We start from the raw sequence: 56,791 nt of genomic DNA, 5'->3' as shown, positions 1-56,791 counted from the left end.
AACGGACTCCAAGAAGGGCCCTCCATACACAAATGAACAAACACAAAGGAAGGTAGTCTCCTCCGTGACCAGCTTGATTTCGATGGAGCGAAAACAAATTGGCTGCAGAGGAGACGGGTAATTTTGCCATGCAAATGAGGTGAGTGTCATCCCCCTGGTAATAGGTACAAACCATGTACAAACCCAGTTGAAAAAATGTTGCTACTTACATCATTGCCATGCCACTCGTTATGACACGGACATCGGTCGTCCGATGGTAACTTCGAATTGAAACAAATTGCCATCATGGCTGTGCAAGTAAAGCGGACCAATGGGGTTTATTTACAAAGAAAGGGTATTTCAGACGCAGAAATATCGGATCTGTGGGTTCCATGGACCTTTTACTCCGTTTTTCGGCATAGCACCAAGAAAATTCACGCGTGGCTCCGGAAGAACGGGCTCCTGGCGGACAACATGACCTATCCACACTCTCTTGCTGACGAAGTCATTTCTGACATGCGTCTTAACAGGCGCAAAAGAGATCCGGACATCCAAAATTGGCGGTGTCAAACAAATAGGGGCCATGAATGTTCCATAAGAAAGTATAGTTTCTTTCAATCGGGCCATTTTGGGTTTCAAGACCACCTGCAGTTTACGCTCAACTTTATACATAAGCAATCACTCTTACAATCTGCAATTGAGTCGGGAATTAGCTACCACAGCACCGCAGTCCAGTGGGCCCTCCATCATCGAGAAATATTTGAGAATTGGGTGTGGCAGGAGATTCTTGGAAAGGGAGACAAGCCGCCAATGATGTTTCAAAGAGATATTGAAATAGATGAATCTTTGTTCGGCAGGAAGACGTAAAGGAAAACGGGCCGGGATGAAGGTAATTTTAGACATTCTATATATATATTTATGTAGGCCTATATATTGCAATACTTGTCTTTTACGCTCACTCTTCAGTTTCAGCTACATGGTTAAAGCAATGTGTGATTTTTGTGAACAATAGATTTCTATTTTATTTAAATATAGCTCTCACTGATCATATAATTTTGAGCCAAAAAAATGGGCAAAATGAAGAAATAGTTGGTGTTTCATTGCAGTGCCTACAATGCGTGTATTAGCTGTCCGATCATATTTCATGCATTATTGCACCGAGCATCACGCAGCTGGGACGTATATTATAAAACGCAAGACCAATAACTATATGTAGGCAATTTATACGTGGTGATACAATGATACAGTTACGCATGAGGTGAGATTCAAAAGATGCATTAGCAAGCACTACTTCATCGGGGAACTGTGAATAAAAGTTGAGGTCTCCGGATTTAATATAAAAACTGAAGTGTTACTTTTATTAAAACACTTTGGTCCGTATGCACAAAAATGTTAGACCGGGTCTAAAGTTAGACCTGGTCTAAGTGGAATTTTGTCCAAGGAGAAAGGACATTTTCCTGTACATTTGCTTAAAGGGGCATTTCGTGATCCACAGCCTCATCCCCCACTTTTCTCAAAAAAAGTTGAGATTTTTATATCACTGGAAACCTCTGGCTACATAATGTTTATGTACAAAATATTTCTTGCAGATTAATTCGTTTTGCAAAGATATCGTGAAATTTGAATTTCGTTCTGGTGCACCAGAACGAAATTACAACGCATCGTCTATGGAGCAGTGTAATACACATAATCATGCATAGCTCGCAAACGCAAAATCGGAATCAACTGAAATTTTGGGAATAGGCTTTTTTCGTGGATATGTACTGATAAATGTCATAAAAAGAGGATGCTAGGATCACGAAACACTCCTTTAAGTTATTTTGTATCATTTTTGAACTTTGAATTTAAATCTTTAGAATTTGCTAGCTACTCTAGGAAGGAAATAAGAGTAAAGGGCCATTCCTGATGGAACTAAATTCCACTTAGACCAGATCTAACTTTAGACCCGGTCTAACTCTTTTGTGCATACGGACCTTAAGGTTAACTCTTTCACGTGACCGGTATTTTAGTCAGCACTCAGCTATTTTTCAATTATTGAAAAATAGAAATGTGACAATTTCAAAGGTAAATAATAAATTACTAATTGTGAATATTGTTTTTGTCTGATATGTAGGTTTGGGTGTTTGGAATGGTAGAGAGGCAGACAAATAGAAACATTATGTACCCAGTAGAGAAACGGGACAAAGAAACGCTCATACCCATCATACAGCGGCATGTAAAGCCGGGGTCACGTATATTCTCCGATGGATGGAAGGCTTACAACACCCTAAATGATTTGGGTTATAGTCATTTTAACGTTCTACACAAGTACAGATTCAAGCAGACATATCGGTAAGTCGATGTATAAAACATTGCCCAACAGAGGGTCAAATTACATTAAGGTTACAGTTGTTCAATGCTACATTAAATTACTCTTGCTTTCTTGCCCAGCGGTGCCCTTTTAAGCTCTATTGACCTTTTCCCCTCTATCCCACAATGCACTATTCCAGAGGGTATGACGTAGTTCACCAACCTCATAGATAGTGTGCATCCGATGGCCTTGGCCAGACCTTTGCAATTATTTTGTCTTAAGGGGGTACTACACCCCTGTGGTAAATTTATGACTATTTTTGTATTTTTCTCAAAAAATAATAACACACTGGTAACAAAAGTTATGTATATTATTGGGGCAAAGAATCCAATTACTACATTGAAATTTCAGTGACTCAAGACAAGCGGTTCAGTATATATGATAGGAAACGAGGTACATCCTAGCGGTACCTTATTTCTTATCATAAATAACGAACCGCTTGTCTTTGGTCACTGAAATTCCAGTATAGTTATTGGATTCCTTGCCCCTATAATATACATAACTTTTGTTACAGTGTGTTATTAGTTTTCGAGAAAAATGCAAAAATAGACACAAATTTATCGAGGGGTGTAGTACCCCCTTAATATGAGCATACTAATTCCATATATGCGGATAATCGTAAAGGCCATCGATGTTACTAATGCAATTTATGAATACACGAGTGATAGTTACAGAGCGATGCAGAACATCTGTGTAAGAGATTTATTTTCATCTCCGAAAAAAAGTGAAACGGACGCCGGCAAAATATCACTGCGTGTCCCGTCATTAGTTTTTCACCATTAGGTCTATAAAATGTATACAAAGTTAAATTTCAATAACAGGAAACTTTTTTGGCGACGACACCATGTCCATAAGGCATAGAAATGTTGTTTTTGCCCCGAAAGGTATTAGTGAAACGTGCGCCATTATCATGATTATAGGGGATTCCTTTTTGTGATGATGAAGGCACCAGCCGAAATGTCCGTATTACAGAATGTAATGAACAGTAACTCTGTACTCCCCCGGGGAGATGATGTATTTTGCGACACTCATACCCCCTGGAATAGTGCATGATGGGAAAGAGGGAAAAAGGTCTATTAGTAAAGAACTTAACCGTGGGATACCGGCCCTGATATTTGTGTTCATACTGAACAAATGCTCTGTCACCCGCATTTGATCTGTCAGCGAAAGACCCATTTTAATTTCAACAGCAACTTTCATTAATAACTGATTTTGTAGTGACTTAACTTTTTTTTTAAAAAGGTCATTTACAATAGTACTTTTAAAACTATTTACAACTAGAAATTCAATGTGCGACTATTTTGGCTCTCGCCGATACACTCCCATTTAAAAAAAAGTTGTATTTTGTATCAAACAACGTGATCCCATTATCTGTCGTATTGTGCTCTCACCGAATGACCCTTACTGTAAATATGTGAGCTCTTAATATGCACCTACATCCGTTTGATATTCAAGTATTTACTGAATATGTTCGATTCTGTAGGAACACGATTACAGGGGAAGAAATTGAAGTGCATACGAATCGAATGGAGGGCAGCTGGGCCTATGCCAAACGGCATTTCGTCAAAATCGCGGGTACAAGCCTCAACAACTTCGAGGGACACCTGTGTGAGGTCATTTGGCGAGCACACAATCGTGGAAATGTAATTGAACATTTCTTCAACCAAATGAAGGACGTATACACTTTAGATGGGCAAGTTTGAACTGTGTATGAAACACCACCCCTGTGACTGTTAAACTAAGCACCGGAGGACTGAAACGCGATCGCGGTATTTGCGCTCGTAATTGTGGGTTTTTTTCGTGGAATTGCGTTTAAAAAAATATATATTTGTGAAGTTATAGACCCCAAATTACTTGTTATTCAAGGTTAGAACTTGAGACCAGAGACAAAATGCAATTAAAAACAATCCAAATTGTGAGGTTTTTCTTCAAAGCTGGATAAAAGTGTACATTATAATTAATGTTGCTTCAATTGAACAGCCCGAGACATATTGAATTAACATGCATCCGTAGCTGTTCAATAAAAGCAAAAGTAATTAAAATGTACAACTTTATCCGGCTTTGAAAAAAACAATTTAGTAGCAGTTTTTCTCTGGCTCCAACCTTCCATAGCAAGAAGTTTGTGGTCTATAAGTTGAAAAAATTAACACATTTTAGTGACAAAAGCAGACACTTGAAGGACTCGTAAATATTAACAATATTGAAAATAAAATCACGGCGCATAACATATTTTATACGAGAATAGTTTTCTATGTACTCAGTGCAGTGAAATGCCTCAGAAGTTGAAAAAATTAACACATTTTAGTGACAAAAGCAGACACTTGTAGGACTCGTAAATATTAACAATATTGAAAATAAAATCACGGCGCATCAAATATTTTATACGAGAATAGTTTTCTATGTACTCAGTGCGGTGAAATGCCTCAGACTTTGACCTATTAATTTCCTTTGTTTTGCAGCCCACCACGTTTGGCGTTTCAGAGACCCATTTTTGGACACCGGTTAGATCTCCTGAAGGGTGAGTCACACCTGCAGGTGACTATAATCCCTGCAGGGAACATGTGTGAGGGTGACGATGATATTACCGGGGAACAGCTCAGACAAATGGGTGAGGAGATTCTTGACCTGGACGCCACCGGCTATAGAGTTTCTCCGGAATTGCCTGAAGACTCTCCATATGTTCCTACGCCACTGCCATCAGATGTTGAATGTGCCTTCAATTCAGAGAGCACTGAAGACGAGGATCAAAATGATAGCGATGATGATGAAGAGGAAAGCGAAGAAAGTGAAGTTGAAGAGAGTGGAAAGGTGGCAAGTCGTCCACAAACGTCAACACCCAGCACTGCCTCATCATGGCAAAGCATCAAGTCGCTCGGTGAATTGATTAGAGGCGTTGAGGGAATTACAACCAGCACCAGTGATGACGACAATGTCATAGATTTGACGAAGACCAGTTCAATCGATCAGAAGAAGACGGTGAAAACAAAGGTCACTAAACGGAGAATAGTAATCCACTCTCCCGTCGTGACGCGTTCCCGTGGCCGGGACCGTGGATCCGTTGCGCGCGGTGGCCGCCCTCGCATGCCAAGGAAAATGCTAAAATGCCATCAATTATACTCACTTTGTGTTGTAGCAAGGATCAAGGATGTGAAGGAGGTATTATAATCACTTAGTGTTGTAGCAAGGATCAAGGATGTGAAGGAGGTATTATAATCACTAGTGTTTAGCAAGTAGCAATGATGTGAAGGCATTATTATAATCACTTAGTATTGTAGCAGGGATCAAGGATGCGAAGGAGGTATTATAATCCCTTAGTGTAGTAGCTGAGGATCAAGGAAGTGAAGGAGGAATTATAATCACTTAGTACTGCAGTAAGGATCAAGGATGTGAAGGAGGTATTATAACCACTTAGTGTTGCACCAAGGATCAAGGATGTGAAGGATGTATTATCACTTAGTGCTGCAGCAACGATCAATGATGTGAAGGAGGTATTATAATCACTTGGTGTTGTAGCAAGGATCAAGGATGTGAAGGAGGTATTATAATCACTTAGTGTTGCACCAAGGATCAAGGATAGGATGTGAAGGATGTATTATCACTTAGTGCTGCAGCAACGATCAAGGATGTGAAGGAGGTATTATAATCACTTGGTGTTGTAACAAGGATCAAGGATGTGAAGGAGGTATTATAATCACTTACTGTTGCACCAAGTATCAAGGATGTGAAGGATGTATTATCACTTAGTGCTGCAGCAACGATCAAGGATGTGAAGGAGGTATTATAATCACTTGGTGTTGTAGCAAGGATCAAGGATGTGAAGGAGGTATTATAATCACTAGTATTGTGGCCAGGACCAACGATGTGAAGGAGGTATTATAATCACTTATTGACAAGAGGACAACTGACTCGGAAACGTCCACAGTAACATTTTATTGGACTACTAGAAGTACTAATTTAGATAGAATTTTTGTATTTAATTCCTTCAATAATGGTCGCTGTTTACTTTTTTTTTATTGCAATGGTTAAATACTCCTATTCTACAATGCAAGACAAAATAGGTTGGAATGAAAAATAGAATGTGCACCTTGTAATGACCATATTTTCGTTATTTCTAGAGTGATGAAATGGCACTTTCTTGAGTGTCAAGTCTAAACATTACCCTCACCCCAATACCTCCCCTGCCCCACCAATCAATGTTGGGTACTACTGAGCGCACATGAACAAAATGTCAGGATTCAACATTGATCGGGGGGAACGGGGGCTTATTTGCAATACCGTACTAATTTCATTCCAACCCTTTTGTCCAGGGTTGTCTCTAAGGCTACCCGAAATTACATAATGACACATGTTTTATAGCTATAGTTTTTTTATTCTTTGTCCGATTTACATGAAAATTTACATCAAAATAAAAAATTAATTGTCTTTTCCTCAATGACAAAACCAAAATTGTTTTAGTGTCACTAGTGTAAGGGAGCGGTCAATTTATGTACATGCAGCCTTTAATTTGAAGTTCATGCAATTCAACTAAAGTAGCTCATATAACGTCATATATTGCATTATAAGTGTTGTACGTCCAAGAAATGTTCATTTTACCCTTTACATGTAAATGAAATATCATAAATGTAACTCATGAAAGTATAATCTTAGAAACAGAACATGAAAAACTGAAATAAATGTTTTTTGAAGTTAAAAAATATACAAAATACATAGAAAATCATTATTTCGTCTTCAGTAGATAGTTAACATGTGTAGTATATTTTACAGGTTTTATAGCTATATTGTTCTTATTGTAAGTCTGTAGAAAGGAAAATTAAAATTAAATGTTCAGTACAAAAACGAAGCATTTAATTTAATTTTTATTCATAGGCAAAAGCAAATTAAAACAAAAGAAATTTTAAAAAACGCCGGGAATTGAACCCAAGCCCTTCCGTTAACTGCCAGTCGCCTTATCCACTGAGCTATTGAGGCGTTGTAAGTCTACGTGCACTTTTGTACTGGAGATTCTTTATAAATGAATAAAAAGTGTTTTAAACTAATCCACTTGTTTTATGCAACAATAATTGGCTTATTGAATAGAGAACCACGGTATTCAGACCTTTTCTTCACAAATTAGATTCAAAAACTTGAAATAAAAAAAAAAATGCACGGTATGCAAGCCTGTAAACAGTATAGGGACATAGTATTAAAATCTTTATTGTGTCTGCATACCGTAAAACTCATACATTGATATGGTCTAAATTATCGCAAACAAATCGAGTAACATTAAATAGCTCCATTGGTAGAGCGCGTACCAGTTAAACGAGCAGAGCAAGCCTGTAAACAGTATAGGGACATAGTATTAAAATCTTTATTGTGTCTGCATACCGTAAAACTCATACATTGATATGGTCTAAATTATCGCAAACAAATCGAGTAACATTAAATAGCTCCATTGGTAGAGCGCGTACCAGTTAAACGAGCAGATTTGACAGCGCGGGTTCGAATCCTGCATGGTCGCTTTTTATTTTGATCCCGATATTTTATTTTTCCTTAGTATTTATTTATACAGAATAGATTTCAGATTTTTGTTGATCTAAATAATGTTTCACAAGTTTGTAGACTTATTTTTTTGGCATTTAAAGTGATCAATTGTGTTTCTAAACAGAGCCAAAAATAGAATATAAGGAATTTTAGTGACCAGTCCCTAAATATGAAGGATTGGCTATTGTTACTTTTTGTGGTAAAGGATAATGATAAGAGCTGCTTAGCCTCCAAATTGCAGGTCCATATCTTATTTACTTTTCATTTTATGGCCAAAAACCAAAATTAGATGATTTTTTTCAACTTTTCAAATACAATGCAAGACAAAATAGGTTGGAATGAAAAATAGAATGTGCACCTTGTAATGACCATATTTTCGTTATTTCTAGAGTGATGAAATGGCACTTTCTTGAGTGTCAAGTCTAAACATTACCCTCACCCCAATACCTCCCCTGCCCCACCAATCAATGTTGGGTACTACTGAGCGCACATGAACAAAATGTCAGGATTCAACATTGATCGGGGGGAACGGGGGCTTATTTGCAATACCGTACTAATTTCATTCCAACCCTTTTGTCCAGGGTTGTCTCTAAGGCTACCTGAAATTACATAATGACACATGTTTTATAGCTATAGTTTTTTTATTCTTTGTCCGATTTACATGAAAATTTACATCAAAATAAAAAAATTAATTGTCTTTTCCGCAATGACAAAACCAAAATTGTTTTAGTGTCACTAGTGTAAGGGAGCGGTCAATTTATGTACATGCAGCCTTTAATTTGAAGTTCATGCAATTCAACTAAAGTAGCTCATATAACGTCATATATTGCATTATAAGTGTTGTACGTCCAAGAAATGTTCATTTTACCCTTTACATGTAAATGAAATATCATAAATGTAACTCATGAAAGTATAATCTTAGAAACAGAACATGAAAAACTGAAATAAATGTTTTTTGAAGTTAAAAAATATACAAAATACATAGAAAATCATTATTTCGTCTTCAGTAGATAGTTAACATGTGTAGTATATTTTACAGGTTTTATAGCTATATTGTTCTTATTGTAAGTCTGTAGAAAGGAAAATTAAAATTAAATGTTCAGTACAAAAACGAAGCATTTAATTTAATTTTTATTCATAGGCAAAAGCAAATTAAAACAAAAGAAATTTTAAAAAACGCCGGGAATTGAACCCAAGCCCTTCCGTTAACTGCCAGTCGCCTTATCCACTGAGCTATTGAGGCGTTGTAAGTCTACGTGCACTTTTGTACTGGAGATTCTTTATAAATGAATAAAAAGTGTTTTAAACTAATCCACTTGTTTTATGCAACAATAATTGGCTTATTGAATAGAGAACCACGGTATTCAGACCTTTTCTTCACAAATTAGATTCAAAAACTTGACATAAATAGAAAAATGCACGGTATGCAAGCCTGTAAACAGTATAGGGACATAGTATTAAAATCTTTATTGTGTCTGCATACCGTAAAACTCATACATTGATATGGTCTAAATTATCGCAAACAAATCGAGTAACATTAAATAGCTCCATTGGTAGAGCGCGTACCAGTGAGCAGAGCCCTGTAAACAGTATAGGGACATAGTATTAAAATCTTTATTGTGTCTGCATACCGTAAAACTCATACATTGATATGGTCTAAATTATCGCAAACAAATCGAGTAACATTAAATAGCTCCATTGGTAGAGCGCGTACCAGTTAAACGAGCAGATTTGACAGCGCGGGTTCGAATCCTGCATGGTCGCTTTTTTATTTTGATCCCGATATTTTATTTTTCCTTAGTATTTATTTATACAGAATAGATTTCAGATTTTTGTTGATCTAAATAATGTTTCACAAGTTTGTAGACTTATTTTTTTGGCATTTAAAGTGATCAATTGTGTTTCTAAACAGAGCCAAAAATAGAATATAAGGAATTTTAGTGACCAGTCCCTAAATATGAAGGATTGGCTATTGTTACTTTTTGTGGTAAAGGATAATGATAAGAGCTGCTTAGCCTCCAAATTGCAGGTCCATATCTTATTTACTTTTCATTTTATGGCCAAAAAACCAAAATTAGATGATTTTTTTTCAACTTTTCAAATACAATGCAAGACAAAATAGGTTGGAATGAAAAATAGAATGTGCACCTTGTAATGACCATATTTTCGTTATTTCTAGAGTGATGAAATGGCACTTTCTTGAGTGTCAAGTCTAAACATTACCCTCACCCCAATACCTCCCCTGCCCCACCAATCAATGTTGGGTACTACTGAGCGCACATGAACAAAATGTCAGGATTCAACATTGATCGGGGGGAACGGGGGCTTATTTGCAATACCGTACTAATTTCATTCCAACCCTTTTGTCCAGGGTTGTAGATACACCATCTATTTACAGTCCGGACCAATTATTATGCTTTTCTAAATAATACACTCTAAAAACTGTTTTTAGCAATGTTACACTTTCTTGCTTTGTAAACATGAGTAGAAGCTAAAAATATCGTGTCAAACTTTTAAAACATATTTTTCAATGTGGCTAAACATTATTCATCAATACTCGTGTGTTTACAACGTCGCGTCGTAGCAAGAATGTGTTTAAAATAGTTGTCAATTTCTGAATACGGGTTTTGCCTTTTACTTTGGCAATTGTGATGTGATCAAGCAAAATCAATCGGAAGTAGGTATATTGATTTTGAGATATAGCCAAAAAAAGAAAGAACTTCCCATTGTTTCGTATTGTTTTGGAAACTCCGTATCTGCTCATATCTTTTGAACTGGTGGTTTTCTGCCAAATGTAGCTTTGCTAATGCTGTTTACAATCCTATCAGAAACTAAAAATTGAATATGTCCGACTTCAGACTGATTTTGCTTATCACACCACAATTGCCAAGTTAGGCCTTTTAAAGTTTTCAGTCATACTAATTGAATCTGTTGTGTAATTTTTTAACTACCCCACAGCTAACTAATCAAATGAAAGTATTTGCCGCCCATCTACGACATCGCGACAATCAACTATTTATAAGTACACATAATTTATTTATCTATTTATGTAAGTCTATTAATTCTTATAGAATCTAGAATTTGCAACATATCAATCTATTTAATGTAAGAATCAGCTTAAGGATGGTGACCGCCAAACAAAACAATCCAAGTCCTATAATCCGAGACCGAATCAAACAGACTATCTACAGGAGGGTGAAAGTGCATAGGAACAATGCCGGGAACTACGTCACGCTATTGTTCGACTAAGGCTACATTATTTTTAACGCATGCGTGTTCGTCAATACAGCTTTAGTCTCCTCCACCTTCGCAACACGGTACGTGAAGTGACTGGAATCACACTGACGGCGGAGGAGAATACTAGCTAGCTGGTCAGACAATTTAATTCTATCAAGCATATAATACCTGAACAATCACCGTCATTTGATCGATTTACTACAGAATATATTGTATACACAAAATATAATTTTAAAATTGTAAACCTGTTAACTTATATATTTGTGTACTAAAGTATAAGGACACGTGAATAAAATCATGTAGAAGACAAAATGGCCGCTAATCCGCCTATTGTCTAGACCTAGGCTACATCTTCCGGTTTGGTTATGTAACCTAGGATGCTTATCCCTTCGTATCGATCCCTGCTATCTATTCAATCTAGGTAGAACCCGGTAAATTCAAAAGGTCTTTACCTACTTCGTGCAGCGCCATCCTATTGTGTCCACCATATCTCGAAACGGTAAACATTAGCCTTAGCCTTTTCGAGATATGGCGGACACAATATGATGGCGCTGCACAAAGTGGGTAAAGGCAGGGATAAAGGCTTTTGAATTTGCCGGGTTTAACCCAGATTGAATACTGCCCTTCTATTGTGTGCGCCATAGCTTAGTACAGTAGAAGTATGATATGTGCATTTTACAGTCTCTGAATCCGGGTGTAATATATTAATGAACAATTGATAGATTTTCTGCAAGTTCCTACATATTATTACCAAGGTCATACTCAAACATACTTGGTTTCAAATGAACCATTCTCTGTTTCTTAAAAAGACGGATAACAGACGTTATTACCAAACACAACAGCATAAGGGTAACCAAGGCAACAAATACGATAAACCAGCCGATGGGGGCGTCCTTGTCATCACGAACCACCAGCCATTGATTTATGGCTAGAGGCTTCGTGTCGTCATTGGTCATCAAAACTGGAACAAAAACAATAAAAAAACTTAAAACCAAAATTCTGTTTTCTTACACGATTGTAATGTACTTTAGTGAACTAACATACCCAAGAACATACCCTCCAAAAATGAAGACTTTAAGTGCTGCAGTTTTGTAAAAATGCGAGATTTTGAATAAACCGTCTGAACAAGACGGTTTATTATTACGATGTTCGTAACACAATACATGGCATGCGGTCATACACACATCAAAGGATCGTACTGTATCACGACCGACGGAGTAACACCTATTGCGTCGATTGGAGTCATCGGCGCTGGTAGTAAACATCAATTTTCTTTGCTTTACCGCAGTTGCTCGGCTCGAAATTAAAAGGGGACATATCTGACAGTTAAAGCTAACATTTTATGGGAGAGAAATACTCATCTATTTTTTATGGAAATGTTGCAATATGGCTTTAACTTAGCGAACAGGAGTTTTGTTACTTTATGATTACTATATGAAATAATACTTCAAAACTAATATTTTAACACAAAACAATTTAGTTCAGATGCATAAGGCCAAAATATTCAAGAAATGTGTCGTCTAGTATCATGTATGCAATTGATGACGTTGGGAATTTTGATTATCACTTCTACTATCTACCATTCTTCTAATTCTCTACTCCATCTCATCCTCCTCCAGCCGTGACATTTGTACATTCCTGCTCCTCCCCACTCATCTTCCTTCAAGATCGATAGATAGAATTTCCATTTTTTTCCTTCGCCCGTTTAATACCCGGGGTTTAATATCAGCCTTGGCCTATTCCTCCTTCCTTTTCCTTTTTCTTATCTCAATGCTTCCTCTATTCCGTCACTATTTTTCTGTACCTTCTCGTACACCTGTCTCTGTCTCTCTTACTCTAGTTTTAAACCCTTTTAAAAACTACCTTTTTGCCGTCTCCTCTTCCTCCTTTTCCTCATTATAATGATAACTTAAATTATTACGGAGTATTTGAAAAAATTACCAGTTGAATTCTGCCGTTGATACTGAACATTCACATAGGGAACCCGAATGGAACAGTCGATCCCTGCAAATCCACCTCGACAGAAGCACTGAGGATCAAATGTCCGCCCATAATGGTCACTAGAGGCGCACACGCCACCTTCTGGGTCGCACTCTGGTTGACATGCCGCGTATTCTTTAGATGTAGAATTCAGAATGAAAAAATGATAAAAGTTTCCCCAAAACTGAAAACATTTATCACTATAAATAAGACCTTGTCACTGCATAATACCATCTTAATTAAATCCGGACTCTCAAAGCTTGTGAATAATTGAAAACCTAATGCGGAATGTGTTTTTTTTAAATATTATTTTCATAAAAGTTCATGAATATTTTGTAAACAGTTTTGTGATTATATGAAGAGCAAATCTTACCGTCACTTCTTTTACGTCTTCCGGAATCTGTGAGAAAAATCCGAAAAACGCACCACATTAAAAAAATAAAATAATTTCTGTAATTGATGGAAATATTATTTTCCTGATTAGCGATTATTTATATTGAACTTGAGACAATTTTAGCCCAAAATGAAGATGAATGTTGCTATGTAAATGACTAGTGCGAGCGGAGCGCGCAAATGATGCAATTTTACCATATTTTGGTCCAAAACATTGTGTTTTCGGACTAATAAGGAATATGTACAGGGCAATTTTCAACATAATCAATAGATAGCTACTTTATTCCCCGTTACAATGACACCATATTTGAAACAATTACCCTTTTCACGGCTGAGTGCACGTCTTGTGAATGCAGTAGAGCCTCAAACAGAATGTTTATAACCCCCAAACGAGTAATGTGTTCACTTCTGAATTTATAGGTACATTATTTGTTTCAGCAAGATCGTAGTGTAATGTCAAAATCGATCGTTGCCAGGTCAACTGGTTCACGCTGTGTTCAGAACCACGATTAAAATGATCACAACACACAGTCAATGGGGCTACTACTATCTGTTCCAAGAGCAAAAGCTAACACCTGTTACAATATATTCAATGGTCTAGTGAAATAAATGAGGTGTCGCAAGAGTTGGAATAGATCATAGGTGTTCAAACCAAGCGTGAACAGTCTTCAAAGCACCAAACTGCAAAAAATCAAGCAGCTCACCTACCAAAAACGCAAAAACATTGGTATTTGAAAGGAAGGAAAATGTTATTATACCTTTCAGAATAATATTGAATACGAGGACTATTAAGGCGTGGGGTATGAACGTTTGGACAATATTTATTGTGGGGCATTAGAGCACATCAGACATCGAATTGCATTCTGAATACGAAGAATGTCTTTCTGATATCAAATAATTTTGATTTTTGAAATTCGCAATGTAATACACATTTTATGGCAAATGATTAAAATTGATATTTTTGATATTTAACAGTACTCGAAGTGAAGTAAACTTTATAAATCTGTTGATTTATACTTAAAGTGTATATAGGTGGAATAAAAAGCCGACGATCAATTGAAAAATTAGGTCTTTTGGGGGAAAAAATCCATATCTTCAATATGAAAGGTCAAAATTTTCAATTGATCATCGACTTTTCCTCCCAGCTACATACACTTTTAAGAATATGTCATTAGATTTATAAAATTTACTTCGAGGACTGTCATATATCAAAACTGTGAAAAATATCAAATTTTAATAATTTGTCATAAAATTTATATTATATCGTGAATTTCAAAAAATGAAAATTATGCAATTCGATATGTCTGATGTGCTCTCATGCCCCACAAAAAATACTGTCGAAACGCTCAAAACGCTCATTCCAGATCCCTTAAGCATAAACTAATTCGGTGGCGTAATCTTACGGTTCAGCCGGATCTGTAAAGCGTTATAGTAAATATAGAGGCCTTGCATGTGACGTATCATCTCGTAAATATGGCGGACTACTCAAATGCATTCAACAAAAGCATGATTGCAATCTACCGTGACAGTTCGTCTCACACACATAACCCTGCACTACGATCAAATAGGTTGATAACAACATTTGATTGAATGGGCTGCACTCCGCCATAACTACGGTGAAGGACACCGGTTCAAATCCTTTGTTTGGAGCGAATCGATAAAATGATGCAGGGCCTCTATTAATTAATATAAAAACGATAAAGGCATACATACCCGATCGACAAACGTATTGAATAGGCGTGGGCGGAGTGCTGAAAAAACATATTGTTGACATAGGACAAGGGTTGCTGGTACACGCGGTTTCATTACCGACTGAAATCAACGATAAAAAAAAGGAATTTTTTGTTATTTGTGTACACGGCATCAAGTTTATTTGTCATCTAATAATAAACATTGGGCATTTCAGCCCTTTATTTCTGCATATCAATGTTTATAGTTTCTGTTTCTGGCCAAGCTTATTGACTGAATTCTTCTGTTGGGCAATAAGGTGGTCAGGCCAACATCTTCCAGTATAGTATCAGCAAGAAAGTAACATCTGGCAGTAAAAGCTGCTGGCAAGTGATCGCCTAGATAGTGATTAACCTGAGCCGAGTATAGGGATATGCGCATGAAGAGTATTCCATATGCTTGCTGACGAGGTTTCATCTCAGTATAATAACCGGAAGTTCATAGGATCTAACAGATCTTCAGAGCCTGTGATATGAGAAGCCTCAGTGAGCTCTGACTAATGGCCAATAAACAACATTACCAGTAGTAGTTAATATCACCAAACCTTATTAAATCTTCATCTTTAACATCAATGTACCAAGCTATGTGTTTCAGCTGCGGATATTGCTGTGATTTCCTGTGATTTTCATTAGCTCAATAGTGGTAGCAGAATTCAACAGTCTGGGTGATGATTGCATGGAGTTCAGTCAACCGCAGCACCACCAAAACACAGCATAGGCTAGCATCCTCAACTGCTAAAAGCACGTTATCATCAGATCAATAAGGTGAGACCATTCCAATTGTGTTTCCTGACCCTACTAAGATGTTACGATCCTTTGTCATCGGAAGCTTAAGCTTAAGCTTAATTATACTGCTTACAGTATCCACCAACCACCAGACCTTTCAGGATGGCACACTTGACTTGTGTGGTGATGCCGGTCTTTATATGGGATCATGCACAAGCCACCAACAGATGCTGCAAGTCCACGGCAGTCAAAACTTATGTGTTCCTTCTCTGAATGTAGACTTTGTTGTACAACTGTATACTACCAGTATTCTACCTCCCATACCTACTGGATGTACTCATAAGGTTACTCGGTACCCCCAGGGTTGCTACTACGGTCATCCAATTTTGTATGGCCCTAACACCTGTAGTACATATCATGGTTATCGTATAACTCTTTCCAATGATGTGGATACCAATCCGGGTCCGGTACTTAACCCATGTGCATGTTGTAATCGTCCAGTTGCTAAAAACCACCGACGCGTTACCTGCCAGGTTTGTCAAAAAGCTTGCCATGCAATTACATGTGGTAGACTTTCTACTGCCGAGTACCACCTAATCAGCAGTCAAACCAGCAAAGCATGGATTTGTCCCCGTTGTCTGATGAATGAGTTACCTGGAGATGTGATCCCTACTCTCTTTGATAACACAAATTTTCCCAACATCCCCGAAAACCATGGTACTGTCATTGCCGACCTCAAGCAATTTAAAGGTCTGAAATTCCTTCACCTTAATGCTCAGTCAGCATATGCTAAAATGGACGAAATAAGACTCTGTGTTCTTGAAAGTGATCCTGACATACTGGGTATTACGGAAACATGGTATGACGACAGTGTTGATAACTCTGAAATTAACATACATGATTACAACATTTTCAGATGCGACCGTTGTGATGGACACGGTGGGGTGATTCTCTATGTCCACAGCAGAGTGGAAGCCAACCAGCTGATAATTCTGCAACCAGACAACAGCAAGGTTGAAACCCTGTGGCTGAAAATTTCTATCCCTAAAACACGTCCAATACTGGCAGGTATTGTATATGCCCCTGACGTTTGTAACCAGTTTTTCGAAAACCTGGAGTATGTGATGGATGAAGTGAATGCTATTAGTACCTCATCTCGTACACCTGGAGAGATCATATGTTTTGGTGACTTTAATTGTGATGGGTTAAAACCCAAAGACTGGGAATATAAAAAACTTTCTAACATCATGAATACTTACCAACTCAGTCAAATAATTACTAGTCCCACACGTATTACTCAAACCAGTAAAACTTGTATAGACCACTTCTGGACATCCCGTCCTGAGATGTACGCTAAAAACGGGGTTATTACACTTGCCATCAGTGATCATTCCTTAATTTATAGCATAAGAAAAAATCCTAAACGTATCAAAGGACCTTCTCGCATCATTAAAGCGAGATCTTACCGCCACTTTGATGATGTTGCTTTTATTGAGGATTTAGAACAGGTTCCGTGGGGTACGGTTGAAGACTTGGATGACCCCGGCTTGGCATGGGGCATGTTTGAAAGTTTATTTATTCCCATCTGCGATGTTCACGCCCCATTTAGGCAGGTTAAAATTCCAAACAATCCTCCTCAGTGGATTGATGATGATTATATTGCGTGCAGACAAGACCTTGTGCGTGCAAAATCTCATGCCCAAAATACCTGCTCTGAGGTTGACTGGGATGCTTTTAGGTACCTCAGAAACAAAACTAACAATCTTGCTACCAGGCTCAAGCGGAATTTCTTTGAGTCTTCAATCAATGAAGCTGGAACAAACTCACATAAATTGTGGAAAACAGTTAAAACTGTGCTTCCCGGTTCTAAACAACAATCAATCAACAGCATAAGAATAGGTGATGAAATTGTCAATGATGGTAATTTAATTGCTAATCATTTCAATGTTTTCTTCTCAAACATAGGTCAAAATCTAGCTGATGCCATTTGTTCCAACCAACCTCCTATGAATGTCAATCTACCTTGCACTGAAGAGACGATACCGGAGGAGAGTCCTTTTATTTTCTCTAAGATATCTGAGGAGGATGCTCTTAAGCTTCTCAAAGGTATTGACAGTAAGAAAGCCACTGGTCTGGACAATATCAGTCCAAAACTCCTCAAAATTGGGTATGTGCAATTATGTAGGCCACTAACCTACATCATGAATCTTAGTCTCTCCACCGGTGTCGTACCTTCCGCATGGAAGAAAAGCAGAGTTTCTCCAATATTTAAAGAGGGTGACCACATGGACACGAGCAATTATAGGCCAATATCAGTAATCCCGGCCTGTATGAAGGTGTTTGAAAAGTTGGTCCATGGCCAGCTTTACAGCTACATCAGATTGCAATCTTTTGTCTCCTAACCAGTCGGGCTTCAGGGCCATGCACTCTACTCAAACATGCCTTCTCGGTGTTACCGACTACCTTCTCGACAATTTTAACTCTGGTTTTTCACTGGTGCTATCTTTTTAGACCTTAAGAAGGCGTTTGACACGGTGCACCACAACGTCCTGATTAACAAACTTCATAGCATAGGTGTGCATGGCACTGAACTTGACTGGTTTGGATCCTACCTTAGAGATCGCCAACAAGTCACTAAAATTGGTGATGTGGTTTCCAGTCCTGCTCCAGTAAACTTTGGAGTCCCGCAGGGATCTATACTGGGGCCCCTCCTCTTTACCCTGTACATCGATAATTTATCAAGTGTTATTACCCATCCTGACTCCAAGGTAGCATTATATGCTGATGACACTGCTATTTTTGTCAGAGCTAAAACTATCAGGGCCATTAATGACATTCTGAACTATGAACTCACCCATGTTGCTGAGTGGCTAAACCACAACTTCCTCACACTCAAAATTAAAAAAACCAAAGGGATGATTTTAGGTACTGCCCAAAAACTTGCTCGTAAAGACATGGAGCTTGAGGTTTACATCAATGAGTCTGTCATCGAGAATGTTGAGAAGTTCAAATACTTAGGTATTTGGCTGGATCCGTCCCTCACTTGGTCTTCCCACATTGAGAAGATTTCAAGCTCCGTCTCTATACGTAATGGTTTGTTAAGAAGGCTGAGAAACATCTTGCCCAAGGAAACTCTCATTCTTTTGTATAAAACGCTCATCATTCCGCAACTTGATTATTGCGATACTGTGTGGGGCAACGCTGCTAAGACATCCCTCAGTAGACTTGATAAACTTCAAAATGCAGCTGGTAAGATCATTCTGGGGCTCCCACGCAGATATCCCACCGAAGTACTTCTCAACAACCTGAAATGGGATAAACTGGATTGCCGCCGTAATTTCCATCTAAATATAATGGTGTACAAAAGCCTTTGTAACCTACTCCCATCACCCCTGTGCAATATATTCCACACAGTTGCTTCGAGTCACAACCACCTGACTAGAGCAGGGTCACAAGGTAATCTGGTCATCCCACTTAGTAAGAGCGAGTCGGCTAAGCGAAAATTTACATCCAGAGGCGTGGTCTCTTTTAATTCATTGCCAACCCAGGTTAAAGTACCATTACCTCATACACTAGGCCGTTTCAAAGCGATGTGCAATTAAATTAAATTATTTAACTATTCAGGTTGTTGCATGATGGTCGGCTGCAGTGCGGACTCTGTCTGCGGGCTGTCTTAGAAGCCTGCCGACATTGCTGCACTGCAGCCGACCAGCACAGATGTGCTTCCTTGGTGTGTTCATATATGCTGTTTTTTGTTAAATCCATGGTATGTAATTCTTTTGTATGTATTTCATTTGTATTTTTGATGTATTTTGTTTGACCCTGGGCCAGACTGGAAATCAGTGTAGACCACTGAGTTTGTTCCCCAGGCAAAATAAGATCTAATAAAATAAAAATAAAATAAGCCTCCTGGTAATTAAAACATGCAGCAGAAAAGGGTATTTCTTCCAACTGTGCTCTGTTGCTCAAGGTGACTCAAGGCAAATCTCCGTAATTTTCTCCAGATCCCCGTTTTTCATCAGATCTCCGCTAGTGGTTGAATATATGCGAAGATCCAGGAACTCCTCCTCTGGTAGTCCAGATTCGCTTAGCTAGCTCTGTTATGGATAGAATGGAGCTGAGATAGAGATAGAGAGGTAGATGTTACCCCAAACCATGCAGTGTTGGCATACCCCGTCTGAGAACGGCCCTTATATTGATTGCTCTTTGCATAGGCATGATGTAGGTAGATGCCCTTCAAAGACAATCCCACCTCTGGCTATTTCTTGACAGGGCGTGCATGACAGATCACTGCTCAAGGAGACTCAGGGCGGATATCCGCTATTTCAGATCTCCGCTATTCTCTTCAGATCTCCGTTATGTTTGTCAGATCTCCGCTATTCTCTTCAGATCTCCGTTATGTTTGTCAGATCTGAGATCTCCGTTATTTTCTTCAGATCTCCGCTATTTTCTTCACCCAGTGTTGTGTCAAAGATGGTGAGGTGAGATAGTGGTGGTCTTACACTAGGCGGCAACAAACAGTACGTTCCATGTCCTAACCCATGTACATCGATCGTATTGATGCAGTAGTTTGGTCCCATACCTGATGGAGAATATCATTCTTAGCATCATTAGCTTAGAGAATGTACAGGTGACAAGGGATTCTGAGATGTCATTGATGAATATGATGAACAATAAGGGACCCAAAATAGTATTGTAGTAATTACCAAGGATGTGAAGGAGGTATTATAATCACTTAGTATTGTAGCAAGGAGTAAGGATGTGAAGGAGGTTTGCAATCTCTTAGTGCTGTAGCCAGGATCAAGGATGTGAAGGAGGTATTATAATCACTTAGTATTGTAGCAAGGATTAAGGATGTGAGATATGAGATTCCTATAAAATCTTCAATGATTGGTCGGTGAGATAGTTCTTTAACCAGGCTAGCAATGTCACAGAGAAGCCAAAGGCAGCACGTTTAGCAAGAAGACATGGGTGCCAGGCACGTTCGAAGGCTCTATTAATGTCATGGAAGACAACACGTGCCTCTCATCTGTAAGGGTTGATATACAAGCCAAGGCATCAGAAGTAGAGTGACTAACCGCGACCCTGAGCTGACAGTTAGAAATTATGATAGAGAATGTCAGTCATTGTGCTTCCACCTCTACTTACCAATTAGCTCTCCATTACTTTGGCTCTTACAGAGAGCAACGAAATGGGTCTGTACTTTACACCATTACTTTGGCTTTTACAGAGAGCAACGAGATGGATCTGTACTTTACACCATTACTTTGGCTTTTACAGAGAGCAACGAGATGGATCTGTACTTTACACCATTACTTTGGCTCTTACAGAGAGCAACGAAATGGGTCTGTACTTTACACCATTACTTTGGCTTTTACAGAGAGCAACGAGATGGATCTGTACTTTACACCATTACTTTAGCTCTTACAGAGAGCAACGAGATGGATCTGTACTTTACACCATTACTTTGGCTCTTACAGAGAGCAACTGGATGGATCTGTACTTTACACCATTACTTTGGCTTTTGCAGAGAGCAACAAAATGGGTCTGTACTTTACTCCATTACTCTGGCTCTGACAGAGAGTAATGAGATGAGTCTGTAGTTTACTTTTTAAATGAATTTGGGTGCCCAAGTGGAGATGGAAAGATACTATACTCACGCAGCACATAGACGTAGACTGTACAGGTAGCTGTGTTAGGTGCAGTTCCGAATGTATATACAATTGTTGTAAGTCCCGATTGAAACGTACTTCCTGTTCGTAAACCATTGGTCGTCTGAATTTGTGTTATATTGGCACCATTAGCATAAGTACCTGTTGCAACAAGAAATATATCTACGGTTATGTTCTCTCCTCCTTCATTCTTTCTTTAATCATATTAATCTTTCTGTTAATTGCATGTCATATTTTTTCTCCTTTTATTTCTTCTATGTTTTCCTTTCTTCTTTCCTTCTTTGTGTGTTTCTTCTTTCTCTCTTAATTATTTCTTTCATTCTACCTTCCTTTGTTTTTCTCACTGTTTGTTTATTCCTTCTCTCTAATCACTGTTCTTTCTATCTGACTCGCCTTTCTTCTATGTGTTTCTTCTTTTTATGCTCTCTTCTTCCTTTTTTGTGTTTCTTCTTTCTTTCTTTGTCTTTCTGACTGTCTTTATTTTTTTCTGTCTTGATTTCTTTCATATTTCATTCTTTATATATGCTCTCCTTTCTTATTTCCTTCTCTGTCTTCCTTCCTTATTTGGGTTTTCTGCCTGTCTTTCTTCCTTTCTTCCTACGTGTTCTCCTTTCTTTTTTCACTCTTTGCTTTTTATGTTAAGTTACCAAGTGGGCAATTTACTATGACTGACCTGTTGGTTCTGTGAACATCACTTGTGCTTCTTTTGTTAGCGCGGATGCAGTAATACCGGCCACGTGAGTTTCACTTGCCGATTTAGTCGTGTCGCAGTTGGCAATCATTGGAATTTCTGAGGCTATTCATATGAAAACGCAAAAATATGGTCGTACCGTTAGTTCAATGTTCTTTCTCGAGGTTTCTTTTCAAATTTTCGTGTTCGAATGATTTGTAAATCCTTTTTAGACTTATGTATATTTCTGAATGTTCGTTTTATAAACTAAATTAAGGGGCGGGGTATGAACGTTTGGACAGTATTTGAAATTCGCAATATAATACACATTTTATGGTAAATAATTAAAAATTGATATTTTTGATATTTAGCAGTACTCGAAGTAAACTTTATAAATGATTTATACTTAAAGTGTATGTGGGGGGGGGATGAAAAGCCGACGATCAATTGAAAATTTTGACCTTTCGTATTGAAGATATGGATTTTTTCCCCCAAAAAACGCCCCAAAAAATAGGTCTTTTTGGGAAAAAAATCCATATCTTCAATATGAAAGGTCAAAGTTTTCCAATTGGTCGTCGGCTTTTCCTCCCACCTATATACACTTTAAGAATATATCATTAGATTGATAAAATTTACTTCGAGGACTGTTATATAACAAAAATGTGAAAAATATTAAATTTTAATAATTTGTCATAAAATTTGCATTATATCGCGAATTTCAAAAAATGAAAATAATTTGATATCAGAAAGACATTCTTCGTATTCAGAATGCAATTCGATATGTCTGATGTGCTCTCATGTCCCACAAAGAATACTGTCGAAACGCTCATTCCAGATCCCTTAATATTCATTGTAAAAGTTAAAATTACCACATAGCCTAATGAAGTAGGTTTCATTGAGAAGACGTCGAAAAACCACATCGAGCCTCGTGAGTTAACATGTTCTTCCAGTGCTTAGACTTACCAAGAGAAAAGACGTCTGAAATCGAAATCTATTAACTTGAAACTTTGTCATAGCTTTAATTACGTAATACACAAGCTTATTTATCTTAACGCTCAGCTGACGACCGACCACTCGCTGGTTTAATCAGCACATAACCCTCCCCCCCATAACCCTCACTTACATGGTACTTGTACAATAACGTTGAAAGTACACTCTCTGCTATTTCCCGCATCATCCGTCGCACGAACCGTCACCAAGGTGTTCCCAACATTAAAATTACTCCCGGATGGTGGACTATAGACTAAATTAACATTGCCGCCACTGTCGTCACTAGTTATTGCGTTTTGGTATGTAACCTGCACAGACTGCCCTACCGGCACCATGGCCGTAACGTCCGATGGGCACATCAGGGAGGGCGGTGTTGTGTCTCCAGTCGGGATGGGTACACCTGTTGGGTTGAAGAGCAAACTTTTCTTGTTTGGGTTCTGACTCCAACACTACACAAATTCTTTGCAATATTGTTATTCTGTGAAAGTGTATCATACGTTAGTCTAGTAGAGACTAGTAACTCCAAAATATCGTTGTGTTAATCTGGGTGTGACTATCATAGTGTTGTTTTAAGTGATACATTCAGGTGTGTAGATAAAGTATTTGACGGGGCGCCCTGGGCATTCCGAGATATCCAGGGTCAAAGTTGACACAGGAGTCAAAATTCACAATTATTACTAAAACCTATTCCAAATTATTTCTCCGGTCATAAGGATTCTGAAAAGACATAGATTGATCTATCTACGTCTTATTGGTGTGGGGTTTTCTATAGTGAAAAGGTCGAAGGTCGACATTTAGGGTCCACACGGGTCAAAACTGAAAAGTTCCCCCAATTTTGATGAAATGATCTCAATTAATTGATCTCAAAGAATAGTTTGCATAATGTAGGACATTTTGCTACCAAACACAGCAATAGGTCACAATCAGTATGGATAATTGGAGGAAATGTTCTGTGGATGACAAGTCTTGTCACTCACTGCCTTCGTGAAGAGGACGCTATATGCTTGAGGTAAGTCATTAAAAGGTGTTTTTTCTATTTCCTTAATTTCTTACATTCAGCTATTCGTCGTCTTAGTGAATACGTCATAGCTTAATTGTATTACTGGTTCACGCTTGGTTTGCACACCTATTAGCAACCCATTGACTTTATGTTGTGATCATTTTGATCGTGGTTCCAAACACAGATAGCGTGAAACAGTTGAACTGGCAACAATTGTGACATGGCGAATTCTAGGACTGCTGCTATTAAAAATAGATCCTTGTATAGCTGACAATATAGCGCATCAATTATTTTTAAATCAAACGATGAATAAAGACTAAGGATAATTTTGTTACGCTTTGATCACCTTCAGGCCATAGACACACAGCAAATGCACACGTTTCACTTGCGCCCCCACTCTCAAACACGTAAAACACCGGAGCACAGCCGCGACCAAAGTAAGTTTCAGGCGGGACGTTCCTTACGGTCGGCTGTCCTGCAATTGCGCTGGTTGGTTCGCTCCAAGTAAACTGCATCAAGAATGTAGAAGTGTTGTGGGTGGCAATAATGTTGTCAGGACAGTTGTCGATTGTTGGTCCACCAAAAGCTGTTTTCAGAGACAAACGTAAAACAAAGTTTATTTAGCCGTCTCAAAACACCTTGTTTCCTTCATAAACACAATAAAAAGATATTTGTGGATTTTATGTAAAGATAATAAACATAAATACCGCAATATAGATTCACAATGTATGCATATCACTTGTTTGATAGATACTTGGACTCAACAATGCATTGGGTGTTGATTTGTTGACGCGTCCAATGCATGAGCCCTGGGGTGCATTATACGCATCAAAATTCAGCGCCAGCGTATTATTGTACCCAATCTGTCAAACAACAAGGGATCCGCTTTTATTAACATACGTGATACACTACAAAAATGTCTGCAAATTTTGCTATATTCATCCCAAACAAAATATTAAAATGTCGAAAATGTGACCAATATCAATGCCCCCACCTTATAAAAAACCCTGCCCAATCCTAAAAGACACGAACGCATAGATGATTGACCACATAGTTCTAAGAGAGTAGGACTTGATCATGATATTTCTTATAGGACTACTGCCTTTTATATGTGTCTGATTTGTTCTTCACGATAGTTGGAAACTGCAGTGTTGAGCTTATAAAAAGCCTTCTGGCGCGTTGCTAGCAAAGCGCGAGAAACAAAAATGCACATCATTTGCCCATGCATTGGCAGGGAGAATCTCGTTTTGAAGATGGCGGATCCATGCAAAGGGTAGAAGTGGGAAAATGTACAGGGTTTTTTTCCAGACCAGCTAGCTTATGTCCTGTTATTACGTACTTGATGCACTGACAGAAAAGACACAGCGGGCCTCGTTACCGGCATTGTCTCGAAATACATATTCTACCACCGTTGCTGAAGGTACCAATATAGAAATACTCGTTGCTCCTCCCCAGTTTGAAGTACTAGAGGCTACCCCCGACGCATCAGTGGCTATTGGTGGGGTGAAGGTTGCCGTGGCCACGGGTTGGCCTTGGGGAACCTGTACTTGAATGTTTTCTGGACAGCCGGGTCTACCTTCATGTGAGATTGTGGGTGGAGTAGTGTCACCTGAAAAACACGAGCAAACAACATGAACAAATATTATTGGTTTCCGAAGTGATTCCAAAAACAAGATTTCTATTCAGCATATCGGATGAGAAGACTGAATGATTTGATCTTCCCCAAAATTAACACATAGCCTATAATGTTACAGTAGTACCTGTAGGTTTGATTGGCAAAAGACGTCTAATCGAGCCTCGTGAGTAACATATTCTTCCTGTGCTTAGACTTAATACCAAGAGAAAAGACGTCTGAAATCGAAATCTATTAAATTGAAATTTGTCATAGCTTTAATTACGTAATACACAAGCTTATTTATCTCAACGCTCAGCTGACGACCGACCACAACGTAAATTACGACGTACATTGTACGTTGTGTTGTTTAAGCGTTCATCAAGTAGAATATAAACTGGAGACGACACTCCTTAATTTGCATAATCACATATATCCAGATTACACGCTCTCCTCATTTGAATTTGACACAAAAGCTCAAACAAAAATCAAATACGTATTCACTCGCTGGTATAGGCCTAATCAGCACATGACATAACCCTCACTTACGTAGTTCTTCTACGATAACATTGAATGTACATTCTCTGCTATTTCCCGCATCATCCGTCGCACGAACCGTAACCAAGGTGTTCCCAACATTAAAATTACTCCCGGATGGTGGGCTGTAGACTAAATTAACACTGCCGCCACTGTCGTCACTGGTTATTGCATTTGGGTATGCAATCTGAACAGTCGTCTGCCCTACCGGCACCATGGCCGTAACGTCCGATGGGCACATCAGGGAGGGTGGTGTTGTGTCTCCAGTTGGGATGGGTACACCTGTTGGGTTGAAGAGCAAACTTTTCATGTTTTGGTTCTGACTCCAACACTACATAATTTCTTTGCAATATTGTTATTCTGTGAAAGTGTATATACGTTAGTCTAGTAGGGACTAGTAACTCCAAAATATCGTTGTGTTAACTTGGGTGTGACTATCATATTCAGTTGTGTAGATAAAGTATTTGAAGGGGCACCCTGGGCATTCCGAGATATCCAGGGTCAAAGTTGACACAGGAGTCAAAATTCACAATTGCTCCAAGTGTGTTTTCAAAGACGGATTTGATATAGCACCTAATGCAAACTATTATTATTATTATTATTATTATTATTACTAAAACCTATTACCAAAACCTATTATTTCTCCGGTTATAAGGATTCTGTAAAGACATAGATTGACCTATCAACGACTTATCGGTGTGGGTTGTTTTAGTGAAAAGGTCGAAAGTCAACATTTAGGCTCCACACGGGTCAAAACTGAAAATGTCCTCCAATTTTGCCGACAATATAGCGCATCAATTATGTTTAAATCAAACAATGAATAAAGACTAAGGATAATTTTGTTACGCTTTGATCACCTTCAGGCCATAGACACACAGCAAATGCGCACGTTTCACTTGCGCCCCCACTCTCAAACACGTAAAACACCGGAGCACAGCCGCGACCAAAGTAAGTTTCAGGCGGGACGTTCCTTACGGTCGGCTGTCCTGCAAGTGCGCTGGTTGGTTCGCTCCAAGTAAACTGCATCAAGAATGTAGAAGTGTTGTGGGTGGCAATAATGTTGTCAGGACAGTTGCCGATTGTTGGTCCACCAAAAGCTGTTTTCAGAGACAAACGTAAAACAGTTTATTTAGCCTTCTCAAAACACCTTGTTTCCTTCATAAACACAATAAAAAGATATTTGTGGATTTTATGTAAAGATAATAAACATAAATACCGCAATATAGATTCACAATGAATGCATATCACTTGTTTGATAGATACTTGGACTCAACAATGCATTGGGTGTTGATTTGTTGACGCGTCCAATGCATGAGCCCTGGGGTGCATTATACGCATCAAAATTCAGCGCCAGCGTATTATTGTACACAATCTGTCAAACAACAAGGGATCCGCTTTTATTAACATACGTGATACACTACAAAAATGTCTGCAAATTTTGCTATATTTATCCCAAACAAAATATTAAAATGTCGAAAATGTGACCAATATCAATGCCCCCACCTTTAAAAAAACCCTGCGCAATCCTACAAGACGCGAAAACATAGCGCGTAGTACGCGGATTATTCTGATTGGCTATTAGGTTCTAAGAGAGTATGACTTGATCATAATATTTCTTATAGGACTACTACCCTTTATATGTGTCTGATTTGTTCTTCACGATAGTTGGAAACTGCAGTGTTGAGTTTGGAAAAAACCTTTAGGCGCGTTGCTAGAAAAGCGCGAGAAACAAGAATGCACATTTTGCCCATGCATTGGTAGGGAGAATCTCGTTTTGAAGATGGCGGATCCGTACAAAGGTCTAGAACTGGCGAAATGTAGAGGGTTTTTTTTAGACCAGCTAGCTTATGTCCTGTTATTACGTACTTGATGCACTGACAGAAAAGACACAGCGGGCCTCGTTCCCGGCATTGTCTCGAAATACATATTCTACCACTGTTGCTGAAGGTACCAATATAGAAATACTCGTTGCTCCTCCCCAGTTTGAAGTACTAGAGGCTACCCCCGACGCATCAGTGGCTATTGGTGGGGTGAAAGTTGCCGTGGCCACGGGTTGGCCTTGGGGAACCTGTACTTGAATGTTTTCTGGACATCCTGGTCTACCTTCATGTGAGATTGTTGGTGGAGTAGTGTCACCTGAAAAACACGAACAAACAACATTAACAAATATTATTGGTTTCCGAAGTGATTCCAAAAACAAGATTTCTATTCAGCATATCGGATGAGAAGACTGAATCGTTTGATCTTCCCCAAAATTAACACATAGCCTATAATATAGTACTTGTAGGTTTGATTGACAAAAGACGTCTAATGGAGCCTCGTGAGTTCACATGTTCTTCCAGTGCTTAGACTTACCAAGAGAAAAGACGTCTGAAATCGAAATCTATTAAATTAAAAGTTTCTCATAGCTTTAATTACGTAATACACAAGCTTATTTATCTCAACGCTCAGCTGACGACCGACCACAACGTAAATTACGACGTACATTGTACGTTGTGTTGTTAAAGTGTTCATCAAGTAGAATATAAACTGGAGACGACACTCCTTAATTTGCATAACCACGTGTATCCAGATTACACGCTCTCCTCATTTGAATTTGCCACAAAAGCTCAATAATCAGCACATGACATAACCCTCACTTACGTAGTACTTCTACGATAACATTGAAAGTACACACTCTGCTATTTCCCGCATCATCCGTCGCACGAACCGTAACCAAGGTGTTCCCAACATTGAAATTACTCCCGGATGGTGGGCTGTAGACTAAATTAACATTGCCGCCACTGTCGTCACTAGTTATTGCGTTTTGGTATGTAACCTGAACAGACTGCCCTACCGGCACCATGGCCGTAACGTCCGATGGGCACATCAGGGAGGGTGGTGTTGTGTCTCCAGTCGGGATGGGTACACCTGATGGGTCAAAGAGGAAACTCTTCTTATTTTGGTTTTGACTCCAACACTACATAATTTCTTTGCAATATTATTATTCTGTGAAAATGTATATAGTCTAGTAGAGACTAGTTAACTTGAGTGTGACTATTATATTTTTGCTTTAAGTGATAGATTCAGGTGTGTAGATGAAATATTTGACGGGTGCCCCCTGGGCATTCCGAGATATCCGTCTACGACTTATCAGTGGGGTTTTTTTCAGTGAAAAGGTCGAAGGTCTACATTTGGGCTCCACACGGGTCAAAACTGAAAATTTCCTCCAATTTTGATGAAATGGTCTGAATTAATTGTTTGTCTTTATATAGAAATAAAAAAAGAAGAAGAAGAATAGTTTGCACAATGTTGGACATTTTGCTACCAAACACAGCAAAATAGGTCACAATCAATAGAACTATGGGTAATTGGAGGAAAGTGAAAGAAATGTTCTGAGTCTTGTCACTCAACCTTCGTTGAGAGGACGTTATATACTTGAGTTAAAAGGTTAAAAGGTGTTTTTCTATTTCCTTCATTTCTTACATTCAGCTATTCGTCGTCTTAGTGAATACGTCATAGCTAAGTTGTATTACTGGTTCACGCTTGGTTTGTACACCTATTAGCAACCCATTGACTTTATGTTGTGATCATTTTGATCGTGGTTCCGAACACAGATAGCGTGAACCAGTTGACCTGGCAACGATTGTGACATCATGGCGAATTCTAGGACTGCTGCTATTAGAAATAGATTATTGTATAGCCGACAATATAGCGCATCAATTAAATCAAACATCATTAAATCAAACATTGAATAAAGACTACGGATAATTTTGGTCACCTTCGGGCCATAGACACACAGCAAATGCACACATTTCACTTGCGCCCCCATTCTCAAACACGTAAAACACCGGAGCACAGCCGCGACCAAAGTAAGTTTCAGGCGGGACGTTCCTTACGGTCAGTGCTCCGTTTGCGGTATTCGCGATGGTTGGTTCGATCCAGGTAAACTGCATCAAGAATGATGAAGCGTCGTGGCTGGCAATAATGTTGTCAGGACAGTTGTCGATTGTTGGTCCACCAAAAGCTGTTTTCAGAGACAAACGTAAAACAAAGTTTATTTAGCCTTATTCAATAAGGTGTTTTTCCTCTCAAAACACCGTCGATCCTTCATAAACATAATAAAGAGATATTTGTGGATTTTATGTAAAGATAATAAACATAAATACGCCAATTATTAGTTAATATGTGCATGCGTGTTGATTTGTTGATGCGTTCAATGCACGAACCCCGCAGGGGGAGTGAATTAGACGCATCAAAATTCAGCGCAAGCGCGTTATTGTATCCAATCTCCTGAGTAACAAGGGATCCGCATTTATTACCATATTTGATACACTATTTTTATACCTAACAAAATACTAAAATGTCGGAAATTTGACTAATATCAATGCACCCACCTTAAAAGAAAAGAAGAACCTTGCGCAATCCTACAAGACGCGAAAGCATAGCGCGTAGTACGTACACGAATTTATCTGTTTGGCTATGAGGTTCTAAGACTAAGATTTCTTATAGGACCACTACCCTTTATATGTGTCTGATTTGCTCTTCACGATAGTTGGGAACTGCAGTGTTGAGTTTAGAAAAAGCCTTCTGGCGCGTTGCTAGAAAAGCGCGAGAAACAAAAATGCACATCGTTTGCCCATGCATTGACAGATTGACAGCGAGAACCTAGTTTTGAAGATGGCAGATCCGTGAAAAGGGCTAGCACTGGAAAAATGTAGAGTTGTTGGGTTTTTTTTTCAGACCAACTAGGTTATGTCCTGTTATTACGTACTTGATGCACTGACAGAAAAGACACAGCGGGCCTCGTTACCGGCACTGTCTCGAAATACATATTCTACCACCGTTGCTGAAGGTACCAATATAGAAATACTTGTTGCTCCTCCCCAGTTTGAAGTACCAGATAAGACTATCCCTGACCCATCAGTGGCTATTGGTGGGGTGAAGGTTGCCGTGGCCACGGTTTGGCCTTGGGGAACCTGTACTTGAATGTTTTCTGGACATCCGGGTCTACCTTCATGTGAAATTGTAGGTGGAGTAGTGTCACCTGAAAAACACGAGCAAACAACATGAACAAATATTATTGGTTTCCAAAGTCATTCCAAACACAAGACTTTCTATTCAGCATATCGGATGAGAGGGCTGAATCGTTTGATCTCCAGCTCCGATTGAAGAACATCTAAGGCTAGCGAAACTTGAAATGAAGGACGAAAACATTGTCATGTAAATGACTGCTTTAATTTTGCTGCGCATGACGTCTTTGGCAAAAAATTAACATAATTATTGTCAATTCAAATTCAAATTTTCCGATTCACATGCAAATAAGTTCTGTTGCGACGTTTATCCGTTTGTTTTTCCGTTACTTGTTGGCTGCTACCAACGCTTCGTGTTTGGTTCCCCGCTGCGAGTGGGTTATGACCTTGCATAAATGTTCCCGTCCAATGTTTCAAATCAAAAAATGCAAAAAAGTTAACATGTCAAAAGTTCTTTCAAATCCTCTTTGGAGAAATTTTTTCACGAACATTTAAAACTAGAACTTTTTCCGCTTTTGTAGTAAACGTTTTTCTGTAAGATCGATCGCTGATACGGTTTTAAAAATCATGTTAATCAAACATGGCAAATTACAGTAACTAGCGGGATACCCGCGCTTCGCGCGGGTCCCCGCTAGATGAGTAAATGGGAGCGTTCACTATAACAGGAAGAATTACTGAACAGGTAGAATCATCGAAAAGATACATTTTGATTTTCCGTTTCCATGTTATTTATTTATTTTTCTAAATCTGTTATTTGTTACTTTTCCCTTTTAGCTTCTTTTTTTATTTGCTGCTTGTGATTTCCCGTTTCCATGTTTTTTATTTAATTCTGTTATCATTATTATAGCTTCTTTTTTTTTCTCTTACATTTCCTGATTAGTTTCTTTCCTTCTTTGTTTCGTTCCCGTTTCATTTAGTTAATTTAACCCGTTGGCCTAATTACTTGTACCTCTTTTGTCATTTTAATTTCATTTTTCTTTATAGTAGGTCTACCGCTTCATTTTGTTTATACAACACACGTATTTTCCCGTATACGTCCTCTCATAGCGTGTATGCGGACGTGTTCATCTTTATCATAATCCCGTGACCCGTCCATGTACCTTTTTGTCCTTTAATTTTTATTTATTTTTCCTTCTTTCTGTATTATCATGTCCACTGGTCTCTGGCAACTGATTTTCATAACAAAAACCCCGTTTTTACCCATATTTTCACTGTTTTTGCAGTCAATTCTTGACCGATTTCAACCAAATAAAGTCGAGGCGATTTCCCGTATATTCCTCGATCTCCCGTATGAATTTGGCGACATTTGGATCGAAACTGACGGAGCCTTTTACATAAACCACATAGATACATACATACATACATACAACATTCCCCTATTTATAGTAAGATACCAGTGGCGTAGCAAGTTGGGCCGGTGCCTCACCGCCCCGCGCATCATGACCGTCGATTCATATAAGGCCATCGCGACGTTGAGACGGAAGGCGTCGGTGAAAAAAAGTTGGGTGAACATTACACTATTTTTAGCCTGCTTATGCAGAGTGAAAGAAAAAAGGTAAAACTTGTAAAAATCAAAATTTTCAAATCACAAATCACCGAAAAAAAACATTTGTATTACAAAAAGTTGGAGGACATCTTCCATTCACCCGTGTGTGGTAAATTTACTACGTAATAATCACACACTCAAGGGTATAGGCCAACTGCGCGTATCCACCCTTTCGAAAGCCGTATCTTGCTAAACAAATGTATTTAGGCTAAAATATCACAATTAATATTGATTTGAATGTGTTATCTTCATATTTCATGCCAAAGAAATTGAAAAACTTAAAAAAAACCAACTCTGGTACCGATGTAATTTCACTGCTTTGTAGTGAACCAAGGCCCGATAAATGTCATTGACAATACAATCATGTATCACGTAAGCAGCGCTGACATGTAGAGAAAGCTGTGGATGGCGGGGTGCTACCATTCATACTACAGTTCATTCATAAAAATATCAAACTCATTCGATAGTATCGAGGTATATTGGAGCCAAATTTGGACACCATCCGGGTATTTTCCCTTGATGTATCATGCCATATTCATAAATATTGGTCGGACACCACTATTACACATATTTGGTAAACAGGCAATGGTGCTCCAATTGTATTGGCTGTGGTCGGCAAGATGTAAATTGGGTCAAAAGTGATGATGCCACAGCTCATTAGAGTTTGTCACTCGGTCTATGGCAACTTGTTGTAATGGTTTCAACAATTCACAACTTCCGTCGGCCACAAATATTTCCCAAAATCCTGGCTACGCCACAATATTACTAAGCTACGTTTGTCGTAAGAGCAAAACGTAGGCAAGACGTCGGACTATATCATATACCAGCTCTTACTTGTTACGGTGACGTTGAACGTGCATACAGCGGTATTGCCACTTTGATCAAAGGCGGTTGCAGTAACTAAAGTATCGCCCACTCTAAAAGCGCTTCCTGACGGAGGGTTTACGGTGACAGTTACAAAACCACTGTTATCAGTAGCCACCGTATCGTATGTAACAGGAGTTGGTTGGCCTGCCACAGAGGTGACCTCGATGTGTGCAGGACAAGTTATCATCGGTGGTTCCGTGTCTGCAAAGGGCATTAAAAAAGGTAACACAGTAACATAATAATATTGTTATCGTCATGACATTCATTATTATATAAGCCAACTGTTTCCTGAGTGCAGCAGATGTGGCAACGGTTTAAATGTCAGTACAAAAATTATTCACAACGTCTAATTTAGTGCTATAGCGATACCGCTTTCCCGGTAGGTACTAATGGCTTTTTCTATCGTACCCTGAACAGGCTGTTGCACTCTGCTTTCAATTTTTATTCATATGAAAAACGGTAACACTATGCAAAATGTTAATTATTATGCTTGATATAATGTATTACATCACCAGGGTGTGATAAAAAGAGTCATCAAGACCTAAATGGACACGCCTATGACAGCACTATAACAAATTTTGGATTTATAAAGCGCCTTTCTCCAGATCTTAGAGGACTCAAAGCGCTGTAATTTCGCTGCAATGGTGAATCATCACAATCAGATCGCATCAACTAGGTTGCTGCCGAACGGCGCACACCTATCCGCATTTAGATTGTAACATCCACCAATTATCTGTGCAGCTCCCCAAATTCCATTGGGTGAAGGTAGTTTTTGATAACCAAACAACTAATCACCGATTTTTGCGAGAGCGAGCATGCAATCGGGATAAACCAAGTGCACATGAGTTCTTGGGCCGCGCCGGAGCTTGAACCCGGGACCTCAGTGGTGCAAGGCAACTCGCTCCCCCTAGAAATACAGTAGCAGATACACCGACATACCAGTAAGAGTAACGTTAAAAGTACACGTTGCAGTATTTCCACTTGGATCGGAAGCCGTGGCCGTGACCGTAGTTGTCCCCAAATTAAAGAGTGACCCTGATGGTTGGCTGTAGCTTATTCTTGGCGTTGCACCACTATTGTCTATGGCTGTGGCTAGTGGAAAGTTCAATGTTATATTGGTTTGTCCCATAGGAAGTAGAGCTGTGATGTCATCAGGACATCTAATTACAGGTGGTGTGTTGTCTGTTAAAAATTATTATTATTATTATTATTAACGAATACTTATTTGGCGCTCTACAGAGATAATAATACACATAATAAACAAATCCCTAAACTTTAGGGAATAAATGGGTTTTCAGATGGCGTTTGAGGATTTGGACGGACGCCGTCTCTCTGATGCCAACAGGGAGCTGGTTCCAAAGATATGGGCCAACCACGTGAAATGCTTTGTCACAAGCCGTACGCCTCGAGCGTGGAACAACAAGCCTGGTAACATCAGAGGAAGAACGGAGTCGACGCCTAGAGTCATCATTGCCATCTGAAACATTGTACAAAACAAGATCATTGGTAAGATAGCTAGGAGCTAGATCATGAAGACATTTATAGATATATAACAGTATCTTGTACTTAATTCTGTCCTTAACCGGAAGCCAATGAAGAGTACACAAAAGCTCTGACGAACTTTGGTCCCGTCCACAAGCAAATACCAACCGCGAAAATAAAGTCTCAAGTTGTGATTTGTCATGATGAAGAAAATACTGGGTAGACACCGGATGCCAACTCTTTTGTACTGATACGCAGTGAATGTTATTAAAATATCAGGCTTATAAAGCTATGATCACTTTTTCGGGCTTTCAAATGTTTACACTTTTTACTGCATTTTATTGAAAACATTACCATTTAACAAAATAGCCTTGGCATAAAACCGATAATCGACCATAGTTCCAGATTCTGTGGGATGACGATGAGTCTAGTCATTTACAAAATAAAGTCAGTGGCCGGCCTAGACGTCCTTTGCATGTTATGAAAAACAGTTGAGTGTTGTTGAGTGTTGTTAATATAAAGTCGGAATATTTAAAAAAGAAAGCCCAGTTTTAGACGCAGCAGGAAACCTGAGTACAAATACACATTATAAAGCCACTAGTCTGGGGTCAGAACCGCACCCCCCAAGATTATCACACAAGAGTTTAAAACACAACAACCGCTCGCCACTAGATAACAAATGAAATGTTCCTTACCGCCTGTATCTGGTATTTCGCACGTAGGACCCGTGAATGTCGGTGGACACTGACAAACAAAATATGAATTGAATGATGTACATTGACCATTGTTCTGACATGGGCTACTGCCACACGGGTTCAAAACTGAAAGAAATGACAATACGTTATAAGATTTGAAGACAATCCAGACGTCACTCACGACGTCACTCACATCGCGTCAGATTCATCCTCATGTAAATAAAATTATGGCCTCCGTAAGGTACCACGGGGAAATTCGCATGATAATACATTAAAACAGGTGATAGGTATAAATGGTTATGAAATAGATCTAGAGACCTGTACCTCTGTCACCTTAGAACTGTATACCATTAAAATATCACGAAGTAGTTCACATGTAGCTTTAATTAATTAAATACATACATTTTGTGCCTTTTCTATATAGCAGTCAAGTTAGCTCAATCGATAAGGCGTTCGACTATGGTGCGAGAGGTTGCGGGTTCGAGCCCTGGCGGTGCCTATTACGCTCTCGTGGAAAAATTGAGTTAGCTTCCCTTGGACAAGGAACTTACTGCTAATAGTCTCGTTATAACCCGTACGAAACTCGGGGAGCTGATCCTGGTTGCGGTGGCTATTTGTGGAATGTCTAAGGTGTGCGCTCTTGAAGCAGCAAAGTCCCTGAATAGTTGTTAAATGGTTTATGGAATGATGTGGGGCCTTAGTGGTCAGCGACAACCTGTAAAGTGTGCTGAGGCTTGTGGATCAACGTCTAGGCGTTGTGCCTGTGCATATCGCACTATAAATCACTGCGCTTTTTTTAAAAATAGGTTTGTATTTGTTTTCCTCAAAATGTCACACTAATGAGGTAAAACAAAGAAAATCGCTATTTCATTCCAGCACCTATAATTATTGTCAGTGTGTATCAGCTCGCCGCTCGGAGCTCACGTAGCTTCACTCTGGGACGTATTATATAAGACGTATAAAGACGAAAAATGATAGGCTATACGCACAATTTGTACGTCAACGATTCACGTACCACGAGATATTTTAGACATCACAAATAATTTTTAGGTCTAGTTCAGTGAACATGGTGAGTAAAACCCGGGGATAACGCTCAAGTTTTTCTGTAATTAAAGAACTTAGTCTTTAGTCTTTTACAAGGTATTTTAGTACACAATCGTTCAAAAAGTACAAATTCAAGAAAAATTGAGGGCGTCGCTGGGAACAAATCACACATTATTGCTTTAATTAAATGTTTTATTGAAATATGAGTTATAAATGATTCACCTGAACGTTCACAGAATTCTCCTACAAACCCAACTTGACAAATACAGAATGCGCTGTATGCTTGAGAAAAACTTAAGTACGCATTCTGACACAGCCCTCCATTCTGACACACTCTGGCTTCAATCGTGCAGATATCTAGGATCGGATTTGCACCTGGAAAAGAGATATTATGTATTGTGTTACGCTAATATTAAAGGGGTGACTCTATAATTGGTTTAGGATATATTTCTTCAAGCTTACGGACAATGACAAATCGTCACCTTCATCAGTATGTTTTGATTATAGTTTTATAAATACGTATTTATAAATACGCACGTAACCACCTCCGCGCTGCCATTACAGCTTGTAGACAGTAAATCTCGAAGTGACCTTCTACATAGCGGGTGGTCTTATTCTACATGTACATTTGAATGCAAAGGCGGTAAACATCGCGAGTCTGTGCAGCAAAATTGTCTATTTTGTTCAACTTTGTAATTATTGTAAACGTTTCTGTCGATAAATATTTTTTCCATCGGCAAATACTTTCAAAATGTTGTTTTTGATAACATAATTATTACAAATTCGAAATCCCCACGTGTAATAATTTAGCTATTCAATTAATACTTAAATTATCTAAAGATTCCTATCCTTTTCAATGACATGAGGATTTGGTCACGTTACTTTGCTGGTCTTGGTATGTCGTGTCCATGGGTGACGACTGACGTGCGTATTTATAAATACGTATTTATAAATATAGTCGAAGGTAGCTGTTCATGATCAGATTTTTGCTACCTATTATAGTGGTTGGGTATTCTTACCTGTAGTGGTCATACAATTCACACCTGTGAATCCAGTCGAGCAGACGCAGACGTATTGATTCACAAAGGACATTGAACTTGAGCCATCATACTGAGTGTAGCATAGACCTCCATTCAAACATGGTGCCGATAGACACGAATTGATACCAGGATTTGTGGCTGAAATTGAAAAGAGATTTGTGGATATTAGTGGTGTAAACATTGAGGTTATATAAACATGGATAGGTGTATATATTACGCAACGCATTGTTCCTTTGAAGCAGATTTGATTTGCCGACAGGCTATTCATAAAAGTGGAACCATTGTTTCTAACAAAAGAATGTCGCCAATAAATTGGTAACTGACTCAACAGCATATTAAGGCTTTACGCAGCAGACGAGTATCTATAAGTGACCACAATAAAGTCATGTGTAAGAGCACCACTTGAGAAAGTTATTACACAGCCCAAGATGTATTTGAGTTTCCTCACTTTGGTCGCACGCACACAAACCTAATTCCAAGACGGCACCCAAAGTGGTTTGTGCGGCTGTTTACGCTGTAAACTAACGATACAGCTCAATACGTCCACTGTATGAATACAACCCCCTGATATCAAAGTTCCTTAATTGTATAACTATATATAGGTGTAGATCGCACGAGTTCATGAATATTGACTGGTATCATTGTCCAATATGTCAGCACTCAAATCGGACACAATACATGAATGACAAATTCAGTCCGTTGGACGTAACTATGAGGGTAACAGGGAAGCTTGAGACCTGAAAGCACTTCCCGCATAATGTTAGTTTATAGAAGTGTCCATATAGAGAGTCCATATTTATCTCCCGGATGAGTTTTCCCACCCCCGCCTATTAATTAAAAAGTCAGGCAACGTCACTGGAGGATACCAAAATAAACTTATTGCAAGAACATCTATAGACAGGCTATCATGTGTACTTCTTTTTGCTTCTATATTCATGATCTTGCCATCTCATCTTCTTATCTTTAGAAAGATAATTATCTCAAATATACCGTATCTCAAACTGATTATTTCAGTAAATGTATTATTCTTAAGTCGATGTCAACTTACAGATAGGTGTGTCACAGAATGTACCTCCATACCCAGTCGGACAGGCACAAATGAAGTTACCATTCGCTGAGTTGATACACGTGCCTCCATTATTACATGGGAAATTGTTGCAAGGATTGCTGACAACCGTCGTTGCTGAAAAGAAAGAAAGATTACAATGGATAAAATATCCATGTTAATTGATTGTTTTGGCTGTATTTACACTCTAATTGCTAAATGAAGTGCGATTGACTTTTGACCAATGAAATAGAGCTGCTTTAAAAGCTAATTGGTCGAAACATTATCGCTCGTCGCTCCCCAAGATATCACACAAGAGTTTAAAACACAACATTCCTCGCCACTAGATAACGAATGAAACGTTCCTTACCGCCTGTATCTGGTATTTGGCACGTAGGACCCGTGAATGTCGGTGGACACTGAGATAATAAAGCTTGGCCACTTTTGCCCACATCATTGTGTGAAACTGGATGACTGAGTAAATAGATCACAGGCTCAAAAGACAACTTTATTTTCGCAAAACGCATTTTATATGTGGTTTGCAACTACTTACGCTGCCCACAGTCAAATCCTGTAAATCCTATCTGGCAATTACAGTTGTAAGTATAGCAGGTGCTAGCCGTCGGTATACATTGGCCACCATTCTGACAAGGCGATCGAAGACAAGGACTTGGTATAGCTGAAACAATAATAACGTTATTGGCTTTTACAATGCAATCATGTGTTTTGTGTTTTTAGTACACCTTTTGTATAGGGTGTCCCTGAAAGAACTGTATCGTCGGGAACTGAATTGTTTGGACACTTTAACGCATAAACCAAACATAACACCGATGTGGTTGAGTAACATATCAGCTATCACATACTTGTTAAATGTTGACAATTGAATACACGAATACAAAAGCCACCCAAGTCCATGGGAAGTGATTTTGAGAGAAAAACCTGTGTATCATTTTAATTCCTTAAGTTAGATTTACCTGGTCAATATGGTAAGTTTTACGTGCAAATGAGTGTATTAAACTGTATAAAGTATGACGATTAGCATTTCAGGGACTTTGTAGGGTTCATTTTAAATTTTGGACTTGGGTGGTTTTTTGAATCATATACAAAGACAACAACGTTGGAATGAGATTTCCACTAGTAAGATAATACAAAATAAAGCACACAGGTATGTATAATGTTGATAAACATTCTGCCATGTAATATAAACCACACACGTTCCTTTATTAAACCCTTTTTTTTTTTTCAAAAGTCACTCTCCAGCAATGAATGTGTTACAAGTGGACTTTTATCACATGCTCAATAGACACAAAGGATGAATTTGAGTTGTTCTTTCATACATATAACAGGCCTATGTATAGCAACACTTTCCCGTGCTTAACTCAATTTGGCCAACGTATGGACTTGGGTGGCTTTTGTATTCATATATTCAATTGACCGCTCAGTTTTTGAAATCAAAGAATTTTACGTAAGTACCTAATTTTCAGTCCGTTACAGATCATTGATTGATATTAGGGAACAAACCAAAAGATCGATGACGTCCTATAAACGAAATTAGTTTCGTTTAGGGGGGGGGGTAAAAATACTCGATTACGTTTGTACAAAAACATCGGTCTGAAGAATGTGTCATTATTGTTATTATGTCAAAATTTTCAACATTTCATTATTACGTTTCTGGCAGGGAAGGAGGGGGTCGGCTGAGAAACGAAACTAGTTACGTTTATAGGACGTCATCGATCTTTTGGTTTGTTCCCTTAGAATCCGTGGAAAGGATTGAAAATTAGGGAGTTTTGTCAATTTCTTATGTTTCAAGAACGATGTGGTCAATTGTCAAAATTCAAAAGGTATGTGATAGTTGATTTCTACTTCAACCACACCAGTTGTTTAGTTATATTTATTTGTGGCGTTAGAATACCCAACAAACAATTAAGTTTCTTACGATACGGTTCTTTCAGGGACACCCTGTTGTATTGAAACCAAAACATTTTGCTATTTCAAATTCTCACATTTTGATTGTTTACTTTATATAAATCGTTAACCATTGAACCATTACCATACCTCTAGGATCATTTAGAATCTAAATTACGTCACAAGGTATTGCCTGTTTACGATCAACTGAACTTTATAATAGAGTCAGGCAATCCGCAACATTTGCGAGTCTTCACTGGCACTCGAGATTGTAAGATGTGTGTGTTGTGCCAGAATCTCAATAACTTCAAACTCACTCGCTCCACTGTCACACACACAAATAAATAAATACGGAAACGAACGAAGGAACGAACAAACATTGCAAACTCACGATTTTCACATCTGTATCCCGTGAAGCATCCTTGACATTGGCATTCAAAGGCCGTACAATACTCGGGAAGGTTGTTACACAAGGCACCATTTAAGCATGGATTTGGACCACTGGTACAAGGATTGTATGCTGAAAATAACGATATTGCAATAATATTATTTAGGGGGCCATAATATGAAAATAATACTTCCGGAATGCCTTGCACGAGCTAATAATTAATTGGTCTTACATTACACTGAGTATCTACCTAGCACCAGTAAATAATATACTCTTCTATTACCCGGGATGGATTTCAGTTGACAATGCTGACTACTTGATTACACCGAGTACCTACACAGACATTAATGTACTCTTATATTACCCGGAATGCCTCTCACTAAACAATGCTGATTCTTATAATACACCGAGTACCTAGCACCAGACATTAATGTACTCTTACATTACCCGGAATGCATTTCACTAAACAATGCTGAATACTTGATACACCTAGCACCAGACATTAATGTACTCTTACATTACCCAAAATGCCTTTCACTAAACAATGCTGACTCTTGGATTACACTGAGTACCTTGCACCAGACAATAATGTATTCTAACATTACCCAAAATGCCATTCACTAAACAATGCTGACTACTTGATTACACTGAGGACCTAGCACCAGACATTAATGTACTCTTACATTAAACAGAGATGATTTTCATTTTGGACTTTACTAAGTCCAGATATATTTTAAACTTGAAATTAAATTCACTTTGTGTAACAAGTATGATTTTGAATGTCCAATTTATTATCCATTCCAAAAGGAGCACCCCCCCTTCCAAGGCTATATGATTAGGATTTGGACTAAGGTTAGGAATTGATATAGGATTAGGGTTTGCCTGTTAAGGGTATGTTAGGGTTAAGGTTGGGATTAGGGTTAGGTTAGGGTTAGGATTAGGATTAGGGTTAGGATTAGGGTTAGGATTAGAATTACGGTTAGTGTTATCGCCCATGTTTAGGGTTTAGGGTTATAGGGTACCGTATGTAGGAGGGTCTGCAATTACCTTGGATAAAATACAGTTGTTTGTGTGGGTGTGTGTACATACATGTATGGCTATGTGAATATAGGCCTGTGATTCATATGAAGAATGTGCATGGTCTTTTTATAGTACAAGGACAAATTGGCCAATGCCAGAGGCTATATGCATACCAATGTGTGTACATCTACAAATGAGAAATTTTTGGTGGTTTGCTTTTCATTGCAAATTGCAGTCATTTGAAATTATCGCAGTTTTTTAATTGCAACTTCCTACACACAAAATGGCGTTTAATTTACTCGCAACATTACGCGTCTGGTAAAGCCGTGAAATTGTGCCTATTTAGAGGATATCTCATCATTTGTATAATGTACATCATCACTATACTTGTCCATGTTATCAAAGATATGGCTATATGCAGCTGTGAATTTCCCGCCCCCCCCCTTATGGCCAGGGTACCACGGGGATGGGTGGCTGGGACTTATACCAGGGCTAAATTTCAAAAATGTTAAAACTCCCGGCCAAGTCCCGGACCGACAGGAAACAACACATGGCCGGCCCTACAGGGACAAATTTTGTGTCAATGCCCGTCTGTTATAATAAACTGCCCGGCTATTTTTTCCGGGTACTCTGCACTGCAGCCAGGGGTTGGAGTGGGTCAGGGACTCAGGGTTTCAATTGACAAGTGCATTATCAACAGTCTTCATTTTCACGTGCATGAAATCTATAAGCTTAACTACTGAACATACGGGCCTATGCACCCCCCCACAATCATAATTACCTCACATCACTAGTATCACAGGGTCAGGCTTTCAATTGACAAGTGCATTATCAACAGCCTTGCATTTTCACGTGCATGAAATCTATAAGCTTAAATACTGAATATACAGGCCTATGTACCCCCCCCCTCAGCACACACACACAATCATAATTACTCACATCACTAGTATCACAGGGTCAGGCTTTCAATTGACAAGTGCATTATCAACAGCCTTGCATTTTCACGTGCATGAAATCTATAAGCTTAAATACTGAATATACAGGCCTATGTACCCCCCCCCTCAGCACACACACACAATCATAATTACTCACATCACTAGTATCACAGGGTCAGGGTTTCTAGTGACAAGTGCATTATCAACAGCATTGCATTTTCACGTGCATGAAATCTATAAGCTTAAATACTGAATATACAGGCCTATGTACCCCCCCCAGCACACACACACAATCATAATTACTCACATCACTAGTATCACAGGGTCAGGCTTTCTAGTGACAAGTGCATTATCAACAGCATTGCATTTTCACGTGCATGAAATCTATAAGCTTAACGTACAGGTCTATACCCCCCACAAACACACAATCATAATTACTCACATCACTAGTATCACAGACATTCAAATTCCATCATGAAATCTATTCGGCTTTCACAGTACACTGATTTTCAAGTTCAAACGCTAGCTCTTCAAAGGTGCTGAATTCGACCATCGTGCAAATCGCCAGATATCGTATGAGGAAATTACAATAGGGGCGCACATCACTGAAAATGATGCCAGTTTTTCTCTATAAAATGCTAATTAAAATCATTTAAACAATTTTTGATATCTGCCATCTGTGATACACTTGTAGGATTTAATATTACTAATCATTACCAATCCAAATTTATGCAAATTTCTGCTCATTTTAATGCTTACTTTTAGAATCTATGTTTGTTTCTTAGAATAAAAATAAATTAAGATTTGTTCCAAGTCTACCATGTTACAATACTGATAATTCAATAAAAAAACTTTTTAGACTGCAACAAGTCTGTCCTAAAACATTGTATTTATTTGGATAATGAATAGGAAATTCAAAATCATATTTGCTACACAAAGTAAAATTATTTGAAGTTTGAAATATATAGTGGACAAAATAAAGTCCAATTTGAAAGAATTTAATGTTATTACCTGAATTGTCTTTCACTAAACAATGCTGACTACTTGATTACACTAAGGACCTAGCACCAGACATTAATGTACTCTTACATTACCTGAATTGTCTTTCACTAAACAATGCTGACTACTTGATTACACTAAGGACCTAGCACCAGACATTAATGTACTCTTACATTACCTGAATTGTCTTTCACTAAACAATGCTGACTACTTGATTACACTAAGGACCTAGCACCAGACATTAATGTACTCTTACATTACCTGAATTGTCTTTCACTAAACAATGCTGACTACTTGATTACACTAAGGACCTAGCACCAGACATTAATGTACTCTTACATTACCTGGATTGTCTTTCACTAAACAATGCTGACTACTTGATTACACTAAGGACCTAGCACCAGACATTAATGTACTCTTACATTACCTGAATTGTCTTTCACTAAACAATGCTGACTACTTGATTACACTGAGGACCTAGCACCAGACATTAATGTACTCTTACATTACCTGAATTGTCTTTCACTAAACAATGCTGACTACTTGATTACACTAAGGACCTAGCACCAGACATTAATGTACTCTTACATTACCTGAATTGCCTTTCACTAAACAATGCTGACTACTTGATTACACTAAGGACCTAGCACCAGACATGAATGTACTCTTACATTACCTGAATTGTCTTTCACTAAACAATGCTGACTACTTGATTACACTAAGGACCTAGCACCAGACATTAATGTACTCTTACATTACCTGAATTGTCTTTCACTAAACAATGCTGACTACTTGATTACACTAAGGACCTAGCACCAGACATTAATGTACTCTTACATTACCTGAATTGTCTTTCACTAAACAATGCTGACTACTTGATTACACTGAGGACCTAGCACCAGACATTAATGTACTCTTACATTACCTGAATTGTCTTTCACTAAACAATGCTGACTACTTGATTACACTAAGGACCTAGCACCAGACATTAATGTACTCTTACATTACCTGAATTGCCTTTCACTAAACAATGCTGACTACTTGATTACACTAAGGACCTAGCACCAGACATTAATGTACTCTTACATTACCTGAATTGTCTTTCACTAAACAATGCTGACTACTTGATTACACTAAGGACCTAGCACCAGACATTAATGTACTCTTACATTACCTGAATTGTCTTTCACTAAACAATGCTGACTACTTGATTACACTAAGGACCTAGCACCAGACATTAATGTACTCTTACATTACCTGAATTGTCTTTCACTAAACAATGCTGACTACTTGATTACACTGAGGACCTAGCACCAGACATTAATGTACTCTTACATTACCTGAATTGTCTTTCACTAAACAATGCTGACTACTTGATTACACTAAGGACCTAGCACCAGACATTAATGTACTCTTACATTACCTGAATTGTCTTTCACTAAACAATGCTGACTACTTGATTACACTAAGGACCTAGCACCAGACATTAATACTCTTACATTACCTGAATTGTCTTTCACTAAACAATGCTGACTACTTGATTACACTAAGGACCTAGCACCAGACATTAATGTACTCTTACATTACCTGAATTGTCTTTCACTAAACAATGCTGACTACTTGATTACACTAAGGACCTAGCACCAGACATTAATGTACTCTTACATTACCTGAATTGTCTTTCACTAAACAATGCTGACTACTTGATTACACTAAGGACCTAGCACCAGACATTAATGTACTCTTACATTACCTGAATTGTCTTTCACTAAACAATGCTGACTACTTGATTACACTGAGGACCTAGCACCAGACATTAATGTACTCTTACATTACCTGAATTGTCTTTCACTAAACAATGCTGACTACTTGATTACACTAAGGGCCTAGCACCAGACATTAATGTACTCTTACATTACCTGAATTGTCTTTCACTAAACAATGCTGACTACTTGATTACACTAAGGACCTAGCACCAGACATTAATGTACTCTTACATTACCTGAATTGTCTTTCACTAAACAATGCTGACTACTTGATTAAACTAAGGACCTAGCACCAGACATTAATGTACTCTTACATTACCTGAATTGTCTTTCACTAAACAATGCTGACTACTTGATTACACTAAGGACCTAGCACCAGACATTAATGTACTCTTACATTACCCAAAATGCCTTTCACTAAACAATGCTGACTACTTGATTACACTAAGGACCTAGCACCAGACATTAATGTACTCTTACATTACCTGAATTGTCTTTCACTAAACAATGCTGACTACTTGATTACACTAAGGACCTAGCACCAGACATTAATGTACTCTTACATTACCTGAATTGTCTTTCACTAAACAATGCTGACTACTTGATTACACTAAGGACCTAGCACCAGACATTAATGTACTCTTACATTACCTGAATTGTCTTTCACTAAACAATGCTGACTACTTGATTACACTGAGGACCTAGCACCAGACATTAATGTACTCTTACATTACCTGAATTGTCTTTCACTAAACAATGCTGACTACTTGATTACACTAAGGACCTAGCACCAGACATTAATGTACTCTTACATTACCTGAATTGTCTTTCACTAAACAATGCTGACTACTTGATTACACTAAGGACCTAGCACCAGACATTAATGTACTCTTACATTACCTGAATTGTCTTTCACTAAACAATGCTGACTACTTGATTACACTAAGGACCTAGCACCAGACATTAATGTACTCTTACATTACCTGAATTGTCTTTCACTAAACAATGCTGACTACTTGATTACACTAAGGACCTAGCACCAGACATTAATGTACTCTTACATTACCTGAATTGTCTTTCACTAAACAATGCTGACTACTTGATTACACTAAGGACCTAGCACCAGACATTAATGTACTCTTACATTACCTGAATTGTCTTTCACTAAACAATGCTGACTACTTGATTACACTAAGGACCTAGCACCAGACATTAATGTACTCTTACATTACCTGAATTGTCTTTCACTAAACAATGCTGACTACTTGATTACACTAAGGACCTAGCACCAGACATTAATGTACTCTTACATTACCTGAATTGTCTTTCACTAAACAATGCTGACTACTTGATTACACTAAGGACCTAGCACCAGACATTAATGTACTCTTACATTACCTGAATTGTCTTTCACTAAACAATGCTGACTACTTGATTACACTAAGGACCTAGCACCAGACATTAATGTACTCTTACATTACCTGGATTGTCTTTCACTAAACAATGCTGACTACTTGATTACACTAAGGACCTAGCACCAGACATTAATGTACTCTTACATTACCTGAATTGTCTTTCACTAAACAATGCTGACTACTTGATTACACTGAGGACCTAGCACCAGACATTAATGTACTCTTACATTACCTGAATTGTCTTTCACTAAACAATGCTGACTACTTGATTACACTAAGGACCTAGCACCAGACATTAATGTACTCTTACATTACCTGAATTGCCTTTCACTAAACAATGCTGACTACTTGATTACACTAAGGACCTAGCACCAGACATGAATGTACTCTTACATTACCTGAATTGTCTTTCACTAAACAATGCTGACTACTTGATTACACTAAGGACCTAGCACCAGACATTAATGTACTCTTACATTACCTGAATTGTCTTTCACTAAACAATGCTGACTACTTGATTACACTAAGGACCTAGCACCAGACATTAATGTACTCTTACATTACCTGAATTGCCTTTCACTAAACAATGCTGACTACTTGATTACACTAAGGACCTAGCACCAGACATTAATGTACTCTTACATTACCTGAATTGTCTTTCACTAAACAATGCTGACTACTTGATTACACTGAGGACCTAGCACCAGACATTAATGTACTCTTACATTACCTGAATTGTCTTTCACTAAACAATGCTGACTACTTGATTACACTAAGGACCTAGCACCAGACATTAATGTACTCTTACATTACCTGAATTGCCTTTCACTAAACAATGCTGACTACTTGATTACACTAAGGACCTAGCACCAGACATTAATGTACTCTTACATTACCTGAATTGTCTTTCACTAAACAATGCTGACTACTTGATTACACTAAGGACCTAGCACCAGACATTAATGTACTCTTACATTACCTGAATTGTCTTTCACTAAACAATGCTGACTACTTGATTACACTAAGGACCTAGCACCAGACATTAATGTACTCTTACATTACCTGAATTGTCTTTCACTAAACAATGCTGACTACTTGATTACACTGAGGACCTAGCACCAGACATTAATGTACTCTTACATTACCTGAATTGTCTTTCACTAAACAATGCTGACTACTTGATTACACTAAGGACCTAGCACCAGACATTAATGTACTCTTACATTACCTGAATTGTCTTTCACTAAACAATGCTGACTACTTGATTACACTAAGGACCTAGCACCAGACATTAATGTACTCTTACATTACCTGAATTGTCTTTCACTAAACAATGCTGACTACTTGATTACACTAAGGACCTAGCACCAGACATTAATGTACTCTTACATTACCTGAATTGTCTTTCACTAAACAATGCTGACTACTTGATTACACTAAGGACCTAGCACCAGACATTAATGTACTCTTACATTACCTGAATTGTCTTTCACTAAACAATGCTGACTACTTGATTACACTAAGGACCTAGCACCAGACATTAATGTACTCTTACATTACCTGAATTGTCTTTCACTAAACAATGCTGACTACTTGATTACACTGAGGACCTAGCACCAGACATTAATGTACTCTTACATTACCTGAATTGTCTTTCACTAAACAATGCTGACTACTTGATTACACTAAGGGCCTAGCACCAGACATTAATGTACTCTTACATTACCTGAATTGTCTTTCACTAAACAATGCTGACTACTTGATTACACTAAGGACCTAGCACCAGACATTAATGTACTCTTACATTACCTGAATTGTCTTTCACTAAACAATGCTGACTACTTGATTACACTAAGGACCTAGCACCAGACATTAATGTACTCTTACATTACCTGAATTGTCTTTCACTAAACAATGCTGACTACTTGATTACACTAAGGACCTAGCACCAGACATTAATGTACTCTTACATTACCCAAAATGCCTTTCACTAAACAATGCTGACTACTTGATTACACTAAGGACCTAGCACCAGACATTAATGTACTCTTACATTACCTGAATTGTCTTTCACTAAACAATGCTGACTACTTGATTACACTAAGGACCTAGCACCAGACATTAATGTACTCTTACATTACCTGAATTGTCTTTCACTAAACAATGCTGACTACTTGATTACACTAAGGACCTAGCACCAGACATTAATGTACTCTTACATTACCTGAATTGTCTTTCACTAAACAATGCTGACTACTTGATTACACTGAGGACCTAGCACCAGACATTAATGTACTCTTACATTACCTGAATTGTCTTTCACTAAACAATGCTGACTACTTGATTACACTAAGGACCTAGCACCAGACATTAATGTACTCTTACATTACCTGAATTGTCTTTCACTAAACAATGCTGACTACTTGATTACACTAAGGACCTAGCACCAGACATTAATGTACTCTTACATTACCTGAATTGTCTTTCACTAAACAATGCTGACTACTTGATTACACTAAGGACCTAGCACCAGACATTAATGTACTCTTACATTACCTGAATTGTCTTTCACTAAACAATGCTGACTACTTGATTACACTAAGGACCTAGCACCAGACATTAATGTACTCTTACATTACCTGAATTGTCTTTCACTAAACAATGCTGACTACTTGATTACACTAAGGACCTAGCACCAGACATTAATGTACTCTTACATTACCTGAATTGTCTTTCACTAAACAATGCTGACTACTTGATTCAGTGGCGTAACTTTGGTTCAGGGTGCCCGGGGGCGAAAGTAGATCGGGTGCCCCTAACCAATGGTGTGCATGGTGCAAAGCCCCCCCCCCCACCCCACCCCACCCCACCCGGACAAAAAAATGAAAGAGAAAAGTGCTCTTCCGACAAAAATTGAAAGGGAAAATCGGGAACGCAAAGGAAAAGAAAAGGGACAACTTGAAGCCCGTTTTCACCAAAATTCATCCCGATCATGGGCCAAAATAGTGCAAAATACAAAAGATTTGCGCGCTGCTCGCGGGCACAATGTCCCTATTATACTTTGATCAGCTCGTAATAGGCGGGACTTGTTAGGCTTTTACCACTACGCCAAAAGTAGACTAAGAGAGCCATTATTTGACCTGTCCGGCCTATATTTTGTGTGTTAAAGAAAGTAGACAAAGTATAGGACTTGCATTAGTAATTTGTGATGCTTCTGGAGAGGTGTGACAAAATAATTCTCAAAGTAAAATATTTTGATATTAATCCGCGACGTTATAAGGCCCGCCGATTAGGAGCTGATCAAAGTATAAGCCCTTTCCACCCAGATCATGGGCCCAAATAGCGTAAAATACAAACATTTTGCTCGCTACGCCCGCACATTGTCTCAATAAAGCCTTTTTGGGACGATCAAAGACTTAAATGTACATACTCTCTCTAAGAAAATGTATAATTCCCTCTGAAAATACCGGGTCAAAATTATGCAAGCGCAAAATTGCTTTCGTTTTTGCCCTCAAATATTACCCCCCGACCAAGAAAGCTTGCTATGCCCTTGATTGAAAGCCATATATACCTACCGAATAACTTTTAAAAAAATAGTGTTTCCGATCAAATTAATTTCATCTTTCAATGAACTTCATGTTAACAAAGAATGTTTTCATCTTCTCCAATGGCTTTACTTTTCAAGATTTATCACTGAGCTGCAGTGACGTAGCTAGAGGTTGTGGCGCCCGGGAGCAAGAGTACAAAATACCCCTTCTTCCTAAAACAATTGCGCGCGGGCGCGCGAATTGTCAGGCTTAAATACCACTAATTTGGTATAATCAAGTTGAATTTTGGTCTTTCAAATGACAAGTTAAGGTGCACTGCGCGCGAAGCGCTGAAAATTTTGTGTTGAGGGGGCACCCAAATGAAGATTAATTCTCTCCATGGTAGGTAAAGGTGTCCACTTCGTTCCTATAACAAAGTATTATCGTGTCGAAATGCATGTGTATCCAGGCCTGGCCAGGGTGCCCCTTAGCCCGGGTGCCCGGGGGCGCGGCCCCCCAGAGCCCATAGGAGTTACGCCACTGACTTGATTACACTGAGGACCTAGCACCAGACATTAATGTACTCTTACATTACCTGAATTGTCTTTCACTAAACAATGCTGACTACTTGATTACACTAAGGACCTAGCACCAGACATTAATGTACTCTTACATTACCTGAATTGTCTTTCACTAAACAATGCTGACTACTTGATTACACTAAGGACCTAGCACCAGACATTAATGTACTCTTACATTACCTGAATTGCCTTTCACTAAACAATGCTGACTACTTGATTACACTAAGGACCTAGCACCAGACATTAATGTACTCTTACATTACCTGAATTGTCTTTCACTAAACAATGCTGACTACTTGATTACACTAAGGACCTAGCACCAGACATTAATGTACTCTTACATTACCTGAATTGCCTTTCACTAAACAATGCTGACTACTTGATTACACTGAGGACCTAGCACCAGACATTAATGTACTCTTACATTACCTGAATTGTCTTTCACTAAACAATGCTGACTACTTGATTACACTAAGGACCTAGCACCAGACATTAATGTACTCTTACATTACCTGAATTGTCTTTCACTAAACAATGCTGACTACTTGATTACACTAAGGACCTAGCACCAGACATTAATGTACTCTTACATTACCTGAATTGCCTTTCACTAAACAATGCTGACTACTTGATTACACTGAGGACCTAGCACCAGACATTAATGTACTCTTACATTACCTGAATTGTCTTTCACTAAACAATGCTGACTACTTGATTACACTAAGGACCTAGCACCAGACATTAATGTACTCTTACATTACCTGAATTGTCTTTCACTAAACAATGCTGACTACTTGATTACACTGAGGACCTAGCACCAGACATTAATGTACTCTTACATTACCTGAATTGTCTTTCACTAAACAATGCTGACTACTTGATTACACTAAGGACCTAGCACCAGACATTAATGTACTCTTACATTACCTGAATTGCCTTTCACTAAACAATGCTGACTACTTGATTACACTGAGGACCTAGCACCAGACATTAATGTACTCTTACATTACCTGAATTGCCTTTCACTAAACAATGCTGACTACTTGATTACACTAAGGACCTAGCACCAGACATTAATGTACTCTTACATTACCTGAATTGCCTTTCACTAAACAATGCTGACTACTTGATTACACTAAGGACCTAGCACCAGACATTAATGTACTCTTACATTACCTGAATTGTCTTTCACTAAACAATGCTGACTACTTGATTACACTAAGGACCTAGCACCAGACATTAATGTACTCTTACATTACCTGAATTGTCTTTCACTAAACAATGCTGACTACTTGATTACACTGAGGACCTAGCACCAGACATTAATGTACTCTTACATTACCTGAATTGTCTTTCACTAAACAATGCTGACTACTTGATTACACTAAGGACCTAGCACCAGACATTAATGTACTCTTACATTACCTGAATTGTCTTTCACTAAACAATGCTGACTACTTGATTACACTAAGGACCTAGCACCAGACATTAATGTACTCTTACATTACCTGAATTGTCTTTCACTAAACAATGCTGACTACTTGATTACACTAAGGACCTAGCACCAGACATTAATGTACTCTTACATTACCTGAATTGTCTTTCACTAAACAATGCTGACTACTTGATTACACTGAGGACCTAGCACCAGACATGAATGTACTCTTACATTATCTGGAATGTTATGCTCAGAATCTGGCAAATCGATGTCTATTTATCTAAACAAAGTGTTAACTCTCTTCACGCGGGTGTCGACTGCAGACGACATGTTTCAAAAATTTCTTAAAAATTCAAAAATTTCAGAAATGTAAATTTTCCTGACCATATTTGGAATCAACATGAAAATTGCATTAAAATGAGTACAAACAAGCCTGGTATTGGTTCTACTTCTTAAGATAGCTCTTGATATTTTGAAAAAATATTTCAAAACTTGATCGTTTTCCGTTGAAGCACATGGATAGCACGCAGAGTATTTTAATACTCTTAAAAGAATTATATATTACTGCGTGAAAGTCAGACGAGCCCCACCAAATGCTTGCATACTATATCTTCAATTAGTGAACATTGGGTTCGTGATAATTTAAAATATAAGTTCGTCTTTTTCTCTGTCACGATCCACCTATGCATTAGTAACCAGTCGGCAGTGAAATTGTCATGGAACAATGCGGATGATGTCAACAAATTGCTGCACAACTAATTATACAAGGCTTTAATCAGATATCGTAATTGTTTTTAATTGAGCAGCGGTGAACCATTAAATTGTTGCATCTACCTGAGTAACCAGTAAATGGTTAGTTTGTCAAACATACTATATTAAAGCATATCACTTTCTTGACAGAAAGCATTTTCGTCATGAGGCGACCGAACAAGGGTGTTATCATTATTTGAACCTTCGGCAAACATTATATTTTAAAGGATGTAGGCTAGTATAAACTACTACTTACCAATATTACACATAGCACCTTGAAAGCACCCCGAACATACGCAGGTGTAGTCCGTGCAGCTATTGGGTACGGCTTGGCAGATAGCGCCATTCTGACATTTGTGGTTTTGGCACTGGTCCACTCCTGCAAGAAGAGCGAATTAACAAAAGTGATTAAATTATTTTGAGGATGTTCTTCGGTTTAGGACATACCAGGAAGCGTTTACTTGCACACATGCAAACATGCAAACATGCTCGAAACGTTTCGGGAAGAGAAGATTCTTCAACCCACTTCGGAACTTACCGAGTGTAGTAACCACTAACCCAATCACGAAAGATTTGAATCAAATCCGCATAGGGTGAGCAAATTACAAAGAGGTGGAGAAATAAGTCTGGTTTTCTTGCTTGCATTACACGGTATTTATCAGATTGCTAATTTTGTTAACCCCCTAAGCACTACCTGCCGATCTAACATTGCCTCTGATTGGTCAATTACATGATATCTTCACTTTAATCACCAATCACAATGGAGCTTTGTAAATAATTCACCCCAATTTATTTGCGTGGTGAAATTATTCTAACCATGCTAACAATGTTGCTGATTGGTCCAATTGATAATAAAAACCTTATTTTGGCCAATCGGCAGGTAGTTCTGAATCCCACAATCTGGTGGATACTCACTGTTTTCGCAGTACTGTCCGTAAAAGCATGGAGAGCATGAACATTGATACAGTGTGGTAGATCCAGGAAAGGCAATACATGCAGCAGCATTCTGACATAGATTCCCCTGACATGGATTGGCTGAAAATAAACATATTGCATCATTTTTATCCAAAACGTAGACATAGACCGTCCTCAACAGAGACGAAAGTTATTTTCGTCTCATGTCCTTAGGGTCTCATAACCCTTTTCAGGTTATCCACTGTTGAAAAGTAAACATGACATATACCAACTATAATTGAAGACCTAATTAAATAAAAATTCCTTTAAAAAAGGAATAGGGCGCCCAATGGGAGCTTTGACGTGATGTGCTGAAATTCGGGAGGGGGTACTCCCACTTTGGAGGTGACGCGTATGTAGGGAGACCCCCTTTTTCACCATCGCTGTCACCAAAAGACCCCATTACCAGCCCATGCTCTGTCTCCCAAACACCCCATATTTTGCCTTTAGATCTGTCACCCAAAGACCTACCCAGACCCTAATATTTCCATCTGAATAGAAACGAGTCGTCTATCACTGATTTTCGAGGCTTCTTTTGGCTCTCACCCAAAGACCCCATTAAAATATTCTCAACCAATTTCTCCCTAATTTAGATCCAAACGGTCCCTCTCTCACCCAATGACCCCATATTTTGTACACTAATTTTGCTCTCACAGAATGCCAAAAATCATGCTCTCAGGCTTGCAATTACCTTATATCTTTTATAATTTTGCTATCACCGGATGCCCCTTACTGGTCAGCCCTACACCTATATCCATTTCATAGTGGAGTTCTACCCCGGGGCTGAAATGTAACCGTTTGGATACAGTTTTTTTTCTTTAAAACAATCATGTAACATAAAGAAAGATTAGGAAAAGTAAAGCATTTTTATTGCAGTGAGAGAGGTGTCAACTCGTACTGCATGGGACGAAAGAGGGTTGGTTTCAAATAAAAAGGAATAAAAATCTTACCATTTAAGTTACTATTGTTAGGAAATCATGTTGTGGGGGTTGTTGGAGCATAGGACATATTATGATAATTGATTTAACGGAAAGTCGCCGCGGATATCAGGTTTTAAGAGCATTTGAACTTGTTTAACATGCTTAATAAGCGACACAAAAGTCACGGTGTATTGGGTGTTTTTATTAACCCAATAATTTTGTATTTCAAACAAAGATGACAAGCCTATACGGGATTTTAATGATTTTGGTAAAGGTAACTGTTTTGAATAACACGTGCGCCCTTCACCTGGATCATAGGTCTACTCTGCGATCGTAATAGCGCCATCTCTCTATAAGGTTAAAGGTCTAGGTTTATTTGGTGTTTTTATAAGTCCATTAATTTTGTACTTCAAACAAAGATTATACCCACAAGATTTCATCCCGTGCATATTTGTAAACAATAATAAAAACAAATCCAAGCAAATTGTGGTTTTATTTCTAAGCTGGGCATACTTTAAGCAAAACAATTGCGAAGTAAATCTAGCAAGAGTGAAATTAGAAGCTTTTCGCAAAGTCATGCCAATAAAGTGCCCCAGCCGTAGCTGGCGCCCTAACTGGCGCCCTAAAAAGACTGGTTTGCGTATGACGTCCTGTCAACCAGGCCAAACATACGGTACTGCGCAGATCAGCAACCAATCACGTCGCGCCTTTGCCCTGACGTCAGACGCAACTATTAATTATTAATTCGGTCTTCAAAATATGCCATGGGTCAGTACTCAGTACCGGTACATGTCATATACGTTATTTGTTTACGAACTTTTACATCTGTTCTGATTTTTTAGCAAGAAGAATTGGTATTTAGTACATTTTTCATTAAAGAGAAATGCCAGAAAAGGTATAGGACACCTAAACACCAAAGTAAACACATAAACACCAAGGCTAAACACCTGAGAGTATTTAGATCACAACATTCAACGCGAGAAAGTAAACACACCAAATGTTTACAAAGTAAACACACATGCATTTACCAAACAATTATGAGAGTAAACACGTTGGATGTTTAGAATCT

At 38.5% G+C, this 56,791-nt stretch overlaps 1 protein-coding gene across 1 annotated transcript; it reads right to left on the bottom strand.

Moving 5' to 3' along the window:
• Positions 1-20,297: 20,297 nt before the first annotated feature.
• On the bottom strand, positions 20,298-55,239 carry LOC140172694 (hyalin-like). Its single transcript, XM_072195825.1, has 22 exons — positions 55,209-55,239; positions 54,764-54,883; positions 54,105-54,227; positions 41,421-41,549; positions 39,678-39,803; positions 39,128-39,262; positions 38,059-38,217; positions 37,262-37,414; positions 35,996-36,121; positions 34,758-35,000; positions 33,786-34,019; positions 31,147-31,419; positions 30,154-30,399; positions 29,037-29,303; positions 28,260-28,529; positions 27,251-27,490; positions 26,406-26,675; positions 25,584-25,853; positions 24,591-24,830; positions 23,378-23,644; positions 22,258-22,380; positions 20,298-20,494 (listed from the first exon to the last, which is right to left on the bottom strand). The coding sequence occupies exons 1-22, from the start codon at positions 55,237-55,239 to the stop codon at positions 20,298-20,300; spliced, it is 4,242 nt and encodes a 1,413-aa protein (XP_072051926.1).
• Between the last annotated feature and the right edge of the window lie 1,552 nt (positions 55,240-56,791).

The sequence above is a fragment of the Amphiura filiformis genome, chromosome 16 (assembly GCF_039555335.1).
Source record: "Amphiura filiformis chromosome 16, Afil_fr2py, whole genome shotgun sequence".
Lineage (NCBI taxonomy): Eukaryota > Metazoa > Echinodermata > Ophiuroidea > Amphilepidida > Amphiuridae > Amphiura > Amphiura filiformis.
This window is presented reverse-complemented; position numbering and strand designations above follow the sequence as displayed.

Bases quoted from the DNA above. Each gene is read 5' to 3' on its own strand.
- LOC140172694 (XM_072195825.1), bottom strand. From the start codon at position 55,239: ATGGGGTGTTTGGGAGACAGAGCATGGGCTG. The intron at 28,530-29,036 runs GTAAGTGAGGGT...CGTGTTTTTCAG, and splicing joins TGTTATCGTAGAAGTACTAC to GTGACACTACTCCACCAACA. The intron at 22,381-23,377 runs GTAAGTGAGGGT...TCATATGAATAG, and splicing joins CGTTATTGTACAAGTACCAT to CCTCAGAAATTCCAATGATT.